Source organism: Heterocephalus glaber, unplaced genomic scaffold (assembly GCF_053883595.1).
Source record: "Heterocephalus glaber isolate CG9 unplaced genomic scaffold, H.glaber_assembly_v1.0 deba00001481, whole genome shotgun sequence".
Taxonomy (NCBI): Eukaryota; Metazoa; Chordata; class Mammalia; order Rodentia; family Bathyergidae; genus Heterocephalus; species Heterocephalus glaber.
The window spans coordinates 19,095,729-19,167,817 of NW_028258317.1; the positions used below are offsets into that span (position 1 = coordinate 19,095,729).

General features: G+C 38.8%; 2 protein-coding genes across 2 annotated transcripts; one reads left to right on the forward strand and one right to left on the reverse strand.

The window, feature by feature from the left end:
- The first annotated feature begins 12,237 nt into the window (after window positions 1-12,237).
- Window positions 12,238-41,512, forward strand: Smu1 (SMU1 DNA replication regulator and spliceosomal factor). Its single transcript, XM_004838393.3, has 12 exons — window positions 12,238-12,390; window positions 15,173-15,383; window positions 17,020-17,172; window positions 18,253-18,363; window positions 24,953-25,081; window positions 26,959-27,078; window positions 31,353-31,469; window positions 32,188-32,315; window positions 32,963-33,089; window positions 35,322-35,489; window positions 39,703-39,855; window positions 40,818-41,512. The coding sequence occupies exons 1-12, from the start codon at window positions 12,365-12,367 to the stop codon at window positions 40,914-40,916; spliced, it is 1,542 nt and encodes a 513-aa protein (XP_004838450.1). The 5' UTR covers window positions 12,238-12,364; the 3' UTR covers window positions 40,917-41,512.
- A 4,129-nt stretch (window positions 41,513-45,641) lies between these two features.
- Dnaja1 (DnaJ heat shock protein family (Hsp40) member A1) lies at window positions 45,642-58,400 on the reverse strand. Its single transcript, XM_004838391.4, has 9 exons — window positions 58,243-58,400; window positions 57,020-57,161; window positions 56,695-56,872; window positions 54,681-54,785; window positions 53,936-54,163; window positions 50,350-50,464; window positions 48,469-48,584; window positions 48,045-48,145; window positions 45,642-46,859 (listed from the first exon to the last, which is right to left on the reverse strand). Exons 2-9 carry the CDS (start codon window positions 57,149-57,151, stop codon window positions 46,641-46,643), a joined length of 1,194 nt encoding a protein of 397 aa, XP_004838448.2. The 5' UTR covers window positions 57,152-57,161; window positions 58,243-58,400; the 3' UTR covers window positions 45,642-46,640.
- Window positions 58,401-72,089: the final 13,689 nt, after the last annotated feature.

Consider the following 72,089-nt stretch of genomic DNA (forward strand, 5'->3'; position numbering starts at 1 on the left):
CTAAAAAGAAAATCCACCAACATGCACCACCATAACCCTACTTGTTGACATTTTGACTGAAAAGATGGTGAGTCTATGGCTTACTAATCAGGAGACCTTATATCTTATTCTTTATTTTGGTGTTTGGCATTGAACCCAGGTCCTTGTACATGCTACACAGAAGCTCTACCACTGAGCTACATACACCCCTGGCCTGAGACTTGATATCTTTATAACACTGAGCCTATGTGTGAGACCCTGGCTTCAGTCCCTAGCACCAAATAAATAAGTAAAATATTAAGCCTTCAAACTGTAAACAAGATATAATCTTCTCTCTTTTGGTTTATAGCTTTTAAAATTTCTTCATAGGGGTTTTATACCAGTGACCATTTCTCACTTTTTGTTTGTCTAAAAAGGTCTTTATTTTACCTCTATTATTTTTAATTTGCCTTCATTCTCAACTTTGTAGAATGGAAAACTTTAATTTTAATGTGGTGGTGCTGAGGCAGAAAGATTGCCACATTTGAGTCCTATGTGAGACATTTTCTCAAAAACAAAAACAAACAAAAACTTCAAATGTACACAAAAGTTGAGAGACCAATATAATGAACTCTGTAGCCATCATTTTACCTTCAATAATTAACACCTGTCCAACTTGTTTTGCTCCACCCAATTCCTACCCGGTCCCAGATAATTTTGAAGCAAATTCCTGGCATCACAATATTTCATCTGAAAATATTTCATTGTCTAGCATTAAAAGATAAGTACTCTTTTAAAACACAAACAATAATTTTAAATAAAGAATTAAATTCCTTAATATCAAATAGTCCATGTTCAGATTTCTCCAATTGTTTCTTATGATTTTATTTCCAGGTTTTTTTTCAATGGTGGGGTCTAAACACCAGGGTATCCTGCATGCTAAACAAGCGCTCTACCACTGAGTTACAGCCCCAGCTCCTCTGTTTACAGGGGGTTTTTTTTTGTACTGGGGATTGAACTTGGGACCTTGCACTTGCTCGGCAGGCACCAGAACCACTGAGCTAAATCCCTGGCCTCTATTTACAGTTTTTAAAAATCAGAGTCCTATTCATGAAGGATATTTTTGCTGGGCGTAAAAATTAAATTTTGTAGGGTTTTGTTTTGTTTTGTTTTGCAGTGCTGGGGATTGAATCTAGGGCCTCGCACATGGAAGGCAAGTGGTCTAGTTATTTTTCCTTCAGTACTTCAAAAACGTAACTCTACTGCCTCTGGCTTCTACTATTTTTGGTGAGAAGTCATGTATTCATTTTATTATTGCTTTTTAAAAAAAATGTAGTGCATCTTTTTCCCTCTGGCTGCTTTATAGAGTTTTTTCTTTGTCACTGGTTTTGAGCAGCTTTACTCTGATGTGGTCAAGTATACATGTCATTTTATTTAACCTATTAGTGTTTCTAGAACTAACTGAATCTGTGACTTGATACCTTTCCTCTGTTTTGGAAAGTTCTCAGCTGTTAACCCCTCAAGTTTTGCTTCAGTTCTAAAAAGTCATATACCTCATAATCAGTCATCCATTGACTAATATACCCCAAGGGGAAGCAGTCACAAACACCCATTTATTATCTCTTCCATGCTTTCAGGAAGATTTATTTTATATTTTTCAGTTGTCTTCACTGAGAGAACTGGGCCAAGTTGCAAAAAGTGAAATTCTACTTAACCTCTGAGCCTCAGTTTTCTCTAGATGAGGACCTGGGTGTGCCTGTTGGATTTGGCAACATGAATCATCAATGATCTTGACCTAAGAAAACTTTGTGGGATGGTAGATGCAAGTCATTTTGGAATAAAGCAGAATGAACAGGAAAGAGAATAGAAGTAGCATTTGAGAAGAATTCTTTCTGAAAGTTTTGGGATGAAGGGAAGCAGAAAAATGAGATGAGCTATGAAGTAGAATGATTTGGATCAGGGAAGAACTTTAAGACTGAAAGGCCGGGGCATTTAGCTCAGTGGTTCCGGCGCCTGCCTTGCAAGCACAAGGTCCTGAGTTTGATCCCCGGCACAAAAAAAAAAGAAAAAAAAAAAAGACTGAAAGATACTAGAGTATGTTTGTATGCTGATGAGAAGCCTGTGCTGATGAATAGATTTTCCACCTTCAAACAGGTATTTTTTCACAATTAATTAGTAAGTTAACTTTCTGTGTCTGCCTTGTAGTTTTAATTAGTGTGAGAAAGCCTATGGCCCCGGCTCTGGGCAGCTTTAGCTGGCTTTTCTTATCAAATTCCTGGCCACTTCCATTTCTTTCTATTTACACTCATACTATTCTTGGCTCTAGAAACCATTCCACACCCCAGTAATACTGACGATTGAACCCAGAGCCTTCGCACTGAGCTACATCCCCAGCTCTTTTATTTTTTGAGACTGAGTCTTGCTAAATTGCTAAGTAGTCCTGACTGGGTTGAATTTGAGATCCTCCTGCCTCAGTTTCCCAGAGTTCTAGGATGATAGGTGTGTTCCACCATGCCTGGCTTCTCCATCCTCTCTTACCTGATCAGATGCCCCTTATTAAATTTTCTGCCACATAGACTACTATACTACTTCTACAGGAAGCCACCAGAGCATTTTTATTACGTACCAAGTTGGGAGCTCTAAAATGGAAATTTAAACATGTCACTCTCCCACCTAGTAACACTCTTGGCCCTTTCATTTTCCTCTGGCTGAAGCCTTAGTTTCTAACCTGTCTCTCTAGTTTCACTTTTTCTCACCCTTGATCCCTTTCCCTAGCAGGCTGCTATATGGGGGAAGGCTGGGTTGTTCAGGAAAGAGACGATTGGGTTAGGGAAGGTGGTGGCAGAGGTATCAGAGCTTGTCTGCTCAGCTTGGGCCAGCTGTCCCAGGAGCACTCTGTTTCCCTTCACTGAGAATCCTGGGGCAGCATCTGAGCTTAATGTCAGTTTCAGATAGGAGCAGAGATTGTGGCCTGGTGAGGTAGGGCTGTGCTGCACCAAGGTCTTTGTTTCTAACTTAGGAGCAGCTTCAGGTTTCAGTCCTTTTTCTCAGAACTGTGGCTATGCCTTGTGGATGCCATAGTAGCCAAAGTCAACAAGAAAAACAATACCCTGAGGAAAATCTAATTCCCTTAAGTCACAGGACTGTGGTGTGTGCGTCAAAGTTTCCATGTCTGTCATATGATTATACATGGCTCAGTACATGAATTCTTATCCGTGTGTATGCATTCCCTGCTGTCCCTGCGTGTACCTCTCTGTGTTGTATAGTGGGGAGAGAAGAGGGAAGGGTCTGCATTGTGTCCTATATCAATTAATTTGTATATGTCTGCTGTGTTCTGTGCCTGAATTCCGTGTCTGGGTGTATCTGATATGTGTTGCCTTGCGAGATGCAGAGTGTGAAAGGCCTAGTGCCATGAACAGTAAAAAAAATTACCAATAATCAAGGAATATAGAAAAATAACAGTTGATTGACACGCTGCAAGAGAGCAATGGGAGAGTCCAAGAGAAGACTGAATCCTCAGGGTGAAAATGGAGTTTTCATGAGGGTCTGAGGGTGTGTAAAGGGTATGGGATGATCAACACAATGCCCAGGAAGGCATTCTTTAGGTCAGCTTGCACTTGTGGATCTCACAGGAGGAGCTGTATTGTGTTAGAAGTTACATATTAAAGGAGCCAATTTGATGTGCTCCACTACTTTGGTCTTTCTAGAAGGCCCATAAGGTGTGAAATAAGGACAACTGTACGCATCAAGTCCAAGAAAAGGGGCACAGGCTACTGGAAAGAAATATGTGTGTTTCACATCAAAGGTGTGCTTATTACAGTATTTACTTTTATGTGTAGTTTAGCCTGCAAGAATGTTAGGATCGCTTAGTACGTGCTGGTTCAGAGAAGCCTGAGGGGCAAGAGGCTATGTTTACTGTAATTGTACTGTAATTGTAGATTAACTTGTTTTCTGCCTGTTCAGGCTCCACATTTATGTGTGTCTCTATGCTGCTATGTTTACATGTATTTACCCCAAAATTCCATGATTTCCTCCATTTCCCCTTCACTCCATTTCCATTCTCTTTTGTGGTCATGTCCTGAAGCTTGTCATTAGCAAGAAAATTTCCATCTCAGAAATCTCAAAATCCAATGTTTCAGGCTCTGAAATATGCTTCTATTTCTTCAGTTCTTTTACACACTGACTTTCACCAAACCTGTCTTCCACCTCATTGACACCTCCAGCCCTCCACAGCCCAACAGTCCTCTCCCTTCATGTCCTGCCTCCTTCTCCTCTTCCCCCTCCCCCTCCATGTCCCTCCACCTCCTTCTCCTACCTCACCCTGCAAAACCCCAAATCCTCAGCACAATGCGGTTAAGCCTTGCTGAAGAAAGACACAGCTAGGTGGATCCATCCACCTAAAGTTTATCATCTGTATTCACAAATGATGGGAACTGAGTTCCCTATCCTAGTCACAGCTATTTCTTTTTCTAGCAGCACTATCTTTCTTCACCTCAAGTAATGTGATCTCAACACAAAGACTTTGCCTCATACCACCTCACAGGAAAAAAAAAAATGTGAGGTTAATGAGTGTGAACTTCCTCCATTTTCTGCCCCCTCCCACATCCAAATATGTCTGTAGTTGCTCCCTTTCTCACCTTCTTTCTTGTACCTTAGTGTCCCTTTTCACATCCAAGGCTAGATACTCCAGAAAGAATCCACCTTAGGGGGATACAGCTCAGGGGTAGCGTGCCCCATGACCCTGGGTTTGATCCCCAACACTGGGAAAAATAGCTGAAAAGAATTCATCTCAGTTCTCTTCTATCAGTACTCTTTTTAAATCAGAAGTGATAGAAATCTCAACCCAAACCAGTGTAAGGAGACAAAAAGAGGTCCTTTACTAGCTCACACGACTAGGATGCTTAAAGTTTTACCCTTTTTATGAATAGCTAGATCATATGATGCCATATGGACAATGTCTCAATTCTGTTCCTCAGTTTCCTTATCTATACAATGGGATATTTTAGGAGCCCCTACCACATAATGTTTTTGTGAGGAAGAAAAGCAGTCAGAAACCCAGACAGTACTCTTGGTGGCTCTCATGTCTCTTTCGCAGTGTATAACTGTTATTCTTTTCTTGGCAGCCTGGCTTTCTCCATTTTCCTGTTATGTAACAGGAGTGACTGCCCATAACTCTTCATCATTTCATGCCAGTTATAACTAGACTATTTGGTTCCAATTATTTCTTTTTTTTTTTTTTAGGTACCGGGGATCGAACTTGGGACCTTGTGCTTTCGAGGCAGGCGGCAGAACCACTGAGCTAAATCCCCGGCCCTTCCAATTCTTAATATTCAGAAGAGATAATTCAATCATCTTACCTTGGTGGGTCAGTGCCTACTACTGGGCCATTCATATGTGGTGGGAAGAGAAATACCTGATAAAATCTGGCTTTTGCTGGCCCACCCCTGGAGATGGTTAGAACACCACAGAGAAAAAGCTTGCCAGAGACCCCCAAAACCGTCTGTTGCAATTAGAGAAATGGAGAATCTCTTGCTGTTCTATGGGCAGGAATAATATGGAAAATAAGGGTGGAATTTTCCACTTGATTGAGTTAAAGGAAGGCTGGGGATTTCAGGTATATAAGTTTAGAATTAATTCTGTGCCCTAGAGTCCCTGGAGTCTGTAGGAAAATAATCTGGGGAAGGAGGCCAGAGATGGCATTTAAAAGGACAACAACACTGGGAAATCCCTGTGGGGAATGTACAGGAGCTGCTGGGGCTCGCTGTGACCCAGCCCTATGGATTCTGTTTGCACAGATCCCCGATCAAAAGTGTACTGGCGGAAACCCTGACACCACAAGTGCTAACAAATCATAGTGTTGGGAATTGGCCTCTTATGTGAGCCCCAGCCTTGTGGCAGGAATCCTTTTGTGTAAATATAAAAGGTGCTAGCCACATATTCCTGTGTGGTTTTGTGTCACAGAGGCTAAATTGAGTGGGAGACATAGGGATTCTAGCAGTCCCGGCAAAGTGGAGGACCACAGGAAGGCCAGCCAGCCACCACCTAGGATAGTATAAGCCCATCTATGAGAGAAGCCTCTTACTAAAGAGAAGGGTAGGTCCTCACTCCCAAACTGACCAGTTTTAGGCTTTATTTTGACTTACAGCTGTCATTTCTCCTTGTGTTAATACATAATAGGATTTTGCCTTCTTTCTTTTTGTTTCCTTAAATTGTTTCATTGGTACATTTTAGGTATACAACACAATTACATTTCTCATTGGGAACTTGTACCTTTACATGATGCATCTTGGTTCTTATTTTTTCCCTTGGACTTTGCCTTCTTAATGGACAATAATAATAACAAGTTTTTATACAATGCTTACTATATGCCAAACCCTGTTCTAAGGGCTTTTTGTGTATTAACACATTTAGTCCTTTAAAATTTAGAGGTAGATACTCTTATTCATGTGAGATCAAGGCACAGAGAAGTTAAGCAGTTTCTCTGAAGTCACAGCTGGGAGGTGGGATAGCGGGTTTTCTATACCTTGTAATCTATAATTTTATCAACCGTCAATACTGTAGCCCTAGCTTCAGTGGGATGTATTGCTTAGGTTCTCCTGGAAGCAAGAAATAGTTTCTCTCAGGCAATTTCAAGGGAAAGAGGAGTTATTTAAGGATAGAAGTGGAGTTCAAGAGATGGAAAGCTGGGCACAGTGACATACTCCTGCAAATTCAAGCCCAGCCTGGGCAACTGAGTGAGACCTTATCTCAAAATAAATGAAAAGGGCTGGGCACATAGTTCAGTGATAGAATGCTCCAGGCCCTGGGTTCAACCAGATGTGCGGTGGAGTGGGGGGATAGGCCCCATGGGACAGCCAGACATTTAATTCAGGAACTTGAAAATGGAGGTTTTATGGGGCTCAGAAGTCACTCTAGCATCCTCATCAGCAAGGAGTAGTTCCAAGCTCCCACTCCACTGTGCCTCTTTTGACACCACTCACCATGTTTTGTGGGTCTGCTCCATGGTTCCTTTATAGTATACATACCCCCTTTCCTTCCCTCAGCTCAGTATTCTGTCTGTCTGTCTGTCTCTCTCAGCTAAAGCTCCCTTATGCTTCTTTCTTACTCATCTCGTGGCCTTGAGGTTCACTCTTCAGGATCTTTTCACATCTGCTCCTACGTGCCTTGATCTCCCCCACGTTTTCAAGATCATTCTGAGGTTCTGAGGCAGAGAGAAAAACTGAGCAGCTCCACTCATCATTTTGAGCCAGCACGGATCATAAGATGCTAGTCAGCCTACGGCCACATGCTCTTGGAGCTGGTACCCACTTCTAGTTTAACTGGTTAGGACAAGAGTGGGGATTGAAGTCATGGGTATAGCACATGGTCACCTATAGTTGTCCTTTTTAGCACTGTTACCAGTGAGGTAGCTTTCTTCTGTGATAGGCAAGTGTATCCAAGCATAATCTCCTCAGGTTATGTGCCCCAAACCAGTCCCATTTCCTCGCCTTTCTAGGAAGACTTCTTTCCCCTCTGCTTCCCCTAGTCCCATGGACCTGGGTATCTTCTACTTACTTGGCTATTCTAGAGAGGACAGCACCTGCAGCCGTTAATTTAGACACTGGTTAAAGAAGGAAGGGAAGGCACAGGAGTCAGTAGAAATGGGTTTTAGAAAGCTTCAGACTTGCTCATTGTGAGATCTGGGAGAAGTCTTTTATTTCCTCCTTTCTACTTTCTAGTATGCATGATCCTTTGGTGCCCCCTACCAGCCTTATAGAGTTGCCACACAGTGTCCCATTGGCTTCCTCTCCTCTTCCATGCCAGATGACCTGAGACTGTGGGTGGAAAGTGGTCTCTCCACAGCCCCAGGCCAACCACAGTCATTCCATTCCCCTTGCCAGTGATGGCTTCAGCTTTACAAAATACGTAGGCTGATGCCTTTGTCAGTGTATCAGCAGAAGTGGGAAGGCTTCTGGGAAAGCCCAGATAAAAATTGATCCATGAGGAGAAATTCCCCTTTTGACTTTGGGTCAGAGACACATTGCAATCTCTGACAGGAGCAGAAAGCATATTTTGTTCCAAGTTGTAACGGGTGGCTTTTGTCCATGTAAGTATACAAAAAAAGTTGAGGGTCCTTTGTCAAGAATTTCTGCCCTGGTGCAAGAAGTGAAGATTAAAAAGGAAGAGGTTCAGTTAAAAGATCTCTAAGTCATATCCTGTCACAAGCTGTCAGAATTGTGTTGCAATTTTTTTCTAGACTTTGCCTTATTATATTAGGTGAACTTGGTCCAGATCAATAGGCAGTAAAGCAAAACTTTCACCTCAATTTGACACTCAAATACTGACCCTGCCTTCTACTTCTACTTCTCTCAGCTCTCCTCCTTTAATAACCAGTTAAAACATCTGGAGGCTGGGTTTACAATAGTAGTTTTTCTGTGGCCGTCCTGCCCTCTGCTGGGGTAAGGACATGAACTGCAGATAAATGGACTTTTGAGAAGGCACTCTAGGCCATCATTTGCTAAAAATCCTGTGACCCAGCCTCCGAGTGTGGGGTGGGAAGACTCTTGGGGAATGCAGTTGTCTGGTTTAGAGGTTAGAAGTTATCTCAGCGTGTGTATGGCAGAGTGAGTATCTTTATATATGAATGGAGCGATATGAGACACTTCATTTTTCTAGTGTTAGAAACAAAATTTCCTAGACAAACTGATCTTTAGCAATCTTTAGCAAGTTTACCAACTTGCTGACAAGGGACCAGAAAGGGCACAAAAGCTTATGCTTTTGAGCATGGAAAGGGCACAAAAACTGGCAAATTACATAGTTGGAATACTTAGACAAACATCTGGTTTAGAGGAAGATCTCTCCTTCCTAACTAGATAAAGACTCTAATTTCAGGGCCGGGGATGTAGCTCAGCGGTAAAGCACCTGTTAGGCTACCTGGACTGTGAGATTGATCCTTGCCCTCAAAAAGATTGCAGTTTCAGTACACATGGTAATGTAAATGTCATAGTTCACTCTGTTAGGACAGAGAAAACACGGATGGGATGAGGAAGGCACAGGCATTGAGTGTTAATCGGAGGTTAACTCGATACATCTAACAAGCAAAAGATGAGGTTACATCGGCGGCTGCCAACAATAATGATAAAGTCTCATTTCTTAAGGATGGTGTCTAAGATCTGATTGATATGGAGGCATAAACCATAGGCACAGCAGCAAACAAGTTCTGACTTGAAACTTATTTAGCTAGGCCATGGATGTAGCTTAGCAGCACAGCACCTGCCTGCCTGGCAAGCGCAAGGTCCTGTGTTTGCTCTCTGGTACCAAAAAAAAAAAAAAAGAAACTTATTTGGCTGCTTGCCACCAGGAATTTTCTCAAGCAGCAAGCAATGCACACAGAATACAGTTCCTGACTCTCAACTCCCACAGTTTATGCCCTTTTTTTTTTCATCCCTTGTTTTCCTTTTGTTTAGAGGCCTTTTTCTAAAATTGAAATGACTAGAGATTCAGTTTTTCCACATGAATTAATTCTTCAGATAACTGACATTTGCACCTTTAAGTACTATGACTTTTCTTCATAGAGAAAAGGCTGGGGACTGAAGTCTCACACCTGCTAAGTACTCACTTTGTCACTGAGTTTTACTCCTAGTCCCTTATTCTTAATTTTTTCATTTTTCTTTGTATTAGTACATGTTTGTAACACATAATTATTGATTGTAGGGAGTTGGTACATGTACATAACACATCTTAATTGTATTTTCCTTTCCATTTCACCCTTCCCTTATTCCTAAATTTAAAAAGAATTTTATTTTGACATGCTTGTGAAGAAGAGTTCCAATGATGCAGAAAAATGGAGACTAAATATTAGTTTAAATCCCATCACCCAGATGATATTAGGTGAACAAATAACCCTTATGAATACATACAAGTGAGATTAGATGGATAGGTAGACAGATGAGTCAGGTATGCAATACTTTTTCTGAAAATCTTGAGGTCAGATATATTTTGGAATGTGAAATTTAATAGATAATATGCTATGTATGCGACACATTTTAAAATATCTCCCAAAGGGGCAGGGGAAAGGAAAGAAAAGAAAGGAAAAATGATGAGAAATGGAAAAAATGGAAATAAAGTCTTTGTAAGTAGGGAAGGGTGGAGGGCGTGAAGGGAGGGCTAGGAATGGGGAAAAAATAAGAACCAAGATGCATCATGTAAAGGTACAATTCTCAATGAGAAATGTAATTGTGTTGTATATCTACAATGTACCAATAAAAGAATTTAATACAAAAAAAAAAATCTCCCAAACCAGGTGTGGTGGCACATGCCTGTAATCCCAGCACTTGGGAGGCAGAGGCAGGAGGATTGCCATGTTTGAGGCCAGCCTGGGTTACATAGTGAGTTCAAGGCCAGACTGAAGTACAAAGTGAGTGATAAAGTGAGGCCCTGTCTCAAAAACAAAAAAAAATCTTCTGGCAGAGTGTAGAGTTATAGGCAAAATAGGTAGGTAATTTTAATTGAAGTTAAGAATAACTTGACAAATGGTGGTTGTGGTGGCACATACCTGTAATCCCAGCACTCCAGAGGCTGAGGCAGGAGGATTGCCACCCCAGCAATAATAATTTTCTATATGGTGTCATATGATGGGATAGTGAAGGAATATCTCAGAAATTGTCTGATTATCTCACCATATGTTGAAGTAAATATTTAGACTCTAAATTGAGATCTTTGAGACTATGTCCTTTAAGAGTTGATAGTAGAGCTGAACTTGTAGCTTGGTGGTATATTGTTTGTCTACCATATGGGAGGCCCTGACTGTTCTGTCCTCAATAACACACACACACACACAGTTGATGGGAAATAGATGATTTGAAAAAGGAACCAGAAGCCAGGCCTAGTGGTGCATTCCTGTAACCCCAGCACTCTGGGAGGCTGAGGCAGGAGGACTGCAAGTTCAATCCAAGCTGGGGCAATTTAGTAATTTAGTGAGACCCTGTCTCAAAATAAAAAATAAAAATAAGAAAAATGCCTGGGGATGTAGCTCAGGTCAGAGGCCCTGCATCATTCAATCTCCAGTTAAAAGAAAAGAAAAGAAAATGAAGCAGTTAAGACTACAGAACAAGGACTGGGGGGAAAAAAAAAGAAAGTTGTGTGGCAAGTATTTGGGGTCAGTTCAGGTAAGGTTGAAAGCTGACAGGAAATCCTCAAATAAATTATTTCAATACATAATTTTGCAACATAGATTTATCATTGTGCTGCCAATTTTGTTAGTTTTCTGAAACAATGTCTGTGTAGTTCAGTTCAGGCTGGACTCGAACTATCTGCGATCCTCCTGCCTCAGCCGGGACAACTTAGTGATTATTCATTAATATATCTGCATTTTCTTTGTTATTGCTAACTTTTATAATGTATGATTTAAAATCTACTGGATTCTCAAATCTCCTTTTACACATCTGCATTTTGGTTTATAGCTTTTCCAGTAATGATACTGCTGCAATGAAACCCTTTTCAACTAAATACTTGGTTGAAAATGCTACAAGTAATTTAGTTCTTTCCAAGAATTGAGTATGCAAATCCTAATTGATATTCTAATATATTATATATAATATATAATATATAAAATATATAATATATATTATATATAATATATATAATATATAAAATATATAATATATATTATATATAATATATATAATATATAATATATATTATATATAATATATATATAATATATATTATATATATATATATTTTTGGTACCGGGGATCGAACTCTGGTCCTTACGCTTGCGTAGCAGGCGGCGAAACCACCGACCTAAATCCCCGGGCCTGTTTGTTTGTTTTTTTTTGTATAGTTCAGGCTGGCCTCGAACTCATGGTGATCCTCCGGCCTCAATCTCCCAGGTGCTGGGATTACAGGGGTGCATCACCACGCTGGGCTGGGTCCCAAATATTTCACGATTGATTAAGCTATGTTTTGGCTTCAAAGTCTTTTTTTAAAAAATCAACTCTTCCTAGAAATACTGGGTAGTATTCCATTGGTTTCAACTGTATTTATTTCTCAATGAAGTACTGTATATTCAGCTCATCTTTAAATCTAGCTGGGCGTGGGGTAGCCTGAACTACATAGCGAGACCCTGTTTAAAAAAAAGAAATCTAATCAATTAATTGCATCAAACGAGAGCAAAATTTCCGAACCAGTACTTCCAATCAGAAATCTGTGACGACGAGTTTTCACTGAGCATGCGTGTAGGTATCACGTTTGATTAGGAGGTCGAGGCCCCGCCCCACGCACTCCACGCCCCTTATTTCTGTACGTTCTACTCCGGCGTCGGATTTCGGCCGGAAGTGATGTAGAGACCGCCGGAGGTGTCGTCGGTTCGTTCTGCGACTGGGGTTGATCGTGGTGTGGGGCCTGCGTCCGGAGATTTGCCGCTATGTCAATCGAAATCGAGTCTTCAGAGTGAGTCCAGTGATTGTAGATGTTTGCGGCGTGGCAGGGGCCGGGAAGTTAATGGTGTGGGAAGAGGATACTGAGGAGGAGGCATCCGAGGGTCTGGCAGTGGGGGGCCGTTACTTGCCCACAAAGAAACTTTTTGGATCTGACTGCCTCGGAGGTGGGCTTACGAGATAGTAGCGTGAAGCCCAGAGCCCCACACTAAGCGGCGTGGGGCTGGGGAAAGGCACACTTTGCGGACTTGACCCGTTGCTTTCCTCTGCCTAGTACTTCTTGCCTAGTATTGTCAGTAACTACTCCCTAGGCCCTTCCCACTAGCCTGTGTTGGTGTCTGGGGGCTCCTTTTCCTTATAGTCCCAGTGCCCTAGCACACCATAGAGGCTTAGTTACTGCTTTAGGAATAAATGAACGACTAGCTGTTTTATCAGGCCCATACTGGCGCCCAGTTAAAACCAAAACTGCGTCAGTGAATTCTGTGTGGCCCCAAAGGGTTGACAGAATCTGGAGATTGTGCCAGAAAAATGATGGTTGGAGGTAGTGAGGGAGAGGCAGGAAAATGGTGAATTACTGAAAAATGTCTTTAATGGGCTTTTCCGGGAGTACACCCTTCACCTCTCCTTGTTCTGAGTGTAAGGAAAAAGTCCTAAAGGCCTGCTGTGGGAGAAAGGGAAGTTTATTCATTCAGCAAATACTGAAATGTACTATGAGCCTTTCAAGATGTTGGGAATACAGTAGCGAAGAAAACAGACAGCTTTTCCCTTTTGGGGGATATATATATATATATATATATATATATATATATATATATATATATTTTTTTTTTTTTTTTTCAGTACCAGGGATTGAACTCAGGACCTTGAGCTTGCGCTTTCGAGGCAGGTTCGGTGTCACTGAGCTATATCCCCAGCCATGTAGGATATATTTTTAAATTGGGAAATGCTAACAGTAGACAAAAATAATAAGTAAAATACTAAGTCTAACAGATGGTGGGAAGTGAGAAAAATAAAGCGAAGGATGATAATGAGTGGTGAAAGTTAAGATAACTAAGTCAAGGCAGGAGCTGGAAAGGACTTAATGCTTTTGGGGCCTGAATGATAGCTGTCAAGACTGTTCTCCCAGCCTTGACCCTGCCATAGTAGTAATGTTTGTTGCATGTTCTTATTATCAATAATAGATACTATGTACTAAGTATTTTCTATGCTAAGCATGCTGTAGTGGCATAGTCAACTCTTTCCAATTCTCCAGATGGCATTTTTCTCAACAGAGGAGGAAACAGGAACAGAGATGTTAATTGACTTGCCCGAAGGTCACAGTAAGTGACTGAACTCCAATTCAAACTCTAAAGCTTTTAGCTCTTTATTACATTCTATTTGAAGCCAGTACATTTGTTTTCTTTAGTGGCAAATATGAGCTCTCTGGGGAGAGGGGGATCTCATTTGGGAAATGCAGAGCGGAAGTCAGTGGAACTGTGCTAATGAAAATAGTACCATACTAGAATATTGTAGGTCTAGGTCTCTGATAAAAGGGCCATGAAAGAAAAAGACTACTGCAGGTAGCAATACTCAATTTCTTTTTCTTTTCTTTTTTTTTTGTTACTGGGGATTGAACTCAAGACCTTATGCTTTTGAGGCACAATTTCCTTTTGGAAGTGTTTGCTTTTTTTTGAGGCAGGGTCTCAAAATATAGTCCAGGCTGGCCTCAAACTCACTCCTCCTGGGTGCGGGGATTACAGGCATGTACCACTATGCCTGGCTTTGCAGGAGCTTTTAAGAGGGCATTTGCTTTCTCATCAGGGATGTATCCACACTGACATTTAAAATCCTCATTTTTCCACTTATTATCTCTTTTATTTGTTCAAATCTTCATCTATAAATTGGAGATAATCTACCTCATAAGGTTGTTTTCAGTAAAAAAATAAAAGCAGATGTGATTTTTGCAAATGAGACATAGCTTTATTCTTCTTTTACGTGTAGCTCTGCTTGTGTTCAGCAAATTCCATTAAGAAAATACTAATTCACATTTTTTGTTGACATTTTAAAAAGACAAAATCATCTTTCAGTTATTGATGGTTTTATATCAGTGACTAGAATAGGTTTAAAACATTTCACTAAAGTATGCAATTTTATAGTCACAAGATTTCATAAGAAACTGGGTGGCTTAGGAGATAAAGAGTTACATTGGTACCATCTCCTTTTCTGACCATGAGACATTGGGCAAATGATTTCCCCACTGTGCACTCCAGTTCTCCTGTCTCTAGGATGGGGGTCTTTGGAACTTAGATTTTGTGATTTTTGGAACGTTTTACTCACATGATAAAGATATGGAAAGTAGCTGGGTGGGGTGGGTGGTAGTGCATGTTTGTAATCCCAGCACTTGGGAGGCTGAGGTAGGAGGATTACTGTACATTTAAAGCCAATTTGGGCTACATAATGAGGACATGGCTGGTTTGAACCACAGAGCAAGAGCCTGTCTTAAAAAAGAAATGGAAGGGGCCGGGGATTTAGCTCAGTGGTTTTGTCGCCTGCTACGCAAGCACAAGGACCTGAGTTCGATCCCCCAGTACCAAAAAAAAAAAAGAAATGGAAGGCCAGGGATTTAGGTCAGTGGTGCTGCACCTGCCTCTCAAGCGCAAGTTTCTGAGTTCGATCCCTGGTACCAAAAAAAAAAAAAAAAAAGAAGAAGAAGATAGTAGGAAAATGATTGAGTAGGAGAAATAAGCTGGGGTGGACTTTACTTTTGGCTTCTGGTAAATGAAGATTCTTGAGCAGAATGACTTGCTTTCTTTCAGTGTGATCCGTCTTATTATGCAGTACCTGAAGGAGAACAGTTTACATCGGGCATTGGCTACCTTACAGGAAGAAACTACTGTGTCTCTGAATACTGTGGACAGTATTGAAAGTTTTGTGGCTGACATTAATAGTGGCCATTGGGATACTGTTTTACAGGCTATACAATCACTGAAATTGCCAGACAAAACCCTTATTGATCTCTATGAACAGGTAAGAATGGTGGTAATGCTAGTAATCTCATGTTGGTTTATTGTTGGCTGGGCCCTGGACTGTTGCCTGCTCCTCTAAAGCATCAGTGAAGCACCATAGGACTATAATTGTCTGTAAAACTCACACCTGACACTATATTTTTTTTCTTTCCTAGAAAATCCAACATTTTCCCAAATTGAAGTGGTTTTTTTGCAGTGCTGGGGATTGAACTTGGGGAAATTATAAGTATAATGGTACCTCACTTTATTTGTGAACAATTTGGTTCCCAACCAGAAGCGTTTAGAAAAATTGTGTTTTTGTTTGCATACTCTACATTGGGTGATGACCACGACTGCGACCATCTTTCCCACATGAACAAAAATGTGGCTATCTTTTCCAGAATCTAGAATGAATTAAGTTGGTGAATTGAGAGAGCAGTGTATTTCTTAACTGATCTGATGTACTGTGATTCATTTCTGTCTTTAACCACCTGGAAGTAGTGCAGATCCCACAAGTACTGAGTCCTCTATGATTGCTTTTACTTCTGATACCAGCTTTGGTTTGGGCATGTGCAGGCTGCCCACACTTTTGATCAACTGGCTACATATTTGAGGGTCCCTTGATCCACTAAGATTTAATAATTTGCTGGAATGACTCACAGTTCAGAAAAGCTCTTTACTTAAGATTACAGTTTAATTATCAAGGATGTAGGTCAGAACCAGCTGAATGAAGAGACATGCAGGGCAGAGTGTGAGAGGGTCTTGAATATAAGCTGTGCTACTATCTTGAATTGGTGTGTATCACCCACCTGACAGTGTGTTCACCAACCAGGAAGTTCCATTGACATGTTTATTGGGATTTCATTAGGTAGGCGTGATTGATAATTCAATCTCCAGATCCAGTATTCACCTCCCTCCTTTCCCCTAAAGGTTGGGGTGGCTCAGAGCCTCCAACCTTCTAAGCATATATTTGGCCTTTCTGGTAACCAGTCCTTAACTTTAGCCATTGCCCTAGCACAAACTCAAGTGTGATTAAAGTGACTCAGACATATCTGTTACTGGCAAAATTCCAAAGTTTTAGAAGTTCCAAGCCAGGATCCTAGGACAGAGATCAAATTATCATTAAACAACATTGAGAAAAATGAAAAATAAACTTAAAATACGAATCAGTGAGAAAGGAATAACTATGGAGAGAGGAAAGAAGGGAGAGACAGACAGGCAGGGGCAAGGGGAGAATAGGTGGATTTTCTAGAAATTGAAGTATTGTTTGAAGTGAAAAAAAGGGAAATAAGTTTATTTCTTTATGACTCACATAAGTTCAGTAATTCCTCTACTCCTATTTTGGTACCTGGAGAAAGGTTTCTGTGGAGCCCATGGAAGTATTCTTGCCTTTAGTTTTCTTTAACATCTATATTCTGAACATGAGACCTGAGAGAAGGAGAGCTTGGTAGATAAAAGTGAAAGTTGGAGTTTGAAGAATTGAAGTTGTTACTTATAGTTACTTCAGTTGTTTACCTGGAATTGCTAGTGAAAAGGAAAAGGGGCATTTCCCAATGTTGGAAATCATTTTGGTTGGCCATATCTGTTAGAAGTGTTAATGAGATAGGAAGATTTATAAGACAATGCATTGGGACATCCATTTTCTTTCCATTGTCCAGGTTGTTTTGGAGTTGATTGAGCTCCGTGAATTGGGTGCTGCCAGGTCACTTCTGAGACAGACTGACCCCATGATCATGTTAAAACAAACACAACCAGAGCGGTATATTCATCTGGAGAACCTCCTGGCGAGGTCTTATTTTGATCCTCGTGAGGTATGACTGGTTACAAAAAGAAACGTGTTAACTGAAAATATGCAGTAATTAAAAAAAAATCATTTCATTGGACACTTTGTGATTTTGATTTAATTTTTGTTTTGTTTTTTTCCCCTGGTATTGGGGATAGAACTTAAGACCTTGTACTTGCATCACTGAGCTAAATCCCCAGCCCTGATTTGATTCAGTTTTTGAGAAGGATGCTTTTCTGTTTATATATGTTGGCTAAATTTTCATACATTAAAGAAAATAGTCTTGTCCAGTTTTCTGATTATACTGAGAGTCTTCTCCTGTACACACTCCTAATTTTGAGATTGTATGTTGGTTAGTAAAAAAGTGAAAAATTTTATTCTGATATTATTTCCACATTAGCCCAAGTACTTATTTGACCCTGAGGGGCTGACAGACTGCTAGTATGTTCACTGAGCATTTGTCTCAGTAACAATTTTTCCTAGCCATTTCTGTCTCCAGAAGTTTGTTCCTTTGAGTGATTATGTGTACTGGTAGAACATGGTAACTGATAGTCTTCTGTTTTTCTGAAACCTTATATTTTGTGTGTGTGTGTATTTTTTTCCCATCTAATCTTTCACTTGTCAGAATAAAGGGAAGAAGAATTTAATAGGCATTGGGTAATAGAAAGTTGATGTAAATTTAGAGACCATGAAAATGAAGGAAAGGAGTTTCGATTACTAGAACAGGATTTATGTTAGAGGTGATGAAATGCTTTGGGGCTGGGTGTCATTTGATTAAAAGACCTTTTTAAAGAATGTAAGAGAGTCCTTTGCTCCTGTAAATTTTTTCAAAAACTGAAAAGCATTTCTGTGGTTTACTTGGACTCTTCAGAAATAACTGTGGATTGGCTGACATCACTTCTCTCCTGCCTCATACTTTTGAGATGCAAATGGGTAGAAATGGAAAGCCATTTTTTAAAAAATAAATTGATTAGGTGTTAACAGCCTATTTAACTGGGTAGTTTCATGTTTTTCTTCTTGGAATGTTTTGCTTGTTTGTTTTAAATAAGCACACTTATTTCTTGTCATTGCTTCTTGGCAATAATGCTACCTCCTCTCCTTTTTTTAGGCATACCCAGATGGAAGTAGCAAAGAGAAAAGAAGAGCAGCAATTGCCCAGGCCTTAGCTGGGGAAGTCAGTGTAGTGCCTCCATCTCGTCTCATGGCATTGCTGGGACAGGTAATTAAATGTCTGTGGAACTGAAATTACCCTGAACTCTCAATACCATTTTCTGTGTGTATATAATCTTTCTGTCTGAGCTAAAGAAATCAGGCACCTTAAGAATGGGTTTACCTCTTGAGCTACTTGAACCAGCAGCTATCGCCATGCCACACTTCCTCTTTTCCTGGGAGAGGCAATGTTAGAATAGTGGTTAAGAACATGAGCTCTATCTGGGCATCATGGCATATGCCTATAATCTCAGCACTCAGGAGACACAGGCAGATGGCTGTGAGTTTTAGACTACAAAGTGAGACCCTATTGGGTTCATGACAGCAAACCTTGTTAGACAAATGAAGACCTGAGAGACAGAGAATATCTTTGTGGAGGGTCAGGGGACTCCACCGAAATGGAACCCTGAACTGACTCAGACTCCCAGAATGATTCAGGAACAACAGAGGGATAGTGTTCTGGTGAGTGCACATGTTTGCTTTAGGTATTGATGCAGGCAAGGAAGGAATGGTAACAGTTTGGCTGAATTTTATTGTGTGTAAAAAGGTTGAAAATGGAATCAGTATTCACAGGGCTATTATCTGTCTTAATTTGTTTAGGGAGACCAGTGTGAGCAAAGCAGCTAAGGCAATGATAAATAACCTGAAAAGTAGTTTTTTCCTGCTGTGCAATTGTATGTATCATTTTTGAATACGTGTCAGGGAGACATGTCCATATGAAAGGCCAAAAAAAGGGGACATGAGTGACATCTATTTGTCAAACTTTACTAGGTCTCAATCTTTGGAGATTAACCCCCAGCAGAGGGCCAGTGCATCCCCTCCGCACCATGAGGAGCATTGTACATTTTGGGCCTGAATCTTAGAGCAAAATCTTTGTGACAGGCATGCCAGTTTTGGTGCAAAAGTTCATGAGAGAGATGAGCCTTTATCAAAAGCAGAAAACAACCAAAGTATCAGCTGTTTTATTCCCTTTAGAAATGGGTCTAGGGAGTCTAGAATAGAGAACGGGAGATGGATAATAAAAAGAGGATGAAAGAAGATGAGAGGGGCAGAGATTTAGCTCAGTGGTGCCACCATCTGCCTTGCAAGTGCAAGGTCCTGAGTTTGATCCCCAGTACCAAAAAAAAGGACGAGAATTTGTCTGGACTAAGTTTTGTAGTTGTACGTAAAGTAAGAACAGAGCTGGTGCAATAGAAGGTTTGATATGGGTTGTCCCAATAGTTTATATAGAATATATAGCATATTTAGAATTGGAGACTAGATTTAAAGGTTCTTGAGGAAAAGTTTGTAAAGCAAGTATGATGGCATCTAATTCTTGGCCTTTTGAGTGGAAGAGAATCTGCCTCTAGTTAACTTTAGAGAACCTGACACTATATCTGCCTTTTTAGTGTGGTCGGAGCCATCAGTAAATATAGTATGCCCCTTTGGAATGGGGTTTAGAACAAACAAACTTAGAAAGGATGAAAGGAGTTATTGTTAAAAAGCGCAAGAGCTTATCAGTGGGCCAAGATCTAAGGATTTTTCTCGTAAAATTAGCTAGCGCACATTGTAGTGACACAGACTGTTGAAGCAAAGTTTTAAATTCCACATGAGGAATGGGAGGATAATAACCTGAGGATCATAGTTGGATAATTAACTCTCTTTCTACCCATGATGATAAGAGGAGCTGTGAGCTTAGCATAAAATGTGATGTTTTTATGGCCTCAATGGCGCAAAAAGATTTAAAAACTTAATTATCTCATATGTCCAGTAGGTAAGCAGGGAATGGAAAAAGAAATAGTTGAATAGGAAATTGTGGATCTATGTGATCCAGTTGACGCTGTTGAACTACTAGCTCAGCGACTTTGTTCTACTAGCTGTAACTATTTTTTAGCTTTTGGGGTTAAGGTATGAGAGGAGGACAAATTAGGATCACTCCAAAGAATATTAAATAGGTATGTCAGTTGGTGAGTAGGAATCTCTAAACTGGGATGGAGCCAATTAATATCACCTGGCATTTTTTTTTTGGGTTGGGGGATGGAGCCAATTAATATCACCTGGCATTTTTTGAAAATCATTTAAAATAGTCAATTGGTTTCTTCTAATAGAGGGCTTTTGGGGCATGATAGTAACCTCTTTTAAAATGTAACCCAACTAATTCTAGGGGGAGGTTTTTTGATTTTATCAGGTGTTATAATCAGCTGGAAACGTTGGACTTGTTTTAGCAGTTGATGATATGGCTTTAAAAGCTCTAGGGGGTTTGTAGTATTCAATAAGATATCATCTATGTAATGAAAAATAATTGCTTGAGGCTGCTGTTGTTTGATTGGTGTTAGTGCCTGAGCCACAAAAATTTGACTTATATTAGGACGATTAAGCATGGCCTGGGGCAGCATTTTCTAATGAAATCTCTGGGCAGGAGCTGATAGAAGGAAGATAGAAGGAAGGGTGAAAGCAAACCTTTCACAATCTTGAGGGGCCAAAGGAATGGTAAAGAAACAGTCTTTTAGATTGATCACTATCAATGGCCAACCTTGGGGAATCATACATGGGAAAGGGAGCCCAGGCTGTAAAGCCCCGATAGGTTGAATAACTGCATTGATCCAACAGAGGTCATGCGATAATCTCTATTTCCCTGACTTTTTTGATATGACAAAGTAGGGGAATTCCAAGGACTCTGGGAAGGTTTTATATGTCCCTGTTGTACTTGCTCCTGTACTAAGAGGTGAGCTTGATGTAATTTCTCTCCTTTTAGTGGCCACTGCTCAACCCAGACCGGCTCCTGTGTGAGCCAGGTGAGGGCAAGGGGAGTAATAGCAGTGGCACCTGTAAAAAGGTGGGTTATCTAATGAAAAAACCCACTGTTGTAATAGGTCTCTACCCCAAAGATATATAGGCATATCAGTGATACACGGTTGGATGAGCACTGTTTTAGCCTCTGGGCCAGTCACAGAAAGAATAGCACACCTTGGAGCATGAAAGGCTGGATTCCAATGCCTACCAACTCACAGCGGGTTCCAAGTTTGGTGATCATTGTCTTTTTGCAATAACAGCAACATCTGATCTGGTGTCTAGCAGCCCTAGGGAGCTTTTATTTATTTTTATTTTTATTTTTATTTATTTATTTATTTTTGGTACTGAGGATTGAACTGGGGTCCTTGCGCTTGCGCAGCAGGTGGCGAAACCACTGAGCTAAATCCCTGGCCAGGAAGCTTTTATTTTTAATCTGAATGGTCAAAGTAGGTCAAGAGGCTGTGATGGGGTGAGCCCAATAGACCCTTGGTCTCTGGTGTCAGCAAATCCCTGATCTCCCCTCGCCTTTTCTTTAGACAGAGGAACCCAATATAGCAAGAAGAGGAGTTGAGCAATTTTCATTTTAGAAGTAAAAATTTGGATCCCCTTTCCCTGCATTAATATCATAATTTCTTCCTGATAATCTGCATCTACAATTCCTGGAATCACCATTACCCCTCAAGCATTTAGTCTAGATTTCTCAAAATGTGTCCTATGGTTTCGGTTGGAAGGAGTCCAAAGACTTTCCTGGGACCTTTTGAGGGAATCTTTCCCTCTAAGAGCTTAACTTTTGTTGAACGCTATCTATCTATCTATCTATCTATCTATCTATCTATCTATCTATCTATCTATCTACCTACCTACCTACCTATCTACCTACCTGCCTGCCTGCCTACCTACCTACCTACCTACCTACCTATCTATCATCTGTCTTTTATTTTGTGAGCAAGTCTAATCTGGTGCTTCCCCAAGTGTTGGCCAGAAGGAAAGGATGATTGTTTTCCCATCTGATTGAAGGCCTTCACCCTCATTATTTGTGGGCTAGGCCCCATTGAGAGTTTATCCAAGAGAAAAGAGAGGGTTGTTGTCCTTTTCATATTTAGAATGGCATTGATTAGCCCAGTAGTTCCCTTTTTTACAGTGAGGGTGCTGGCAAAGGCCTGGGGCCTGAAAAGTGTTAATTGGCACAGCAGTTGAAGGTCCCTTTTTCCTGTCTGTAATCCCTTTTTTTTTTTTTTTTTTTTTAGTTCTTTTATTGGTACATTTTAGGTATACAATTCATTTACATTTACCATCGGGTGTTTGTACCTTTACATGATATATCTTGGTTCTTATTTTTTTTCCCCCAGTGCCTTTGCACCCTTCACCCCCTCCGCCCTTCCCTGTTTACATAGATTTCATTTCCATTTTTTTTTCTTTTCTCATAGAGTAATCCTTTTTAAGATGCTGAGTGTGCTGCTGGTCACCATGCTGACCAGCTGGAGCAAATGGGAACTGTCCTGGGGAAATTAGAACACATGTTCACTCTAGGTAGAATCCAAGCTCTCTTACTTACCAGCTGTCTGGTCTTGGCAAATGACTTTACTTTTTTGATCTCATTTAATTATTGTGGTGTTATGGTATTAAATGAGCTAATTCTCATGAAGCACCTTATATATTGCCTGACATCTTGTAAATAGGCACCTGCTGGTTGTTGGTGATTTTTTTTTATTAGTATTTTCAGCATTGGCATTATTATAAAGCTAGCTAGAAAAATGAATGTTTTATAAATAACACAGGGCACAAGTGAACAATAGGAGTGTAAATAGCCTTTTTGTACTAAATCAACATTTAGAAAGGACCATTTTGTGACAGGCTTATGGTGATATTTTTTTTTCTGTTTTTGGGTGGCATTGAGGTTTAAACCCAGGACCTCACAAGCTAGTGAAGTACTCTTCCACTGACTACATTCCCAGCCCTAGATTTGTAATGAGATTCAAAATAGGCTTTTTTCGTTTTTTAAAATGTTTAAATTGACACATAAAAATTGTACATATTTATGGGTTATTGTGTGGTGTTTTGGTACACGTGTACATTTGTGTAATGCTCAGAGCAGTATAATCATATCTGGAAGCATTTATTGTTGCTTGTAATGAAACTTGCAAAACATTTCTTCTAGGTTTTTTGAAATACACAGTACTGTCATTATAGTCACCATATTGTCCAGTAGAAGAGTGGAATTTATTTTCCTGTTTAATTGCTTTTTATTGAATTTACTCTTTTTTTTTTTTTTTTTTAACAGAGTAATGTGTATAGTTTAAATAATACTTCAGGACCCCTATTGGAAAATAGTGCTGCCATGTACTACTGCCCTTTTTCATCTTTGATTCTTCCACGATCATTTTCAATCTGACACCTCCAGAGCTGAATACTATATTATACTATAATTGCTTGATCTTTCTGTTCTTTTGGTAGGCATTGGCTATTTTCTTCATTGGGAGATTATATATCTCATACCTATGCTCCACAATATGCACACCTTAGATTTTCATTGTAATTATATCACTACTTTTGGTTAAATCGGTATTCAGTGTTTGCATAATTATCTTTACATAAATATTGTTCACATTAAAAACTAATTTTTTAACATAATTTTATGATGAATTATAATAATAATTGCCTTATTTTTAACTTTTGCCTAATTTTCAACTTTTGCCTAATTTTCTCTGCACATCTACTAATTCAGCCTGACTCTTCTTACCAGAATTTTAAAAAGTCCTTTTTCCTCCTTTCCTCATCCTCTTCTGGAGGGTCTATTTGTTGCTATCAGGATTAGTTTTCTTGGATTGGTGCATATTGCAGTTATTTTATTGGGGGTTCTTTGATCTTCACACTGGAAATTTTTGGCCTCTTGTGTTGGGTCATATTTTGTAGTTATCTGTTTTCTTTCTTTTATATTTTAGACCTTTATTTTGATAGAATAACAAGTCTAGTAACTTCTTAAGAAAGGGTGCATGGAAGTAATTTAATTTTTTTTATAATTTTTGAGATGAAGGTCTCGCTATGTTGTGCAGGCTAGTCTTGAACTTGTTGGCTCAAGTAATCCTCTTGTTTTAGCCTCCCAAGTAGCTGGGAAGAAGTAAATTTTTGAAATTTTATTCGGACCTGTAATTTCTCCTCTTCCTTTTTATCCAGTTTTTAATTGGTTGTTATATTTATTATTAAATTGTATTTATAATTAATTTTATTCAGCTTTTAAATGGTTAAATGTGAGGAGAGAGGCATTAGTTCTCAGTTGGCTTGTAGGTTTCTGGCTTGTGACCTGGTGAAGCACATTGGTTGGGGGTTGGTGGTGGACACTGGGGAATATACCCTTTTAAGTAAACTGTGACTCATCCATTAGATGACATGTTTTGCAACTGTTAAGTGATAATTATGGCAGAGTGTGATCTGATGATAGGTGAAAAAAACAAAATTTTAACATATAGACTGACTACTAATAGGGCAGTTAAGTACATTATATAAGGGGAGAAAAAAAATGAATGTAGGGTATAAAAAACAGTGGCTGTGTTTGAGTATTAGAACTATGGGAACTCTTGGTTTTCAAGTTTTATAAAAAAGAGCTATACCTATAAGGAAAATAGACTTGTGGGATAGACAGACTTCTTGGCTTTCAACTTGTATTCTTAGACACAGCCTGTGTTCTTTATGTTGTGTTTGGATGGGCAAAGTTGGCTGGCATCTGGAAGGCTCACTATTTCCTCTTTTTAAGCTTGGTTTTGTCTGAACAATCATGTCCAGATCTTAAAAACACCTGAGCAGGTTGATATACTTTTCTTTTTTCATAGGCACTGAAGTGGCAACAGCACCAGGGGTTGCTTCCTCCTGGTATGACCATAGATTTGTTTCGAGGCAAAGCTGCGGTCAAAGATGTGGAAGAAGAAAAGTTTCCTACACAGCTGAGCAGGCATATTAAGGTAAGATCCTTAGACACTCAGCCAGTTGGTAATCATTTGTTGGACTCCTCATGGGCTCAGCCTTGCCCTGTGACAGGAGCTTGGGTACTGGAGAGAAGAACTCCTTCTCTAGCTCTGACAAATCAGAGTTGCTATTGGCGTCCTTTGGAATACTGTTGTGGCCTACCAGCACAGCTCATATGTATGACCAGGTAGACATATATTTGACATCGGGCCTGTCATCTGTCATCCATTTGCTCTCAAGATGCCTACATTTGGAGGAATGGTTAACTCTTTGGTTAAACCTGGGGACTAACTGTAAACTTTCTGCATACTTGCATTTGTGTTTTGCCTGCTGTATGTTAGTCAAAATGCCAGGCATGAGTTATAAAGTAGGCTTATGTGATATTTAAAGAAGATGATTTTATCATCTTGTGACTTATTCCTTTTTTGGAGTGTGGAGATGCTGAGGGTTGAACCCAGGGCCTCATATATACCAGGCAAACACTCTACCATTGAACCACATCCCAGTCTTTATTTTTAAATTTTAATCTGAGACTTTTCTAGGAAAAAGAAAAAATAATTGCTGCAGTTTCCAGAATTACAAATATATTTGCTATTTTGGCACCTTGTATTACAGTGTCTCTGGATTTGTGCTCTAATTGAATCCACAAATTTTAAAATGTTTTATATTCCTCAAATTTTTACTTTAGTATTTTATTTTATTTTTTTGGTTTTTTTGAGACAGGGTCTCATTGTGCAGTTCAGGCTGGCCTTGAACTCATTATGTAGCCCAAACTAGGGCCAGGGATTTAGCTCAGGGCCAGGGATTTAACTCAGTGGTTCTGCCTCCTGCCTTGCTAGTGGAAGGACCCAAGTTTGATCCCTGGTACCAAAAGAAAGAAAAACCCCTAAAACTCACTGCTGTAGCCCAGGCTGGCCTGTACTTGTGGCAGTCCTCCCGCCTCAACCTTCCAGGTGCTGAGATTATAGGTATGCTCCACCATGTCTGGCTAGTTTAGCATTTTAGCTTCATCTTTTGTGGATTATATGTTCTAACTTGCATGCAGTATTTTGTTTTGGTACCAGGGATCAAACTCAGGACCTTGTGCTCGCACAGCAGGTGGCGGTGCCACTGAGCTAAATCCCTGGCCCTTGCATGTAGTATTTTTTGTTTGTTTGTTTGTTTGTTTTGGTACTGGGGATCGAACTCAGGTTCTTGCACTTGGGAAGCAGGTGGCAAAACCACTGAGCTAAATCCCCCGCCCATATGTAGTATTTTTGAGCATTGCCCTAATTTGGCTGAAACTTGCAGCTGAGTAGAAATCCATAATAATTATGCTACAAGGCTAAGCTTTTATGGTATAAACATTTTCCGTTTTTGGCATTGGAAGTGAAATCTACATTAGAACTTTTCTCTATTCTTCCATCTATAATTTTCTATAGTTTTCATATATTATTGGAAACATCATCAATGGTAAATGGTTGATCAGCTTTAATTAGTCCTCCTTGATTTGATCAGTTATGCATTATCATGTGATTAAATGAAGGTCATGAGACAGTGATGGAAAGTTTGTTTACAAAATAGTGTAGGAAAATATACATTTACTTTGAAAATACGATCCCTTCCATGCACAACAGGAACATATTAGGCCATCTTGAGCGTGAAAGTCATGTTAATAATTGTAGCTGATTCTAGCAAAACCTTAGTCTGAGGTAGAAATAAAACTGATCAGAGAAATCATCACTAGCACCCTGTGTGCAGGTGTAGAAACACTCCTCTGATATATAGGCTGGCTCTGACTTCATGTAAGGGCAGGATTTCTCAAAAAATTACAGTGGGAATTATTTTAAGGACACTAGATAAAAATGCTTTTGTTTCATTTCATTTGAAACAGTTTGGTCAGAAATCTCATGTGGAGTGTGCACGATTTTCTCCAGATGGTCAATATCTGGTCACTGGGTCTGTTGATGGATTCATTGAAGTATGGAACTTTACTACTGGAAAAATCAGGAAGGTAAAGTATTTTAAATATATTAGCTTTCCCTTGGGAAGAATTACTGACTTTGAATTTCTTATCTGTGCCTTATTTGTAAGATTATTTGAGGAAGGATCTGTGTGTCTGAATATGCATTACTTTTGTAATTTAAAAACCCAAATAAACTGAATTTATTATTAACCAAGGGAACACCTTTATTTTTAAAATTTAAATCATTTTTATGATTCAGATTTATATGTGTGTTATTTTGAATGAGTAATAGTACAACATTAAAAATAGATGAAATCTATTCTGTTTGTGATGCAAAAATCAGGTTTACTTGGCCCATAAAATGTACAACTTATCACCATAAACAGATGATTAATTACCTCTTCCTCTTTATTTGTACTGCCGGCCTTAGAAAATCTCAGTTTAGAAGAAAGCAGAAGTGTTTTTTTTTTTGGTACCGGGGATCGAACTCAGGACCTTGCGCTTGTGAGGCAGGTGGCGGAACCACTGAGCTAAATCCCTGGCCCTGGAAGTATTTCTTGATATTTCTTATAAATTTACTGTGTCTAGGGCCGGGGATTTAGCTCAGTGGCACTGCACCTGCCTTGCAAGGGCAAGGTCCTGAGTTCGATCACCAGTACCAAAAAAACAAAATAAATTTACTGTGTCTACATGTTGTCTGATGTTCAGACTTAAATAATTGTAACTTTATAATGTGTCCCAAAATATGGAAATGGATCGTTCTCCTCTTTATATTTGAGATTTGAAAAATAATGTCTCATCCTTTGTTTTTTAAAAGGGATTCTAGAATAATTTTGTGACATTTCTTGTTGATTCACTGGTATTATAAATATAGTAGTATTAAGGATATACTTTGAAGTATTTATTGGCATATCACATCATCAAATCTAAGTCTGTGCCTTATTCTCTACATATGCAGATCATGTTCCCTAATTGTTTTCTTTTTTTTTGGTACCGGGGATTGAACTCGGGTCCTTGGGCCTGCGCAGCAGGTGGTGAAACCACTGAGCTAAATCCCCGGCCCAATACCTAATTGTTTTCTTTTGGTTTTTTGAGACAGGATCTCACTCTACAGTTCAGGTGGACTTGAACTTGCTCTGTAGCTCAGGCTGGCCTTGAGCTTGTGGTGATCTCCCTGCCTCAGCCTCCCATGTGCCAAAATGCCTGACTATCAGATTTTATTTATGAGAAGTATTTTTTGAATATGTTACTGATTTTTCCTTTTCTTTGGTACCGGGTCTTGAACTTGGGACCTTTTGCTTGCAAGGCAGGCAGCAGAACCACTGAGCTAAATCCCCGGCCTTGTTACTGATTTTTAAAGAAGATATTGGTAATATTTTATAGAGATGGATATATAAGTGCTTGGTAGGGTATGAATATTTCTAGGTGCTTATATAATCCTTTCTTTGCAATGATATGTGAGGAAGATTTTCCTTTGTAAAACAAAATACTGGCATAGATTGAGAGATTGGAACATCGATTATCTCTTTTCAAGGTTGACATTAGAAGTGTTTTCAAAAAATAATAGAACTTCAAACTTCTAATTAAATGTATTTTTAAAATGAAATAATTGTTTCCCTAAAAATTCATCATATTCACGTCATAGGTATGTTGTTGCACTTTTGATTCTATTAATAACAAAACATTTAAAAAAAAACATTTTTTCTATTTTAACTTCTAGTAAGTTAAAAATTTTTTCATACACAAATTTAAACAAGAGATCTTTTGGTTTCTCCGTAGTTATTGAGTATGTAAAGATCTTGAGAGAAAGATTTGAGAGGTATTTCTTTTTTTTTTGAGAGCTATTTCTATATAATATGTGCTGTGATTGGGAGTCACTTAGCTTTATTGTGCTGGCATAGTTTTAGTGAGTAGTAAAACTGAGAAACACTATAATTTTTTCCAGTTGAACTTTTCTGGCAGGATAGGTGTTCTTGTCATGGTTCTGAAATGTAATAGCTTAAACTCTTCCACTTCAGTGCTTATATCACTTGTTTGTCTTTCTGGCCTTGTAACACCCCACATGAATTTTGGTTTCATGTGACAGTACAGTGGAGACTGACAATATCTTTAACTTATTTCTGATCCTGAAAAATTCATGTAAAGTGTTTCCATTCAGTCGTGTGCGTGTTTGTTTCATGGTATGCATATGCCTGCTTTATCTAGTTGTTGATCCTTTTTGATTTTTTAAGATTAGAGGCCTTTGGGGCTGGGGATTTAGCTCAGTGGTTTCACTGCCTGCTGTGCAAGCGCAAGGACCCGAGTTTGATCCCTGGTACCAAAAAAAAAAAGATTAGAGGCCTTTAAGAAATAATAAATAGAAATTAAGATTTAGAAAATAGATTTATGCCAAGATCAAGTAATTGCCTGATATATTCTTTGTTGATTTAGGTTTCTCATGGTTATCCATCCTTATCTTTGATAAAAGAACTTCACTTATTAAAAAAAAAAGAAATCTATTCTATGGATAGATTCAAAAAACATTTAAAAATAAATTATTCAAGTAGAGTTTTACTCCCACCCATGTCCTTTAGCTAGTTAGTTCCCTTCTGTGGACCAGCCAGGGTTACAAGTTTATGTAATTTTCCTGTAATATTCTGTATGTATGCAAGCAGATACTGATTGTATAACCTTTCCAATTTTGTTTTTTTTTGGTACGTGGGATCGAACTCAGGACCTTGTGCTTGCAAGGCAGGTGGCGGCACCACTGAGCTAAATCTCTGGCCCTTTCCAATTTTTTAAACACAGGTGGTACTTTTATAGTATATCTTGGAGATAATTGTTGTATTACATTTCATTGCAGGAATTGAACTATGATCTGTTTAACCTGTCACTTTAAGATTGTTTCCAGTCTAACCTGATTGTAGTATTAATTGTATCTTTCATGTTGAAGAACTTTTTGTATGTAAAAATCCATCCATATTTCCTAATCTGTGAAATCTCTTAATATCCTTTACCTGTTTTTCTACTGGACTGTTTATTTGTAGAAACACTGTATATTTTGAGGAAATCAAAGTATATATAGCAAATATTTTTCAATTTTGGCTTTGGTTTTGCTTATGGTTTTATTTTACAGACTTAAAATTCTTTTTGTATCAAATTTATTCCTTTTTCCTTTTACAGTTTCTTCTATAACTTTTATGTTTTGTCTTACATTTAGTATTTTTTTCCGGATACAGCTGTTTATATTATAGAACTTTATGTACAAAATCATTTGATTTCAAATAAGCATTTAATGTAAAAGCATGTTTTTTAAACTGAATTTTTTTACATAGTTTTTGATCTATATGAGGTTTAAGAGGATAAAGTTGTTATAGATTCAGCTTAGTTCTTTTTCAAAATAGCTATTGACTTTCATCAATTGATTTAAAATATAACCTTTATCTTAGAGTACTAAATTCCACTAAGGAATATGGAATGATTTATAAATGATTTTTACTTTCTACTTAATGTATTTCTGTGTAGTTTCCTTTTTTGAACCATGAAGCAGTGTTACTTTATAACTAGGAAAAAATAATGGATACTTTCATTTGAACAGTAATGGGTGATCAAAGAAGTATTGCAAGTAAATAGTTAATGATTTTAAGAAACATAACTGACACTTTGAAGAAAAATATTACTTTACTTTTTTAATATCATTTCCAAAAATAAGTGAATTCAGGTTTATTAAAGATGGAAAGTATGAAACTGTAGAGAAACTTTGCCTTGAAAAGATCAGTAAGTAAAAGAGCTAGGGCATTACCTTGATCTGTTTGTTTATTTGTTTATTTATTTATTTATGTATGGTACCTGGGATCAAACTTGGGACCTTGCATTTGAGAGGCAGGTGGCGGCACCACTGAGCTAAATCTCTGGCCCTGGTCTGTTTGTTTATGGAGGTACTGGGGATTGAACCCAGGGACTTTGCACTGAGGTGCATTTCCACCCCTTATTAATTTAATTTAATTTTGAGACAGGATCTTGCTAAGTTACTAGATTGCTCACGCAGGGCTTAAATTTGAGATCCTTTTGCCTCAGCCTTCCAGAGTCTTGCAATTACAGGAATGTGCCACCAAACGCAGCTTAGCTTATGTTGTCATTGTTGAACAATATTAGTTTGCAGTGTTTAAAATTATTTATTTGTAGCAGTATCAATTATTCATTAAGAACATGTGCACACAGCACTACTTTGGAGGTTTAGAGTAGGGATATTACATGATCCTGCATTTAGTGAGTTTCTAGAGACCTGGGGCCACCTGAGCCTTGACTGTTGTTATTTTGGTAACTGCTGTCATTTTCTTTAGGATCTTAAGTACCAGGCCCAGGATAACTTCATGATGATGGATGATGCTGTTCTCTGCATGTGTTTCAGCAGAGATACAGAAATGTTAGCAACTGGTGCCCAAGATGGAAAAATCAAGGTATGGATTAATGACATGAGCCCTTGTATGTAGACATTTTAAGTCTACAATGGGCAGTGTCTTATACATCATATTCAGCATAATAATAGCTATTATTTATTAAGCATCAACTTTTTGCTATTCACTTTGTTTTTCTGTATTTAATCCTGATAATAACTGACTGTAATAGTTCATTGACATGCTTAAGGTCACAGCAGTTGGTGAGTGATAAATCTGGAACTTCAGAACTGCTCATGGCTTCTGTTCTACCACTGGCTCACTATGTATGATGTATTGTACTGTGATTTTTTTTTTTTTTTTTTTGGGTACCAGGGATAGAACTCAGGTCCTGGCGCTTGCGCAGCAGGCGGCGAAACCACTGAGCTAAATCCCCGACCCTGATTTTTTTTTTTAAGGGAAAGTGTGTAGCCAATTAGATGTGGTTTGTATTTAAGTGCTGGTAATACATCCGGGGCTAGATAAAATACCGAAATGGTCTCTGCTAAATGAACTTAGTGTCTAAATTTTTGTTTTAATAATTTACAAGGAAAGAGTTTTCAGTTTCAGAGGATTCAGTTATCATTGTACTATGTGAACTAAACATATCATATTCAGCTATTAGCATGCATTTTTAATGCTGTTTTGGTACATCAGTGAGCATTGCATCTTACTTGGCTCTGTGGACTGTAGTGGAACACTGTATTTACAAGGTTTTTTTTAATCAATTTTTAAAATAAAGGTCTGGAAAATTCAGAGTGGACAGTGTTTAAGGAGATTTGAAAGGGCACACAGTAAAGGTGTCACCTGTCTGAGCTTTTCTAAGGACAGCAGTCAGATCCTTAGTGCTTCCTTTGACCAGACAATTAGGTAAGTAAGACTTGCACAGCTACCCTCACTTGGGTTTGATATAATGAGGCCCCAGAGGGAGGAGGCACTAGTAATTGTTTATGTCTTCACTAGGATGAGGTTTTATGGAGAGAGAGGATAAATGAAACCTTATGTCCCCAAAGTACAGCAAACAGTACTATTCTTTGGTCTATTTGAGTCTTTCCCCAGAAGAGAGGTTCAAAAGGGAGCAAGCAGTGATTCATGTTTCCCAAAGTATGGTCTGTGGCACCACCTGTATCATAATCACTTTAAAGGACCCAGGCCTATACAAGTAAGATTCCTGGGACCCAGCTGAGACCCACTGATTCTAAATCTCTTGTTTACCAGTGTTTTAGAGGTCCAACACTGAGAAGCTTGTATCGGTGACAGTTTTCTGCAAACTCTTTCTGTGCAGTTTTTTTGGTTTTGTTTTATTATTTGACCTAGTTAAAATTATATCTCATATAAAATTGCATAGCCTTTTTTCTTCATTTAATGTTATCATTTGAGCTTCTAATTTTAGTATATGTGCTGCTGAAGCGAGCACATCATTTGAGCTTCTAAGATTTACCCTAAATACATTTAACACTTGGCCTCAACCATAAAATTTTGACTATTAATTGTTCATTTGCTTTTATTTGTGATAGAATTCATGGTTTAAAATCTGGGAAAACCCTGAAGGAATTTCGTGGTCATTCCTCCTTTGTTAATGAAGCAACATTTACACAAGATGGACATTATATTATTAGTGCATCCTCTGATGGCACTGTAAAGGTCAAGTATTTTCTGGTGGTTCATTTGTGATGTTTGTTTTGTCTTTGTCCTTTGAGGAGACTGCAGTAGTGATGATGGTGATGATTATGATGGAATAAACCCTTTTGCTAATGAGGTGTATCTGAGACAAGATTAATATTCTGTGGGTAATCTCTGTTGACTTGAGGACCCCAAATGTTAAACCTATATAATCCAAACAAAGTTCATGATGTGTAGAAAAAGAGAAAATGTGCACAGTCCCAAACGTACATGATCCCCTGTTGACAAATACAGTGGTTAAATCATACCTTACCATAAATATGGCCTACTAACAGTCAACTCCACAAAAGGCTCAGTGGCCAAATATATTTTTTTGTTTCATGGCCTTACCCCACCCTGGCCCCCAAATTTAGGGCCTTCGTAGGAACATTTAGAGAGGAATAGGGGAGTTACAGAGTACAACTTAAGCCCTTTCTTGATTGCTTACTTGCTCTCAGCTCTCAACTGAAAGTAATGGATCGTCAGTATCTTAAAGGATTTAATTATTTAAAGAGAGGAGCTCATTTCCTGGAAAAGATAGGGAAAACCCAGGTAGAATATTGCTAGAGATCTTTGATCTCTAACATTAACATTCTGGACCTGCTACTTTTAAATTGTCTTATATAAGTGATGATTTGTGGTAGATGATTTAGACACTGACATAAAAGTCAGAGTACCCTCTGAAATTGTTCTTGGTTGGAGAATGAGCCAGAAACATGAAAGCAAGGAATGTACTCTCCCTTGGGGTGAGTGGGAAAACACATAGAGCTCTTACTACTTTAATAAAGGGGTTTGCTCTCTGTGTACACATGTGGGTCTCACACATTATAAATTCCATTGGGAGGTGGGTTGTGTAGGCCTCTTTGTGTTCTTTCCCCTTAGTTTTGCAGTAAGTGGGATAAAGCATCTCATTACCTTTTGCACAGAAAATACCTTAGAACTCTTGATCCCTGAAATGTTCATTTTTCAGAGATGTTTCATTTTGCAGAGAGAAGATTAGGGCAGGTGATGGCTTCTACACTGGGGAAACTAATAGGGCAACTATTTCCTTCTGCTTATGGATATTTATTAAACATCTGTGTTGTGCCAAGCTCTGTGTGAGACAGAGTGTGCCTCAGAAGTTTTTATGCCTCATTAGATGAGTAGTGTTTGATCCATCTCTTCTCTAAGCATAACTCAGATTTCTGGGCTAATTTAAACCCTTCAGTTCATCAGAGCCCAGAAGGACAATGTAAAAACTGGGAGAATTCATACAAGTGGCTGAGTGGCTTCCACTTCATAGATCCTTATGTGGGTGCTGTTGACTCTGTTCAGTTCTCAGCACATATTGTATATTAGAATCATTTGGGGAACTTCAAAAAAAATGCCCATGTCTGTGTCTCACTCCAGACCTCCCAAATCAAAATTTGAGGATAAGGCCTGAACCTAAGAAGTTCCCCTTTGTTTTTTGTTTTTTGTTTTTTTTTGGTACCGGGGATTGAACTTGGGTGCTTGTGCTTGCACAGCGGGCATTGAAACCACTGAGCTAAATCTCCGGCCCTCCCTTTTGGTTTTTATGTCCAGACAAGGGTACCCTTCTGGTTGTTTATGACAGTAGTAGTGCTGACACATAACTTCATTTCAAAGATAAAGATAGGTAGTCGGTTAACTAGAGAAGATTTACAAGAAAAGATCATAGATTTTAAAAGGTTTTTATTGGGCCTGGGATTTAGCTCAGTGATGCCATGCCTGCCTGGCAAATGCAAGGTCCTGAGTTCAATTCCCAGTACCAAAAAAAAGAGGTTTTATTATTTAGTGTGACTGTTTTTTTTTTTCCTGCAGTGCTAGGGATTGAACCAGGTCCTCACATATACTAGGCAAGTGCTCTTCTGTTGAGTTGTATTCCCAGCCATTATTTTATTTTGAGACAGGGTTTCACTAAATTGGCCAGGCTGGCCTTGAACTTGTAATCCTCCTGCTTCAGCCTCTCAGGTAGCTGGGATTACAGCTACCATGGTGTGTGCCACCATGCCCTGTGTGACTGTCATTTATTCCAGTAGAATAAAGTAAAAGTGCTTACCATATACTTGGCAATCCTGGTTATTTGATTGTACTTTTTGTTTTGAGTCAGTTTTTCTTTTACAGTAACCTAAATTTGTATATTTTTTTAAGCCATAAAACTTTAGAAATTCTTATACTCAAAAAATGTTTATGGTTTAATTTTGTTTGTGGCAGATCTGGAATATGAAGACCACAGAATGTTCAAATACCTTTAAATCCCTGGGCAGCACTGCAGGGACTGACATTACTGTCAACAGTGTGATTTTGCTTCCTAAAAACCCAGAGCACTTTGTGGTGTGCAACAGATCGAACACAGTGGTCATCATGAACATGCAGGGGCAGGTGAGTGCTCAACAAGTACCTTTGCACAGAAGCTGGTCTAGCCCTCCCTGTAACCATGTAATGCTTCAGTACTCTGTAAACAGCCTAAGATATATTTACTTTTCAGACACTTGCTTAAACTATGCCTCTATAAAACATCTTTTTGGTGTTTTGAAGTTATTTCCTTGCCCCAGGATATTTGTATATTATGCTGTATTTCATCCTTTGGATAAATGAGGCCCTGATCTACTTTCAAGCGTTTTGTAGAACTTCACTTTCGATTTTAAGATAACAGTCTTTGTCTCTGTTAAGGAGATACAGGGTGGTATGGATTACCAATTTGGGACATCTCCTAGCTACCACATGAGTTAAAGTGGAACACTAATGAGAGAAAGGCAACAGTGTCCTCATGGTCTGTATTTGTAATCAAGATCCCTGGAAGTTTCCAAGGGATCTCATTTTTCTGTGAGACTATGAGGTAGAACTGGGAACATAGAAACATCAAGGTTGAGGTCCCACGTTCTGAGTGTGTGGCACAGTGCTATTGAAATGTTGGTCTTGGCACTTGGGGATCTTGCTGAGCATGGAGAAGACTCAGGGCTGGTGTGATATATTCTGTCTTCATTATTTGAGTCCTGTGCCTGAAGCAGTAGTAGTTCCAAACCTATAGCTGAGAAGGCTGGTCTGCAGTATCTGTCAAGTCAGTGCATAGTAGCCATAGATACCCAGTGCATCTGCTGAGCACACGTACAGTTCTCGGCTCGACTTTTTAAAGATTTTATTTTGAAGAAAAATTTATTTTAAAATTTTCTTTTGTTTGAGAAAATAATTTTATAGTCACATTGAAGTTGCAAGAATAGTACAGAGAGGTCCTATGTGCCTACCCTTTTACCAGCTTCTTATGGTAACATCTTAAATAACAGTAATATCATTAACAAAACTAGGAAATTGACATTAGTACAATACTGTTAACTCAATTACAAACCTTATTTGAATCTCACCAGTGTTTACATGGATTTGTATGTTTTTTTAAAGGCAGGAATATAATAGTTTTATAATGTTTTATCACATGTATAAATTCATGTAATAACTACAGTAATAATGCAGAACTGTCTCATCATTTCCAAAGGGATTTTCTCATGCTGTGTCTTTATAATCCCACCTACTCATAATCTTTTCCATTATTACAATTTTTTCATGAAAAAATAATTTGGTTTTTCATAGTAGTTTAGGTTCATAGCAAAATTGAGCAAGATACAGAGATTTTCCACATACTGCCTAATCCCACACATCCAGAGGCTTCCCTGTTATCATGATTCTCTACCAGAGTTGTATATTTGTTAAAATTGACTAACCCACTGTTGGCATACCTTACATACCTTTACTGCCATAGTTTACAGTAAGCCTCAATTTTGATGTACATTCTGTGTGCTTTTGGACAAATGTATGATGGAGACTGTGTCTACCATTATAATACCACAGAGTAGTTTCAGTACCCAAAAAAATCCTCTGCTAAAATCCTGTTTTAGTGCTATTAATCCTCCCCTTACCTCTGATTTCTGAAAATCACGATCTTTTTATTGTTTCTATATTTTTGCCCCTTCTAGAAAGTAATATAGTTGAAGTCATATAGTATGCAACCTTTTCAGATTGACTTTTAAAAATAATATGCATTTGTTTCCTCTTTTGTTCATGGCTTAAAAAGTCACCCCCATCTCCCCCCACCCCTTTCCTCCCTCCTTTCCTTTTTTCCCTTTCCCTTTCCCACTAGGAATTGAACCCAGGGCCTTCCCTAGCCCTTTATTTTGAGACAGGGTCTTGCTAAATTACCTAGGCTGGCCTTGAACTTGGAATCCTTGTGCCACAGCCTCCTGAATAGCTGAGATTACAGGCCTGGGCCACCTTGCCTGGCTAGCTCATTTCTTTTTTTTTTTTTTGGTACCTGGAATTGAACTTGGGTCCTTGTGCTTGCGAGGCAGGCAGTGGAACCACTGAGCTAAATCCTCGACTCATTTCTTTTTATAATAACTAATATTCCTTGTCCAGATGTACCAGTTTATTCACCTACTGAAAAAATCTTGGTTGCTTCTAAATTTTAGCAATTACAAATAAAGCTGCTATAAACATCCATTTGCAGGTTTTTGTGTGAACATGTTTTCAGCTCTTTGGGGTAAATAATACCAAGTAGTGCAGTTGTTGGGATATATGGTTAAGTATATTTAGTTTTGTAAGAAAGTGGCAAGATTGCCTTCCAAAAGTGTCTATCATTTTGTGTTCCCATGAGCAACAAATGAGAGTTCTTATTGCCCCCACATCCTTGCCTGTCCTGGGTCTTGCCAGTGTTTGGTATTTTGGCCATTATAATAGGCGGTATCTCATTCATTGTTTTAATTTGTATTTCCCTAATGACATATGATATCATGTGGGACATCTTTTCATATGCTGTTCCCTTTGGTGAGATAGTGTTAAGGTCTTTGACTTACTTTTAAATTGGGTGGTTTGTTTTTTTACTGTTGAGTTTTCAGAGTTCTGTATATATTTTGGATAATAGTCCTTTACAAAATACGATTTTTGCAGATACTTTCTTTCAGTCAGTGCCTTTTCATTCTCCTTACAGTGAATTTCACAGAGCAGAAGTTTTTAAATTTTAATCAAGTCCAGCTTATCAATTCTTTTCTTCATGGATTGTGCTTTTGGTATTGTATCTAAAAACGTCATCACCAGACTTATGATTATCTAGATTTTCTCCTATCTTCTATGAGTTTTATAGTTTTAACATTTATGTATGTAATTCATTTTGAGTTAGTTTTTGTGAAAAGTGTGAGGTCTATGTCTATAGAGTCATAGTTTTTTTTTTTTTTTGGTACCTGGGATCAAACTCGGGACCTTGTGCTTGTGAGGCAGGCGGTGGAATCACTGAGCTAAGTCTGCGGCCCTGGAGTCATAGTTTTTCCTGTGATGTCTAATTGTTTTTGAAAAGCCTTTTTTCACTCCCTTATATTACTTTTGTTTCTTTGTGAAAGATCAGTTAGCTATATTTATATAAATCTCTTTCTGGTCTCCTTATGCCATTGATCTGTTACATTGTAGTACCAAACTGTCTTGATTACTATAGCTTTATAGTAAGTCTTGAAGTTGGGTAATGTTAGTCCTCCAGCTCTGTCCTCTTCCTTCAATATTGAATTTGCTATTCTGAGTCTTTTGTCTCTCCATATAAATTTAAGAATCATTTTATCAGTGTCCGCAAAATAACCTGCTGGGATTTTGATTGGGATTGCACTGACTCAGTAGATGAAGTTGGGAAGACACCTTGACTATTTTTAGTCTTCCTATCCACAAACATGCAGAGCCTGTCAATGGGATAGCTCTCTATGTAGTTCTTTGATGCATTTCATCAGAGTCATGTAGTTTTCCTCATATAAGTCTTGTGAAGATTTTGTTAGATTTATACCCTTTTCTTTTGAGAGGATGCTAATGTATTATGTCATTTTAAATCCTAATTCCTGGCAGTCACTAATTACTTTCCATTATTATAATCTTGTCATTTTGAGGATGGTATATAAATAGAATCATACAATATATAACCATTTGATCTTTTGAGATTGCTTTCTTTTTTGAATTGATTTGTGATGATTCTAATGTTACAGAAATAGAGCAAACAGTCTTAAGAGATAGTTCCATCTTGCGAAAGAATTACCATCACCTTCATTAAAAAGAGGAAACTTGGGGGGCCTGGGGATTTTGCTCAGTGGTTTTGCTGCCTGCTGCGCAAGCGCAGGGACCCTAGTTCGATCCCCGGTACCACAAAAAAGAGGAAACTTGGGCCAGGGATTTAGCTCAGTGGTTCCAGCACCTGCCTTGAAGCGCAAGGTCCCGAGTTCGATCTCCGGTACCAAAAAAAAAAAGGGGGAAACTTGGGAACATAAGTCTAGAAAGCATTGAAAACTAGAATTGAGAATTTGCAATTCTGAAAATTGTATATTTGGTAATGAATTTCTTTCTGGGTAATATAGTCAGTACACTAAAGAGCAGGATTGGTAAGTTGGATGTATAAATTCAAATTTTCTGTCTCCTTGCTTTAGGTAGCTTATTCTATTCACTGAAGATTTCTGAGGCAAGATGATTTAGCACACAATATACAATGTAAAAATGTCAGTTTTTAAAATGCTGCCCATGGTTGTGCTGCTGCTAATCGTGATGCTCTGTTCTTGTCTTGGACTGTGGTGTGCTGTAGATTGTCAGAAGCTTTAGCTCTGGTAAAAGAGAAGGTGGTGACTTTGTGTGCTGTGCCCTGTCTCCTCGTGGTGAATGGATCTACTGCGTGGGAGAGGACTTTGTGCTCTACTGTTTCAGCACAGTCACTGGCAAGCTGGAGAGAACTTTGACAGTAAGTAATACCAAGGTCATCTAAAGAAATTATGGCAATGCTTGTGTCTTTCTATACTCTGAAGTACACACCTTTTCCAAACAGACTGCTATCAGTGTGAGCCTCAGTATAAAAAAAAAATGTAATGGAAGCTTTTTATCACAGAGCAAAACTATGGGTAAATTATATGAAACTGCTTCCATTATCAGGAAAAGTCATTCTTCAGCAACCCTCCCAAAGTTCAGGTGGATAGAATGAGTGTACAGAAAGTAGAGAAGGAAGTATATATATATATATATATATATACACACACACACACACAGATAAATATACTGATATATACATATATATACTGATACACACACACTCTCCCTCCCTCCCTCCCTCCCTCTCTCTCTCTTTCTCTCTCTCTCTCTGGTCTAGCCAGCCAGATTGGTCATCTCTTTCTCATCGGATTAGTAATAAATACAGGTACTTTCCTCCATCTTATTTTCCTGGTATTGGGGATTGAACCCAGGGCCTTCACACTGAGTTACATCCCCAGTCTCTTTTAAAAGAATTTTTTTTATTGTAAGACAGTATCTCACTGTCACTAAATTGTCCAGGCTGGGTTTGATTCAACTGCCTGAGCCTCCCAGAGTGGTGGGCTTACAGGCGTGCTCCACTATCCCTGGCTTTCTGTATCCTTTTGAGTGCACATTATCCTTTCAGATTAAGATATTTTTAAAACTTTGTTTTATGATATTAAAGTCAGTGCAAGGAGTAATTAATACCAGCTGCTCTAACAGTCCCCAAAGTGGCTTAATGCAATAAAACTTCTATGTCCCATTGTGATGTGAGTTGGATGGCCACCCTCTTTTAGCTGTGCTGTTGGAATATGTGGTCTCTCAAGATCTCTTCTTTGCTCCCATTCAGTTCTGGAAACCTCTTCAGAGTCATCTGTTACAAACCAGAGCATCCTAATTGTGCTTTACCTCTTCCAGGTTCACGAAAAGGATGTGATTGGTATTGCACATCATCCTCATCAGAACCTCATTGCTACCTACAGTGAAGATGGACTCTTAAAGCTCTGGAAACCCTAATTCAACTTTTCTTTTAGAAAAAGAAAAAGCTGAAAGCATGTACTTAAATGAAGACATACTCATATGTATGTTGCTGTTTTTTTTTTAAGGCCAGCTTTTCTAAGCAAAAATATTGTCTGATTAGCCATAAGAATAATTTTGTGAAACTTCATGTTTAGCAGTTACCTTTCTTAAAATAATTCTTTGGGCCAGGGATTTAGCTCAGTGGTTCTGCCACTTGCCTCACAAGCGCAAGGACCAGAGTTCGATCTCTGGTACCAAAAAAAAAACCCAACTTTTTAAATGTATTTGTTTTCTTTTGCTTTGCCAGTGCCAGGAATAGCACCCAGGGCCTCACACACATTAGGCAAATGCCCTTTGAGCTATAGCCCCAGCCCATAGTCTGTCTGCTTCCAACAGGACCAGTCACTTAAATGTTTTCATCATTCTTTCCTGGAGAGTGAAGTACTGGTATTTTTTTTTTAAATTCCTTTTGATTATTTGAAATGGTTAAAATTTGCCTGTCATAAAACTTGTAAATAAGTGCCCAGAATTCAGTAGCTATGTCCCCGCCCACCCATTTTTCAAGATGTTAATAAACTTTACACCTTTCTGGAGATTGCAAATAAGTGCTCATTTAGTTACTATATTTAGAAACAAATGCAGAGAGAATGGAGAGAAATCATCATCATCCCTGAATCTTAAGTCCAGCAGGAAGTCATTTCCTGGGATAGGACAGACTGATGTTAGTGAAACCAGCGAGGTAATGTAAAGGATCTCATTTCACTGCCCTTGCAACCACTCACTGTGGGCTACACCTTCTCACATGATTATTGTCTGCATCTTCTGGATGGAGCTAGTTGTATGTCAGCTATGAGAATTGAGTTTTGGAATCTCTTGTATGTGGAGGTGTGTTTGTCATTGAAAATGTGTTGCTGTTCTGAAGCAAAACTAGAAGAGGACCTGACATTTTTAGAAAAGTCTCTTATAATGTGCATATTTACCAGTTAGCTAAAGAAAAACATTTTTAAAGTTGCTGGGTGTGGTGCCACATGTCTGTGATCCCAGCTAAACCTAGGCCCTCTTGAACATTCAGACAAGTACTCTCCCACTGAGCTATATTCCCAGCCAACAGTTTTCCAAAATACTTTGATGTGGATGTTTCATTTCACACTGAAGATGGACTTAACTAGTTCAAGGAAGTGAGATACTATTTCTGTAAATTTATTTTCTTACAAATTGTTTTTTTTTGGTACCAGGGATTGAACTCGGGACCTTGCACTTGCGAGGCAGGCGCTGGAACCACTGAGCTAAATCCCAGGCCCTGTAAATTTATTTTCATTGTTACCACAAAGTACAAACTTGGGAAGGTTTAAAAAATTTTGCATTCTACTTTACCTTTGATTTGAAATGTAGCCTAATTCTATGCCTACATACAGTTGTGCTCAATGTTGGCTGAACTTACTTTTTATACCAAGAAATCCCTTGAGCCAGGGATTTAGCTCAGTGGCACTGAGCAAGCACAAGGTCCTGAGTTCGATCCCCAGTACCAAAAAAAAAAATCCCTCTTTCCAGTTAACTTTTTTTTTCCCTGGCAGTACTAGGAATTGAACCCAGAACCTTGAGCAGGCTAGGCAAGCGCTCTACCAAAGAACTATACCCTTAGCCCTCTAGTCGTGTAACTTCCCTTTTGCCACAAAATCTGCAGCTTTTGTCTTTTGTAATGTCACTTATTGCCATTTTGATGTTTTAAGAAATGCTAAGGGGCTGGGGATTTAGCTCAGTGGTGCTGCTCCCTGCCTTGCAAGTGCGAGGTCCTGAGTTTGATCCCCTGCACCAAAAAAAAAAAAAAAAAGGCCTACTGGTAGTTTAAAAAAATTCCTTTGAGTTGATTAAAATGTGCCTCCCTCCCATCATAAAACTTGTAAATAAGTGTCCAACTCAGTAGCTGTGTTCTGTCCCCATTAGTTCAGAATGTAGTCTGCCATCCCAGCTGAACCACCCAGGGTTTGGTATATAGTAGGCAAGTCTGAAAAGTTGAATTTCTCATGCAGTGCTTCACCTCGAACTTCAACTAGCAGTTGTAAAATGCAGTTTGTGTTTATAAAGATAAAAGAATTTAGCACACATATATTTATTCATTTTGGGAAGTTTTCTTTTGGTACTAGGAATTAAACTCAGTAGCACTCTTTAAAACTAGGCTATATCCCCAGCCTTTTAAAAATTTGAGACGGGGTCTCATTAAGTTGCCTAGACTGGCCTTGAACTTGTACTTGGAATTCTCAGCCTCCTGAATAGTTGGGATTATAGGTGTGTGCATGGTACCTAGCTATCTGTGTTCAAGGAATTTTGTGGAACACTTCTGTTCCTGGCACCAAATGTCAATGGTTCAAAATTACTAGTCTCTTACTGCAGGGAAGAGCAAGATAAAAGGAGTGTTAAATAGTGTGATTAGAAACTTGGGAGTTTTTTTGGTAATGTGGGCAGCTGATCCAACCAGCTGTTGGGAAAGGCTCCCTGGAGATGATTGTAAAAGGACCAAAGGGGCTGGAAATAAAGAATTTTGGCTTCTGACTTACCAGAAGGAAGCTTTCCATGAACTATTTAGTAGCAAGGCAAGCAAATCTTGAATTAGTAGTTTTTTTGAGGCCAGGCAAAGACAGATTGGAATCTTTTCAGTAAAATGCATTCAGTCTAATAAATGTAAAATTAGAAACATCTGCCTTATTGAGAACCCTTCACAGGATAACTTTTATTAATCTTTCAATTTCATTTCCTACAACCCTTAGGACATGGTGTTCTTAAGAAATGAACACTCATCACTACCCAGACCTCTGGTGGGAGTGGGGGTGGTGGTGGTTGTGAAGGCCCAAGGTTGAACCATCAGTTGAGCAGCACTGGAGTCTGGACCTAGATCCCTGGTGAGGTAGCCCCTCCCCGAAGAGGGGCTGGGGCAGGGTGAGGCACGGGGTCAGAGCCAAGGGACAGCCAATCTGGTGGCACCACTGGGCCCTTTTCCTCCAGGGATCCTGGTATGGTTTAGTGGTAGGGGCTGGTGGAAGTTGTGTACCCAGACAATCTGCACTACTTTGTAAGATGAAGTGTAGAGTGAGGTTCCTGGGAGATCCTCTGCCACCCACGACTTAACTGATATCCCTTCTTGAGCGTATAAAACCTAAAATGTGTGGCATAAGTTCATTTTACCCTCCACTCAGTTATTATAATGACTAGAAAACATTGTACAGAGCACCTTGACTTACAGAACTTGATCAGTTCCCAAGGGCTGGTTGTAACTAAGTCAATACAGCTGAAATCTGGATGTTTGGACCTGGGTACACTATATAACAAGAGGCAGATGAATCTTCCATTCACCTAATTAGCCCAAGTTGTTTGTATGTCAGGCGAGTCATAACTTGGGGGTCACTGTACCTTCTGACAAAGCTATTTCAAGGCATCCTTTTTGTTTTTCTGAGATAGGATCTCCCTACTATGTGGTTCAGGCTGTCCTTGAACTGCATAGCCCAAGCTGACCTTGAACTTGCGGGAATCCTGCTTCAGCTCGAATTATAGGCATGAATAAAACAGCAAATGATACAAATCTCAAGCACAGTACCTTTGAATTTGTATTAACTACTTCCACAATTAACCTCTAATTAAGCCCTTTCTACTGTGCAAGCAACCTTATTTCTAAGAACCTTATGAGGAACATCCTACTTAAGACCCATACAAAGAAACCGGTTTCCAGATCGAAGGCTCCTCAAACTGCACGGAGCGCACATTGAAAACCAAGTAATCTCTATCATCTACCTCCTTTGAATCTTGCCTGTGTCTCCCCTTTAGGAGGTTTGAGCTGAGGCAAAGAATTCATAGACTGTTTCCATTGTTAAAATATTTACCGAAGTAGAACACAGGTGGTGAGATGAATAGAAAGCACTGCATTACAAGTCTGGATTCTCTAGTCTTTGCTGTCATATTTTTCTCAGGCTAGACCACTGGTTTGAAAGGCAAATTCTTAGGACCTATTCCAGACCAACGTAAGTAAAAACTGGTGGTGGGGCCAAGAAAGTATGTTCCAATTTGAGAACACTGGAGAGTAGCTTCTTGACAGGTACAGTAGTCGTTTTAAGTGCTATAAAGGTTGCTGAGATAACCAATTTTAGAAAGGTGCAAAACCAGTATTTATATTCTGTAGCTTGCTAGCACTTTTGTATTTCCATTTTCCAATATTTCAAAAGAAAATTTTCTATCTAGTATATATTTAAATTGAGTGGGAAGTTTTGCTGACCTGAACTTAAAACTTGCAGAAGCAAGGGCTACACCATTATTTGACCTGCTCCAACAGTGCCAATACTGTTGAGAGTGACTAATCTAGCTTTATCCCCATGCTGGTGGTTCTCAACCTCAGCTGCACATAATCATCTTGATGCTTAGGCTAAACAGTTTAATTATACCCAAATCCCTGGAGGGTGTGACTTGTGCCTACTTTTCAACCCAAGTGTTCCCTAAGTGTGAAACTTCAGACTACTACCAGATTACAGTAGATTCAGCAGAACCAGACAGACTATATATGCTAGTAGTTAGGAAGTTTTTAAAGCCCCCTTTTTCTTGACTCAAACCCAGGCCTCCACTTTTCATTCCCTATCCATGTTTAGTATTAATTAAATAGTAATTTTAAGTGAAACAAAAAATTATTAAAAGCAAATGCTTTGATAGTAAGAAAAAAAGCCTGTAGTGACACATTAGAAGTGCTTTGTAATCAGTGTATTAAGGAGACATTCATACATTTCAACAATTGCTTAAATTCTAATACCCAGATTTAAGCTTGTGAACATGACTTAAACACACAAGTAAAGCTATTCATCATAATTTGCTGTACTATTACCATTAAATTACAGTTACTTTGGAGCATAAGTCAAATGGGTTAAAGTAAGCCTGTAACATACCTAAGGAACACCTTCTTATATTACACATGCAAATTAGCTTTCCATGTAGTCTCTTCACTTTAATTTCCAAGTTACCCTTTTATTTCAAACCTCTGAAGTCACTAAGGGTTTATCACAGTCCAAAGAGAAGGGAAAAAGAATGTAACCAGGACTGGCCAACATAAGTTTTTTATATATATTTAAAAAGATGGCACAACAGAAGGGAATGCAATCCTAGAAATGCAAACCCTTAAGATGCAGCATTATGATAAACCCCTTCTTCAGAAAAGTATCATTTCTATTACTGATACCACAGGCTAAATTATATTTTATGCCACCTTGAAGTAATAGTTGAGGCAATAGAATGCAGAGACATCACAATGAGTCCAACTTAATACAAATTAACTAGACAGAACAACACTTCTACAAACTGTTTCCTTTTTCTCATTGCCAGTTAAATACAGTTTTAATCCATAGCTTAACAAGGAAGGGTCATACACTAAAGTCAACACATACCTAGCATTTCAGTCTAAGCTTGTCCATGTATACAACTGCAATCAATTACAATTTATGGCCTACCAGACACCAGGGTTAGGTACTTTTTACAGGCATTAAACTTCACCTTGCACACTGAAGTCATCATACATACAGGGCAAAGTCGGAGCTTTTATATTTGCGTTTATTCTTCATTTAACTTTTAAAACACTACTATAATTGAATATTGAAACAAAAACAACAGCAAGTAGTGAGCAGATGATTACAGTCCTTTGTGTGTTCACTACTGCACACAAAATGCCAGCAGTGAGTATTATTCACTGCCCCATTAAGAGGTCTGACACTGAACACCACCCCTGGGATGATGTTCGTCATCCTCATAGGCTTCTCCATTATAATGGCGCCGTCTTTCCTGATTCGGATCAAAGTCCACGAGTTCTACCTGATCCATTTCATCTGTCTCTTCTACTTCCTTCCTCTCGGGTAGGAGTTTTTCCAGCAAAGAGAGTTTATCAGGAGAGAGAAAGCCATTTTCAGGAAAGTTTACCTACAAAAAGAGATTTCTACTGTTAAATTTTATTTCATTATTAGTGCCTTACAATATCATGAAAATATTTCCTCAGAAAAACACATGTAACCACAATGTGTAGGTGAAATCTACCAATCCCAGGTTAAAACACTTGCTCTGAAAGGCAGTGCCTAACACTATGCTAGAGTTTAAGAATTACGATAAAAGGCAGGTCTTTAAAACAAAACAAACTGGTTCTAAGCTGGGTGTGGTGTTGAGGATCTGGAATCCCAGCTATTTAGGAGGCTGAAGCAGGAGGATCACAAGTTTGAGGCTGGTCCAGACAACTTTGTGAGATTGTCTTAAGATAAAATTAAGAAAAAAGAGAGCTAGCTGAAGACATAGCACTCCCTGGGTTCAATCCCCTGTACTACAAAAACCAAAAGCAAAACAAAATACATTCTAGCATTGCTCTACACATCAGATAGAACCTATCCTGAAATGGTCTAATCATTGAAACTTTAGGCTATTCTGGCTAAAAATTGTCCATTCCTCACCCAAAGACATTTAACGAACACATCTCTGGGTGAAAGCCCAATTCAAAACTGGGGAAAATGCTTATGGATTATCCTATTAACAAACTAAGCATTATAGCACTTCACTAAAAAAATCTACAATTATAAAATGGTTCTGCTGAACTTTAAGATCCTAGTTTTTCTTTTTTTTCCTGGAGACAGTCTTGCTTTGTAGTGCAGACTGGCCTAGATCTCACAGAGATACTCCTACCTCAGCTCCCAAGTGCTGGGATTAGAGGCATGCACTACCACACCTAGCAAGATGCTACTAGTATTAAAGGTCCCCTTCCCACTAATGTTGGGGGCCAAAGCCAAGGCCTTACATATGCCAGTCAAGTGCTAACACTAAGCTATACACCCAGCCCTAATTATAGCCTTTCATTAAAGTATCTACTTGCCATGCACCCTTCTCCCAGGTCTTTAAAATAGCCTATAATAATGCAGATAATAATGATGATGATGTAAATAAACCTAGCCCAACTCATTAATAAGCAATGCCCAACACAATAGGAGTTGTATTAGAGATTAATGTACTTCTCTTCCTGGACATTGGGGATAAAAATGAGGTTGCTTGGCACTCAGAAAATGTAATTCTGTATTAGATTTTAGTAAACAATTCTCAAATATCCCTGAGTATTTTATAGCTTACCTTAAATTCAATAATTAGACGACCCTTTTCATATGGTCTACGATAAATTGGCATGCCTTCATTTAGCACACACTTGATGTCTCCATGCTTGACAATCTGACCTAAAAACATTGAAGCCAAGTTCTTAAGTACGGTCACATTTTTAGAGGACAATGAAAACAACAGGACAATGCAAACAACAAAGGAAATATCCTAGCTAATTGATAGGAGTAAGTTTTACGTGACAAAACAATCCTAGTATCTCCATAAATGAATTTTCCAGGAGCTGCCAAAAAGAGCTAAGACTTTATGACCTTATGTCAGTCCAGGAAGGGATTATGTGACAGAGAAAGAAAAAAACACTAATTTTTTTTTCAGTGCCTATGGTTAGTTACAAGAAGATGAGGAAAACGTTAGAATAAAGAAGCTCATCTAGATACCATACCTGGATGAGAGGTGATGACTATGGTTCGGTTGTCAAGAGTGGATATTGGCTTTTGGAAGCCACACAGTGCTTCAACCAGCTGTATATCCATACACATGAAAAGGTCTTCTCCTCGTCTGTATCAATGCAAATATGGCACACATTTACACCTTTCAAACCACAATGATTCATTACCACAACAAGTAATTGTTTTCTTCTTTAACAGCCAAGGTGTCTTTCATAGACATTTCTCCTTCCCCATTTAAAAAATCAAATAGAGCCAAGAACTGCAAATAAAACATGTGGAACCTGCCAGCCCTAGTTCCTGGACAAGATTTCAAAATTCTTCCACACATTATAGGCAAGCTCTTTTAATCACTATTCCTGAACTGTTTCATTACCCAATTTTAAATCTAGCTGTTTGTTTTGGTGGTTTAAAGAACAGAAATTTATTTTCTCGTGGTTTTAGAATTTTTTAATTGGTACATGTGTGATACACACTCAATACATTCATTGTGAGAAGTTGGCACATGTAGATGCCAAATCTTAATCCTTTACTTCCTCCATGTAGTGGTAAATGCCTGTAATTCCAGCGACTCAGGAGACTAAGGCAGAAGAATCACTAGTTCAAGACTAGCCTGGGGAAAACTTCAAAAAGTGCTGGAAATGTTGCACATGTGAGGGCCTGAGTTCAATTCCTAGTATGGAGGGAATGGGGATGCAGAAGCAGGTGTAAATTTTCACAAAATTGATGAAGAAAAAAATCAACACACATTAGGGTAGAGGACATTAGTGTGTAAATTGGAAGACTTGGGCTGGATTCTAAATTATCTAGGCTGTCTAAAATTAAATAATGGGGATATGACCAATTTCAAGGAATAGAACTATGTATTATGAAACATTTAATATATAGTGCCTAGTACACTGTGAGCGAACACAATTTTTTTACTTTTATGCAATACCCAACCTTCTCCTCATGCTCCCATTTTTTCCCAATAAACATCTTTGATTAGATAGACCACCACCCAGGAAATACTCCTGAAACATTTACCTCAATGATAGGAGTACAACAGTAAACTTGACAGCGGTTCTCATTAATTTTTAAAGTATCTGTAAAATATCCTATTATAATTAATTTAAAACTAGTTTTAATTTTAAACTAGTTCTATATGTTTTCTCCAATCATACCTTCACTCCATTGTATTTTGAAATTAGCCCTGGACATATTTAACACATTCACTATTAATCAACTTTCTTGTACTTGAGTTTAAGTTCATCATAAATTTAGTCTTAAATACTTACAACAGACTTGAATTTATAGTTTATATCAAGTCCCAATTTTAATTCTTTTTTTTTGTTACTGAGGATCGAACTGAGGTTCTTAGAGCTTGCAAGGCAGGCACAGCGCCACTGAGCTAAATCCCTGCCCCCCCCCAATTTTAATTAGGTTTTAGATATTTACATCTAACAGCAGTTCAATTCATCACAAACTCAGGACTAAAAATTGGTTAAAAAAAAAACTACACTATTTACTGTGAATTAACTATTTATAAGGTTAAGGGCAAAACTTTGTCTAGGCATGTTCCCCCATAGCTACCTACTACCCCATTTATGTTCATACAGAACTTCTAACTGAAATACTCCTTTTCAAGTATCAGATTAGCTAATAGTAAGTATACCCTGAGACAAACACAAAAATTGAAATCTATTTGTTTGCAGCCTTTTTTATGACTGAAACATACAGTTAACAAACTTTTACAAGGGATATCATACATAGCCAAATTTTCATGCTATGTTTCCAGGTATTTTCAGAAACTATGTTCTAACAGTAATATGTCTCATTTAATTCAAAACAAAACAATCAGATATACAAGATGTCCATTTGAATGGTTAAATCTTTACCGAGTGAAAATAGCATGGTCCTTCTGATCTAACACAATGATAATATCTCCTGGCTCCAGTCCTGGTTCTTGGTCTCCTTCACCATGGAATGTTATCTTCTGGCCATCTTTCATGCCTAAAAACAAAAGACTAATAAAGTCAGAACCACAAAATCTACTAAAATACCTAGATATGTTTGTGTGAGCATGTAAAATAAAACGCTTATGTCTTTGAGTATGCTAAATACCACAGAAATGATTAAGAAAACCCACTCAATTAGTTCAATCCAGTTTGCTACCCAAGAAAGCTATTTCACAAGAGAATACAAACTAGAAGCACACAAGGCTTCCAATTTCAGAGCTGCTATTTACTGGCTGGATTACTCTGGGGAAGAACGTTGCATACTCTTCCTAAGTCTCCACTTTCCCACAGAGATACCTACCTCATTAAAGCTGCTGAGAGGATTAAATAAAAATGTCTATGGTGGCACCAAATCAATACTGCCAAACATAACCAAAAAATGTAAACTATTTTAATTGTATTAGTTAAGAATCTATACCCTATTACTTCTATTAAGCCTAGTGTACATCAACTTTCTCTGCTACTGTGTTAGCAATGTAACAGGAAATCTATAAACTAAAAAATTTAAAAATCCATAATCTTAGCAAGAAATGGAGAAGAGAGGAAAAGGTGATAAAGATTGTTATGTACCAATCCCCACAGTGAATGTAATCATTATGTACTGCAAACATGTACTAATAAAAAAGAATAGACAAAAAACAAATGGTGAAAAGGCATCCCTCCCACACAAATTCATAATCCTAGTTCTGGGAGTGTACCTCTGTGGGAGAGCACTTGGCTAATATGTGCATGGGCCTGCTTTCACTTTCCCAAGCACTGCAAACAAGCAATCAAAATCAACCAAAACTACTGTGAAGAGGAGAGAAGGTTTACTTCTGGACACACCATTAGCTAATTCTGTCAATGCCAAAAACATAAGTAGGAGTGTTTTCCTTTTTTTGGGTTTGTTTCAGACGGGGTCTCACTGTGTAGTTCAGGTTGGTTTTGAACTACGTAACCCAGGCTGGCCTCAAACTTGCAGTGATCTCCCTGCTGAGTGCTAGGATCACAGGTGTGTGCCATCACATTCAGCAGCATTTTCCAATAAGGAAAACACTTTTTAAAAAAATCAGTATTTTTAAAAAGTCTGCCTCACATATTTTGGTTCAGTAAGGGGTTCGACATCTCTTTAAATATAACTTATTCAAGAAAATCTTGTTTACAAATTACAACTGTAGGTGTTTCCTCTGATTATTTCCGGAACCAATGATCACTGACATCACCTGCCCTAAGCTATCTTCACTTTTTAGAATGGAAAAACATTAAACCCACAGTAATATAGTTAACAGTTCAATGACATTTCCTTTTGGGGGGAAGTACTGGGGACAAACCTAGGCCTTGTACATGCTAGGCAAGTGCTCTACCACTGAGTTATATATTCCCTAGCCCTTATAATGAGTTCCTATATATCCAGCAATCTAGAGTTAGTGGTTAACTCATGAGTAGTATTTTTTGTATTACACTTCCATCCAAATGTCCAATTAAGCAAAACCCAACCATATCCATGAATCCAACACTTCAGTATGGACTTAAAACTGTAAAACCAGTCGGTGTCATACAATGATAAAACTTAACAGTGTTTTCAAACTGTGTGAGGCAAAGTAACTATCTTGTCATTGTAGTAAAGCAATTAACTCAGCCAGGCACTCGTGACTGTTCCTTATTCCTATTAAGAGCAAAGCTTTAATAGCTTCATTTGCAATCAACATCCTAACAACATGCTGTTGCTGGCAAGAGATGTCTTAGGAAAACTCAAAATACTAACCCTGCTAATCAAGTTACAATGAGGGAAAAAACCCAAAGATTTGTAAAAATAAACTGGCCATGAAATTTTTTCTTTATATGGCATTGGGAGTGGAAAGGTAGTATGATTCACATGGTAGAATAGTTAATCCCTTTATACCATCAAGGGATTGGTCCAGGATCTACCCCAAATACCAAAATCTCCTGATTACTTATAACACTTAATAAAAAATGTCATGCAAAGTTGTTACATTGTATTTTTTAGGAATAACAAAGCAAAACCTCCAAATTTAATATAGATACAATTTCCCAATATTTTTAATCTGCAGTTGGCCAAACCTGCAGATATAGAATTCATAGAAATGGAGGGCCAGCTTTACTACTGCAGCCACACAACACAGATGTATTAATATGGAAAAAACATTCATAATATTAACAGTTCCAGATCATATATACTGTGTAACACATTTCATTTAAAATAGCAAAGGCTAAAAGATAATTAGCAGGTTCACTGTTTTACAGAATTACCTTTTCATTTTTCTTGGGGTTACACACATTTTTATTATGAACGTGGATTGGTATAATACATTTTTTTTGTTTTGTTTTGTTTTTTTGGTACCGGGGATTGAACTCGGGTCCTTGCACTTGTGCAGCAGGCGGTGAAACCACTGAGCTAAATCCCCGGCCCCTCTATAATACATTTTAAAAATTCTTAGAAAGTGGCAAAATTAAGAAACAAAATAATCAAACCCAAACAGTATGAAAAGTTAACCTGCAGCAAACATAAAAACTGTAAGTCTGTAATAAAGTTCATAAAGGAAAAAAAGTACAAGCAATCTAAGTTCTTAAACAAACAATCAGAACATTTTACTGAGCACAGTGGCACATGCGTGTAGGCCCCAGCTACTCAGAAGGCTGAGGCAGGGGGATGGTTTGAGCCCAGGGTTTCAAGGACAGCCAGGTGAACGTGGTCTTTGTCTCAAACAAACCCCAAAACCAGCCAGGGATGGTGATGTACACCTGACACCTGTAATCCCAGCTACTGGGGAGGGCCAAGGCATGAGGATTGCATGGGTTCAAAGACTGTCTGGGCAACTAAGTGAAATTGTCTCACAAGTTAAAGAAAGAAAAGTAAAGAAAAGGATGTAGCTCGGTGACAGAGTGCTTGCCTTGCATGTGAGGTTCTAGTATCACCTTCCCTTCTCAAGGAAACAAAATTTTAATACAAAAACAGACTTTGAACATGGACAACTAAGTACATGTAAACATGTTTAAAGCCGGGTGTGGTGGCATATGCCTGTAATCCCAGCACTAGAGAGGCTGAGTCAGGAGGATCTCTTTGAGTTCAAGGCCAGCCTGAACTACACAGTGAAACCTGTCTCAAATAGCAAACACACACAATCACATTCATCAGTTGAGGACAAATTTTAATGAGTTCATTCTTCACCCAATATCTTTAATCTAGTTCATTTATTGTGCCCACTTATGCCACAGAGATGATCCACTTACATTAAGGGAGGAGATTCAGGAACACACATATAACTGAATGAAGGACAGTGTTTTAAAAAGTTATAAACAGGGCCAGGGATTTAGCTCAGTGGTTTTGCCGCCTGCTGCGCAAGCACAAGGACCTGAGTTTGATCCCTGGTACCAAAACAAAACAAAAAAAGTTATAAACAGTAGTATTAATAAACTTGCCATGTCACTAAACTTTAGACTGGGAAATGGAACAGACAGAACTCACCTTTGTCAATGTGAACTTCTAGAATCTTCTTCTCTCTAACTATCTTCCTTCCGTTGCAGCTTTTACATCTATCTTTAGGACTGATGCGTTCTCCATGGCCCTGGCACTCCATGCACACAGACTGAATTTGCTGAACCATTCCAGGTCCTATCTGATGAATTCTTATTTGCATTCCAGTACCTCGGCAGTTGGGACAGCACTCTACAGCTCCTTTCTTACCACCTCGGCCTAAATAGTTAAAAAGAAAATTATGTACCAAGTTAGCAGCAATACAGTAACCAATGTTTTGGATAGGCTGTTCCTAAATACTATACTTTCTTAATATTTTCAAGGTCTCATGGAAGGATGTCCTAAGAATGTACAACTCAGGCTTCATTTGATAGTCATTTTAGAATCCTGAATTTTAAACATGTGCTCCTACAGCACAATTCTTAGAATCACTTCTTCTGTAAAAGATTTTAATGAGTTTATTCTTTTAGAACACACTATATTTACAACAATCTACTAAAAAAAATTAGTTTGATCACAACTACATTTAGAACATACATGTAGAACTAAACGTTACTTTGCTAACATATTAGTAGAACTACATGCTATTTTGCTAATATTTCTATGGGTGACAAATTCAGCTGTTTTCCTTTCATATTTGCACTGCAAATTTAGGTAGTGCACATTTGTTAACTTTACCTATCCAGAAAGTCTATAGTTCCATTTTCAGGTTATGCAGAAGATGTTAAAACTTTACCTTCACATTTGTCACAAATCACGTTCTTTTGCAGAGCCAGTTTCCTTGTTGCACCATTATATAAATCTTCTAAGGTAACCGAGAGCTGATGTACCACATTTTTACCTATAACAAAATAACATTCATTAAAAATCTAGGAAACCATATCTTATTTATACTGGTAAAGAATAATGAAAGATGAGTCTTAAGGGCACATCTGTTAAGTAGCTACTCATACAGAATGTTCACATTATCACATATCCTCAAACTATGATGTAATTATAGATGAAGAAAACTAGGCTACAGATTAAGCAACCTTCTTAAGGATACAGACATGGTCATCTTAGAAATATGACAATCAAAAATGTTACCTCCAAAACCACTTGATGTTATTTAACTAGGCATATTTCACAATAACCCAAACATGCATTTCTGTCCCAATTTATTCTTTGAAGCTTTCTCTTAGTATGGCATTGAGCAATATAGTCAATTACTTCATCCAAACATTCTTTAGCACAGTAAATTCCAACTAATCAAGACTGGCTAGGGAAGCCAATATTGAGACACCACTGAAATATCAATTTGTACTTCTTCCTGATTTAGAAGGAACAGCACATTTACTGCTAGGCCAAGCACTATTTGTTTTAAAGAATACTTTTCATACTCTTTGTAATAGCATTGCCAGGTAGAACTTTCTGCAGTGATAAAAATGTTTTATTTATACTATCCAATATAACAGCCACTAGTCTTACATTATTAAGCACCAACTATTATAACTAAAGAATTTTCTCTTTCTTTTTGCTCTAAATTAACCTAAAGATCCACAAGAGGTCAGCAGCTACAAAGGAATGCCATACACAGTATCCCATCAGGAAGTAGAAGGCTGAGATCACATAAGGACAGTGAGAGTCACTCACCAATAGTTAGTGTTCCTTCTACAAGGACTTTGTCCACCACAAACAATAACACCTTAGGCTTAAATGAAAAAGGGTTCTCATTCTTTTCTATACAACTTGCCTAATGAATATTTTTAATTTCTAAATGGAAGTGTAAAGTAGCATTAACTATAGCCTTCTGTTCCTAGTTCCATTTTTGGGTTCTATATCACAAATAGTCAATTAAGTTTATAAAGAGTAGAGGAAAGAAAAATAATGCTACTAGAGTTTCAACAAACATTTTCCAAAAAATGACCTCTCATTGATCTAAGCCACATGGAACTAACTATGCCAATAATTTTGTCAATTCTTTATTTAGAAAGCACACCACAACTATTTTTCTGCAGGACAAACCACCCCAATAATTTACTAAGGATGTGATTTGGATTGCTGATTTTCTTTCTAGTAAATTCTTAAAAAAAAAAACAAAAAAAACCAACCCTCCTTGAAGACCTTTTTAAAAAGAACTGAGTAGAGCCAGGTGTGGTGGCACAGGCCTGTAATCTTAGTGCTCTGGGAGCCCGAGGCAGGAGGAATCCAAGTTCTAGTTCAGCCTGGGCAACTTAGCAAGATACTATCTTAAAATAAAAAAGGCTGGAAGTGTGGCTGGCTCAGTGTAAAGGCCCTGGGTTCAATCCCCTGGGTACTACTCCCTTCAATACAACGAAACAAGAAAAATTGTATTCTATGAACAATTATTTGTGCACCCTGTATGACATTTTTCTGCTAAATATTAAGTGCATATATTTTAAGACAATAAAGCCAAGGCAAAATTAAACAGTGTTTGAAAGCAATAAGCCTGTTTTCAGTCTTGATTCCACTGTTGGCTTGCTATATGAACTTCCTAAGTATGCTTTGTTCCCTTAATGTACAGTAACCTATGGAAATGATAGCCAAAGGCTTCAGAATATCTCTTTTGCTACCACTTGACTGATTAGCTATTTTTATCACCTCACATCTTATTTAAAAAACCTTAAATCAAAAGCAACATCAGTTTGCAACATTACACTAACATGCAAACAGCCATACAGAAGAGGTGAAATCTCAAATATTTTCTGACCAACAGCTACTTTTGCTACATACAGCCTTGATTTTCTTACCTCTCCTTTCTCTCTGCATCCTTCCTCCTCCTCCAAAAAACATATCAAAGATATCCATGGGGGAGCCAAAACCGCCACCTGCTCCACCCTCCTTAATTGCCTGTTCTCCTCCTTTGTCATATAATTCCCTTTTCTTGGCATCTGAGAGAACTTCATAAGCTTGAGAAATCTGTTTAAACTGTTGAGAAATGGAGAGTAAATTTCATTTTTAAAAAAAGGTGTAACAAAACATAGCCACCGTATTAGACCCAGCCATTCAGGCACCAACAATGCATTTTACCCAAGCCAGAGAACTATTTAGGTAAGAGGACTGTATAGTACTTGCCTTTTCTCCTTCATTTGGATTCTTATCAGGGTGGTACTTCAAAGCCAGTTTCCTATAAGCCTTTTTCAATTCTTCTTGGGTGGCATTGGGTTTAACCCCCAAAACATCGTAGTAAGTGGTTTCTTTCACCATTTTCTACAGCCTGATAGAAGACACAATTTTAACCAGCTTTCAACTTGTAGTTTTTAATTTGCAAGGTCAGAGGTAGGGCAGAGCAGTGATTTTAGTTAACAGTGCTTTCCCTGAACTTGAAAAAAGGGTAACAATTCCTACAATAATTCAGGTACTAAGTTTTAACAGACTAAATAAAAATAATTATGAGTAAATTCGAAAGCCTTTTAGCAGCTGTTTCCCACTCTTCCCACACAGAAGCTTCCATACCAACATGGTAACAGCCTACTGTTATCTGGATTCTTCCGGTTCCCCTTCCCCAGAAGCAGTAGCAGATAGCAGTAATGGAAAGGCGCACCAATAGGTTCAATCCACTGGTTAACACTGTCTTTGGTACATCTGATAAACGCCGTATGTTCCCAAAGACATGGAGGAACGCGGGGAAGCTCCAGCCTCCCCACTCCTTAGGGTAGTTTCGGTCACACGACTTACAGCTTGCTCTCTCCCCGCTGAACCCCTCTTCACCGGCGTGGTTTACACGTCCTTAAGTGGATTTCCCCCTACACTTGGCGCCGACCGTTAAGATTTCCTTCCTTTCTCCCTCCCACCCTACAGCGAAGGGGAGGGTGAAGCCCAGCCCTCAACAATGGGGGGGGGGCGGGAGACGTAAAAACCCTAGCTCGCTCGGAGCTACTCCAGCAACCCCTCGCCGCTGCCTCCCTCCGCGCGTGCGCGCAAAGTCGCCCACCCCAGCGAGCGAGCAAGGGAGCGGGTGGGGGCGGGGTAGGGGGAGCGGGTGGGGGCGGGGTGCGGGGCGCGGGGGCGCGCACGGAGGGGAAACCCACGGCGGCGAAACCCACGGCGGCAGCTGCAGGGAGGCTCAGGCTGGGCGGGGGTATCCAGGGAAGGTCTCGGGGCCCTCACTGCTTATAGGTAAAGGGTTGCCGGCGCACCACACCGGCCCTCCAAAAGAGGAATCATAGATCCAGGAACCGACAACCTTCCTGACCACGCGGAGCCAACCGCCTTCAGAATGCGGCTCCAATCAGCTTCCTGGCTCCGAGAACGCCGCCAGCCAGGGGCTGAGGTGATGCGCGAGGGCTGAAACTCACCGGTGAGCGGGCTGGGCCGGAGTGGGGGAAGCGGGAAGGAGAGCGTAGCAATGCGCAGCTCAGACAGCCACCGCTCCTCCACCTCTCAGCGCGTTCTGGAAAGTTCCGTCTGGTACGCCGCAGCCGTCGTCTTTTGTAGCCGAGCCCTGGTACGTCACTCGCCGGAAGTCCCGCCCCTTCGGCCGCTGCCACCGCCCCGCGGTTTCCTGGGCAACGGTGCGGGGGCGCTGGGCTCGGGCGGGGCTATGCCGGCGGGCCTGGTGGGGGTGGGCCCAAGCCCGGCTTTGCGGGGCCAGTGGAACCTTCTGGAGGCCTTTCCTCGGCCGGCGCGCCCCAGGGTGCTCAAGTGTCCGGCTGGAATGGGCATGGCGATTCTGAGATGACCCTGGCTTCCCAAACCAGTGGATCAGAAGCTGTGTGCGGAAGAGAATCTCGGAACAAAATACTGCACCGCGCCGCGGCGCCGCCTTCGCCTCTTTCCGGGCATTAGTTCTGAAGCCTGAGGGTCAGGGAGTCTGAGGAATAAGATTGAGCATGGCGCCCTACCGCACTCCCCGACCGAACTCACAGGCCTTGCCGCTTGCTTTGTAAGGCTTTGTCCAAGGCCTGGTAGTTCATCAGATTGCGAAGTTGTCAGAGCTCTTTGCCCAAGTCCAGGCTCTGAAGCACAGGTTACCTGCCTCGGACCTTGCTGGCTTCGGTTGAGCCCCAGGGGCCTGGGAGCCCGAACTAAATCCAGAAACATTTGGAAAGCCTGGAGACAAACTGCAGGCCGACAACTTCTCTGGTCAGGCTCTCTGCCTCGTTTGGCTACAGAGTAGCATCTGCCTCGTTTGACTACAGAGAAGCAGCAAGAGAAGCTAACAAATTATTTTAACTATTTGACCACACTTTGAAGTCAATGAAACCAGACCTACAGTCTGCAAAATGAGTTCTGGGGGTTTCAAATGATAAGATTGTCGAAGAGTGAAAAATGGAGTCTGTCTTCCTTTTTTAGGAGCGCATTATTAGTTTCTTATCACCGAAAGAACTGGAGATGAAAAGTTGAAAAAGCCCAGGTCACATCGCCTATACTAGTGAGGAGCCAAACTAGCTTACAGGGGAGGGTCCTGTATTAATCTGATGGATCAGGAAGCGTTCTGTGAAAGTGCAAGTTCAGCTGTTTGAAAGATGAAGAAGAGCATCACAGCAATGGATAAAGCACAGGGAAAGACTAGACTGTGATGATGTTTTTAGGAAATTCCAAGTAATTGGTTGTAGTCAGAGCTAAGGGAACTGGAATGGCCTGAGCTCATGTGGGGCTTCAAACGTAGTTGGGGGAACATCATTACCTCTTGATATATCTTGCCAAGCTAAGGATTTTGAACTTCACCCTGGAAGCATCCCCGTGTCGCTCTTCAGCCTTATCTTTTATTAGTTTGAAGTGTGGATGCCAGACATATAGCACTATCTCGTTTTGCAAACCCTTTGTTTACTTCTATGTGCTGTTTTTTGCCTGACAAATACCCAATTTTTCCCATCTTAGCTGTTAATTTCCGAAGTATCACCAATGGTATAGAGTTTTTTCTTTAAACCAACATTTAAAATCTAACACTGCTATATAAAAATCCTGTAAGTTGTGGTCCCTGCTGTTGAGTTTAGAACATAGTGAGAGAACCAGTAACAAAAGGAAAGAGTGATAAAGCTAATAAAGGAAAAATGTAGGGTTGGGTACAGGGTAGAGGACCCTTGCATCATCCTGATGAGTTGCCCAGGCGAGAAACCAGCAAGTGTTAATAGCATGAACGATTAATAGAGAACAATAAATAACATGTTTCATGAAATTGTTGTCCTAATGTTCCTACTTTTGTTGTGATATGAACTGTACATCTGTCACTCTTACATTGATTAGGCATATATATAATTTTAACCAGGAGTTTTTTAGTTAACCATGTCCTGTGTGTGTACTGGGGATTGAACCCAGGACCTTTCATACTGAGCCACATCCCCAGACCTTTTTTTTTTTTTTTGGTACCGGGCCTCGAACTCCAGACCTTGAGCTTTCGAGGCAGGCAACAGAACCACTGAGCTAAATTCCCCACCTCTCAGTGTTGTTTTAATTTGCATCTCTCAAATGACCAGTGATGTTGAACATTTTTTCATATATCTATTTGCTGTTCCTACTTCTTCATCTGAGAAGTGTCTATTCATTTCAGATTCCCATTTTTGAATTGGTCTTTAAATTTGAGGGATCTGATTTTTTTGAGTTCTTTATATATTCTAGATATTAGTCCTTTGCCTGAGGAATAGCTGGTAAAAAATTTTTTTCCCCACACTATGAGTTGTATCTTTACTCTGTTGGTGTCAAAAGCATTTTTGCATCTATGTTCATTAGGGAGATTGGCCTGTAGTTCTCTTTTTTGGTTGGATCTTTCTCTGGTTTTGGTATGAAGGTAACACTTGCTTCCAGGAATGATTTTGGGAATATTGCTTCCCTTTCAATTTCATTAAAGAGTTTGAGAAGTAGCAGCATTAGGTCTTCTCTAAATTTCTTGTAGAATTCAGCAGTGACTCCATCAGAGCCTGGGCTTTTCTTTGTTGGTAGGGTTTTCTTTTATACATAAAATATTTGATGATGCAATAATAAAATATTAAAATTCCTTTAATTGGGTAGAGGGCATAGGACTTTGAGGTACGCACTGTGCATTTCTGCATTTTATTTGTTTAAAGTAAAAATAATGAAAAAAAAATAAACAGAGTAAACCCTTTTCCATTTCTGAAAATAGAAAACATATTTTCTCACATAACAGGCCAATTGTTTTCCAAAGGTAATGCCCATCCTCGCAATCTTAGGTTCCAGTGTGATTCTCACCTCAAGAATGTGAGAATGTGAGCAACAAGAAGGAGAAGATTCTGCACAGAATTTATTCTTGTTTGTTCCTCTTATTTTGGAGGAGTTTGAGAAAGGAGCCGTAGCTCATAAGGCCAGGTTTTGAAGGTTCAGGTGGCATTGGTGCTGGGGGATTTATGACAGTCATAATAAAGCCTGAGTTGCAGGCTGCAGAACAAATGATAGTTCCATGGTACAATTTTAACATTATTTTGGAAATGTAACCCAAATATAGTGCCCCCACTTCTCTCAGAAATTCTGAGCCACTCAATTTGTTTTTAATTTCTTCTATTTTAAACTGTAACACAGGTTTTCAAAAATGCAAATAAAATTACAACTTGGTGGATTATTATTAAATGAATAGCCTTTGTAACTACCACCCTGGGTAAGAAATAGAACTTACCATGTGAAATAGGAAGAAAACAGGAAAAGAGGAAGGGGAAGTTGAAGGGATAGGGGAAAGGAAAGGGAATGGAATTAATATGAGAAAATGGAAAACTGGAAACAAAGTCTTTGTAAATAGGGAGGGATGGAGGGGTTGAAAGGAGGGCAAGGGAAGGGGGAAAGAATAAGAACCAAGAGAGATTATGTAAAGGTGCAAATTTCCAATGATGAATGTCATTATATTGTATACCTAAAATGTACCAATAAAATTAATAATAATAAGAAATAGAACTTAGCATCTGCTCTGGAGACTACCACTCCTTTGAATTAAAAATTACTAGAAATACGACTTTTAAAGTAAATATTTGCTTTGGTTTCTTTATAGTTTGATTACCAGAATATATACCCTTAAGTAGTATAGTTCACATGCTATTAAAATATCTTTTATGTTTTTATTTATTTTTTTTTATGTTGGTGTTCTGAGGTGGGGTATTGCTATGTAGTTCAGGCTGGCCTTGCACTGTGCAGCTCAGGCTGGTCTTGAATTCATGGCTCTCCTTCTGGCTTAGCCTCCCAAGTGCTGGGATTACAGGCATGTGTCACCACACCTGTCAAGAAGTATCTTTTAAAAGTCTCTCTTCTTTCTTTTTGTCTGCCTTCCTCTATCTGCAATGAATATATTAAAGAACTAGATTCTTTGAGTCATAGTTTCTCATAGTATGTATTTTGCTGATTGTAGCTCTGTGGTTGAGTTTCACAGTTGCAACGTTCTCTGTATTTTGTGTAAAGTCCAAGTTCAACATACATGATTGGTCATACTCTGATTTAATGTTTTAATTACTTTTTCATTGGTGTTTTGTTCTTCCATCAGGAAGCTCAGAGAATTGTCTTTCACTTTGTAAACTTATCAGAAATTGATTTTCAAACACTATTAGGTACTTAAAAAGGTAATATTCTAATATAGTTATTCCTTCTCCAGTTATTAGCTAGAACATGTCAATAAGGAGATATTTTTCTGCATTTACTATGGAGCTCATTGCATAACAACTCATAACTCAGAACAATTTAGTTTACTTCATTTATTTAACAAGATTTGAAATATCATCTTCTAAAGGTAACCAATTAGTTTTATTATGAAATATAATTTTGGACCTCACTATTTGATGTTGACCAAACAATAATAGATCTTATACTAATTTTATGTATCAATTGCCCCAACTTTAGACACTGGGACCCTTTTTAGGTGGGCCTGGAAGCTCTTCAGCCTTGACCCATGTAGTCTCATGATAGCATCAGTGGTATTTGCAGTGAAAAATCATCTTGGGGTTGCCTTGAAAACTTTTGCTCCAGACCCCTGAGATTCACCAGGATATTCTTTTTGTTTGTTTGTTTTTAAAGGGGAAATTATATTCACTAAACTTTATCCAGACTCAAGGAATTTCATCACTATTAGAGTAGTTGTTATTTTGGCCTCTTCAGTGGGTAGCACTAAACATTTGTATACAAACACATGCTATAGTTTGAATATGCAGTATTTTGCAGGAAACTGATGTTGACATTTGATTCTCAATGTGGCAGCATTAGCAAGTGGGGCCTTTAAAAGATGATTAGGCCAGTAAGTGACATTATTGCCATTTTCTTAGGACTGCATTAGTTACCATGAGAAAGGTTGTTATAAAGTGAGATTCTTCCTCTTCTGCATTCATTCTCTTGCTCTTCCACCATGAGGCCCTCACTAGGAGCAGAGAAGATTCAGACGCCATGCTCTTGGACTTCCCTGCATGGCTGACCCAGCTGACATGGAAGATTCCACTGCAGCAAGATCTAGGTGATGCTCAGGCAGTGTCTTTTTGAAGTCTCCTCAGATGACTCTGGTGTGAAGTTCTGGAGGCTGAGAAGTTCAACACTGAGGTTCCGACAAGTTCACAGTCCAGTGAGAGCTGCTCTTTCTGCTTCCGAGGTGGGGTCCTGTTGTGGTAGCTTCTGGAGGAGGACTACTGTATCCTCACAAGCCCAATGGTGGGAGGGCAAAGGCTTGTTGGTAGGTTTTTAATGACATCTTCAATTTCATTGACTAATATGAGTTTATTAAGAATTTTTATAACATTCAGCTTTGGTAATTCATATGTATCTACAAATCTGTCCATTTCTTCTGTGTTTTCTATATTATTAGAATACAGGTTCTTGAAGTAGGTATTGATGATCTTCTAGATTTCTGCAGGATCTTTGTGATTTCATCCTTTTCATTCCTAATTGCATGGATTTGAGTCTTTTCTTTCCTATTTTGATAAGGTTGGCTAAGGCTTTGTCAATTTTACTTAATCTTTGAAAGAACCAACTCTTCATTCTTTGTATTGTTTTCTTAGTCTCCATTCCCTTAATTTCTGTTCTGATCTTTCAAATTTCCTCTTTCATACCAGCTTTGGGCTTGACTTGCTCTTCTTTTTCTAGAAGCTTGAGGTTCAACATTAGGTTGATGGGCCAGGGATTTAGCTAAGTGGTGGTGCTGCCTGCCTCACAAGCGCAAGGTCCTGAGTTTGATCTCCGGTACCAACAAAACCCCCCCCCCCAAAAACATTAGGTTGTTTGTTTTCTGTTTTTCTGATATGAGATTTCACTACTGTAAATTTCTCTCATAGGACTGCTTTCATTGCGTCCAAAAAATTCCAGTTATCATTTAATTATAGTAACTGTGTAATTTCTTTTTTAATTTCATCTTTGACCCATTTGTTGTTTAGGATGGTGTTATTTAATTTCCAAGTCTTTATGAAGCTTTTTGGTTTCTTTTGCCATTGATTTCCCATTTCATTGCACTATCCTCTGATAATATGCTGTGTTACTTTTATCTCATTTCTGAGACAAAATACCCAACACCCAAAGTAAAAGGTGAATCGGTTTATTTAGCTCACAGTTCATAGAGATTTCAGTTCATAATTGGCTGACTCCAAGGGTGGCAGATCGACAACAGTTCATGGCAGACTGTAGCAGCAACAGTGGACTTCAACAGCATCTTTCTGCCCCTTTTATCCTATCCAGACTCCTGGGATTAGGGTGGTGCCAAACCAATCACTTGCATGTAGTGGTTTAATAATCACACACCCTTAATCCAGCCTCACACAATCCAGATTTAGCCACCTCTGAAAAAGCATGAGGCTTTGGGGAGACATTCAAACATAACCCATAACATATGCATGGGATAATTTCAGTTCTTTTGCATTTACTTAAGTATGTTCTATGAGCTAGTATGTGGTCTATTTTGGAGAACTTCCCATGTGCTGCTGAGAAAAGAATGTATATTCTGATGTGGGGTGGAACACTCTTGCTATGGTTTGGGTCTATGTATCCCCCCAAAGCCTTATGTGGTTTTAGGCTTGATCTAAAAGCTGGAATTGATTCATGATGCAATACTAGGCTCAAGGGCACTAGGATTATGGGTATCAGTGCTACCTGCCCCAAGTAGTCTGAATAAGATAAAAGGGGCAGGGAGACGCTGTTAACTTCTCTTGTTACCTTTGCTGCCTTGTGTGTGCCATGTTGTTTCTGTTCTGTCATGCCTGATTGTTGTCCCTGCCTTGGAGTTGGCTGATTATGGACTGAAACCTCTATGAACTGTAAGCCAAATAAACCCCTTCCCCTTTAACTTTGGGTGTCTGGTATTTTGTCTCAGTAATGAGAGAAAAGTAACTAACACAACTCTGTAGACATCTACTAAGTCCATTTGTTCAAAAGTTTGGTTTAGCTCTGATTTTTTGTCTAGTTTATCTGTCTCTTTGTGACAGTGGGGTATTGAAATCCTCCATTAAAATCATATTAGTGCTTACTTGATTTTTCATGTCCATTAATATTTGTTTTGTATAGTTAGGTGTGCTGGTATTTGGTGCATATATATTTATGATCATTATCTCTTCCTTTTGGATTGTTCCCTTTACAAGGATGTAGTGACCTTCTTTGTCTCTCTTAATCAGTCTTGGCTTGAAATCTACTTTGTCTGCAAGTAGAATAGCTACACCTGCTTTTCCCCAGGTTTCTGTTGCATGGAATATTGTTTTCTATCTTTTGGCTTTCAGTCTGTGAATTTCCTTTTGAATTAAGTGTGTTTCTTGTATGCAGCATATTGTTAGATCTTGCTTCTGGATCCATTCTGCCAGTCTGTTTTTGATTGGTGAATTGAGACCATTAACTTTGATGGTTATAACTGATATGCATTGATTTATCCTTGTCATGTTATATTCCTGTTGTTGGTTCCCCTTTTTTCCCCTCTGTTTAATTACTTGCCTTGTCTGGTGGATTCATTTTTTTGGAGTTCATGGAGTTGTCCTCTATCTCTTTCTAGAATGTCTTTCAGAACATTTTGGAGTGCTGGTTTGGTGGTCATGAATTTCTTCAGGTGTTCTTTGTCATGGAAATATCATTTCTCCATCAATTTTGAAAGATAGTTTTGTGGGGTACATCAATCTGGGTTGGAGGTTGTTTTCTTTTAGGGCTTGTAATACTTCACTCCAAGCTCTTCTTGACTAGAGGGTTTGTGTTGAGAAGACTGCTGTAATTCTGATGAATTTTCCTTTGTATATAATTTGTTTCTTTTCTCATTTTTTGTTTTGTTTTGTTTTGTTTTTGTACTGGAGATCAAACTTGGGACCTTGTGCTTGCGAGGCAGGTGGCGGAACCACTGAGCTAAATCCCTGGCCCTCTTTTCTCTAATAGCTTTTAATATTCTGTTCTTATGTTGAATTTCTGGAATCTTGATTATTACATGCTTTGGTATAGTTTTTTTGATCATGGCTAATTAGAGTTCTATATGCCACACTTATCTGTATGTCAAATTCTTTTTCCATGCTTGGGAAGTTTTCTGCCATTAATTCTGTGAACAGGCTTTTTATGTTATTTGTGTTATCTCCTGCTTTTTCATTGACTCGAATCAATCTTATGTTATTCTTCTTTGCATCATCTAGCAGCTGTTGGATTGCTGTGGTCCCTTGCTATTTTTAAGAACTCTTTCTTTCCATGATAGCTAACCACAATCCTGTCTTCTATATCTGATATTTTGTACTCACTTTGGCTCATTCTGTTGCATGTACTTTCAATGGAATTTTTAATCTCTTGGATATCTGTTTGAATCTGTTTCATAAATTCCATTTCTTTCCTATGCTGGGCATTAATGGTTTCCATCATTTTCCTAAGCTCCTCTATTTTTTTATTTGTGTTTGTCTGCTCTAGAGTCACTAACCATGTCTTTCATTACAGTTACCATCACTATAGTTATCTGAGATTATTGCTGATTTGATTTTTTCTACAGTCTCATTCATCTGGTTTGTTACTTCTGCTCTCACCACTTCAGAGAGTCCAGGTGGGTGGCTTTTGAATTGTTCCACCTCATTACCCGCTGGGTTTGCCTTTGCTGAGCTGGAAGTCTGGGGTTGCATCTTGCTTAAGTGTCTTCTCATTTTCTATTTTTTAAAGTTTAATTCCTGGGTTAATACTTGTAAATTGCTTATGGTAGGTAGCTTTATTGCTAGTATTTAGAACCTTTAGGAAATGACTGCTTTTCACAGATGTCTTTCAGGTGTAGGTGGCTTTTGGCTTTTGACTCTATTGCAAAATCCTATCTCTTCAATTTTTGGGGGATAAGAAGTTGTTGCCTATTTGTTCTAGTCCCTGGTTCTTTGACACTCTCCTATAGTATTGTTTATGACCTCCAGGCAATCTCAGTCTTGGCATATCAGGAAGAACAACTGATTAGAACAATTACATCACCTTGTCTAAAGTAGTACAATCAGCAGTAACAATAGCATCAAGCACAGCCTAAAGGGTGGCTAACTGTGGCAACTATTAATTTGCCACCTTTAACGGTATGAATTATATTTATGGTTATATCACAAAAATCTAAAACAAACCAGAAAATTTATACAGCAAATATGCCCTCAATATGGCAATCCCAGTATCACACTCTAATCTAGGCCCCTTCAAAAATCCCCATCTATGAGCATATGAAGCTTTGGGGGGACATCTAGATATGAGCCATAACAACAAGGTATGCCGTCTACTACTGAGCCCCACCCCTTGCCTAAGGTTTTTTTTTCTTTTTAATTGTTTAAAAAGGGGGAGATAGGGGGGAGCATATAGCTCAGTGTTAGAGCATGTGTCTAGCATGCATAAGGCCCTGAGTTCAATGCCCAGCAGCAAAAACAAACAAGCAAAAGGTGAGGGGGTTCTAAATTAAAAGTGCTCAATTTTCCTCAATGCAAAAACCGCGTACTATTCTTTTTAAGGTTCCGGACCTAATAGATAGCTGATAGAGGTTATGGGTACGTTTGGTTTACTTTTAAAAAATCAGTTAATCAAGAAAGTCTCACTATAATGCTAGGCTAACTTCCAAATCCTAGGCTTGAGATCACTCTTCCTGCCTCAGCTTTTTGAGTAGCTGTAAGTACAGGTAGGTAGCACCATACCTAGCTTTCATTTTTTTCCCCTAACCTGAGTAAAGATAGTTGTAATTTTTTGTACTATTAAGAGTAAAAGGATGTACAGTAAATATATTTATTTTGCTGTGTTTTTATAAATTGTGGAATGCTTCATGTATGAGATCCTGGCCTCCTTCTTGAGGTAATTTGTATACAGTTTGTTGATACAAATTTTTACATTGCTAAAACTCTTTCTTGCAAGGGCTGGTGGTGCATGCCTATAATCCTAGCACTCAGGAGTTTGAGGTAGGAGGATTGCTATGGATTTGAGGCCAGCCTGGACTACAGACTGAGTTCAAGTCCAGACTGAATTACATAGTGAGACCCTGTCTCAAAAAACAAACAAGCAAACAAACAAACTCATTCACACTTTAAGGGTAGGAGCTTAAATTGAGTGGTATTTAAAGGTTATCTACTGGTTCAGCACACTTTAGTTTGTTAACAACTATTCTTTCTCTACCCCTATTCATAAATAAATAATTAAACAATCAAAAGAGACTGAAAGACTGGGAATATACCTGTAAGGTAGAATGAAGAATTAAGGAAGAATATGCTTCATAGGTATGAGACTGAACAAAATTACTTTTAATATCCCTTCAAAGTCTCACTCTTGATCTAGATAATTTATATTTATAAGTCTAATTTGGCATCATTTATTTGAATAATTCAGTTGATAGCATTTTGTATATATATAACTTCTAGATAATTCTTCACCTCACTTTACTATTAAACATCTAGCTTAAGTTTTATATCTCATCTGGATTTCTTTTCTGTATGTAAATTCTGATGCAGATATGAATTGTTTTGCTCCATAATTTTTTTGCTCTATAATCTTTTTGTCAGAAAAAATTAATAAAAGGGAACTTGTGGAAATAGCTTCAATTTGTTATAAACAGTTTCTCTGGCATTCCATAAACTCATGACATGACACTAAGATCTACTCTGCAAGGTTTTTTTTAAAGTATCTTTTTAGACTTGGCAAAAACTTAAATTTTGCTTGAAGACTGATGTATTGTTAAGAAACTCTACAGTATCTTCAGTGTAAAAAAGAACAAAATGAAAAACTCACACAAGACCTGAAAGCAAAGTCTGAATGCTTTTGACTGATTTATAAGCCCTGTCATGTTCCCATATCACCCTGTGGATACACCTCTATCATGGCATTTGTAGAAATGTGTATACTGTGTTGTAAACATTGAAGGCAATGAAAATGCCTTCTTCCAGAAAGGTTCATAGCTACTTTGAAGGAAAGAAACAAACAACCAGCCATACTCCCCAAAATGCTATTAATTAAAAGTGTGGAGAATGACGTTTAAAAAAAACATTTTTTGCAGATACAAAATATAGCCTGAGAAAAAGCTAAAAATGTATGTTGAAATGACCATCACAACTTCAATGATTCCCCCAAAGTAAGACCTAGCTGGAAAATAATCACGTTTGAGAACTGGAGATCAAATATGTCAGCCCCAATCAGCCTATACTTACCTTACCTGCCATCACCATTCTCTTGCTTAGTGGCTACTCTGTAAGGCAGGGAAGGCCAGGATAGGCTGATTAGGGCTGGCATTTTTGATCTCTAATTTTCAAGACTATTTTTCAGTGAAAAAGGGTTGCTACAGCTGAGCCACGAACTTGTCTCTAAAAATGACAGCCTCATCAGTCTCACAATTCATGGTGTTGGAAGATAAAAATCCCATTAGTCTGGAGGAGTAAAACTACTCCTGGTAGTGAGATCAGACTGGAATGTCTCCCAGGGATGCTTATAAAGAGCACATTGTGTAATGTGAGGAGGAGTGTCCTTGACAGCATCCCTGACTGGATGACCAGTTCAGAGGGATGTTTCTAATAGCCTGATGGCGGCACAACTAAAGGCAATTCACTGGGATAAAGCAGTGCTTCTGAGGTGAAGGATATCTTGGTGATCATGGCCTAACATTTTATCTCCAGCATCCAGAACAGTAATTGGTAGTTAGCATGTGTCAAGAAGTGTTTGTTGTGTGAATATCTAATGGAGGTTCAAAGACTCCCTTCAGGAAGGCTTCCCTGATTAGCAGTACCTGAGGTCCTTCTCCTCAATCTGCATCCCTTTGGTTATGGACTATTTTTTCTACTGTTGGATTAAACTACCATTTTAATGCTAAATTTCTCATATTCTCCAAATGTGGGAGTGAGGGCAGTGTGTGTGTGTCTGTGTGTGTATACACTTGCTGTTGGTGATAGTGGTGGAAAGTACTGTGCTCATCCCACTGAAAGATCAATCCCCAGGTGACCTTGTGAGTGCTGTTGGTTTAGATCTAGACCTCCTTATCCAGGCTGTCCCTCAGAGCAGAGGCAGAGTTAGTGATAGTGCCAAGGTGAGTTTTTGCCATCAGTCTCTGTTCTGTGCTGAGCACTGGAAAGACCCAAACACAGGTCATAGTAGCATTAAAAAGGACTCAACATTAAGCTAGAAGATAGACTTAGGGCTTTTTATAATCATGTTGGGACACTGTGGTTAGCCTAAGCTCACAGATTGCAGTTCAGTCATTTTAGTTCCCAGAGTCAGGTAGCTCTGAGGCTTAGGGATGGATGGAGTAAGTCTTTTTTTTTTGCTACCAGGGATCAAACTCAGTTCCTTGTGCTTGAGAGGCAGGTGGCAGAACCATTGAGCTGAATCCCCGGCCCAAGTAAGTCTTTTTTTCCTGGTGGTTGTTACCACCTCACTCCTGACTCTGATTTTTTTTTTTTTAGTTTTTTTGAGACAGGGTCTCACCATGTAGCCCAGGCTAGCCTCGAACTTGTGGCAATCTTCTTGCCTCAGCCTCCCAAGTGCTGGGATTACAGCTGTGAACCACCATGTCTGACTCTCATCTTCTTGCTTTTTTTTTTTTTTTGATACCGGGGATTGAACTCAGGACCTTGTGCTTGCAAGGCAGGCAGCAGAACCACTGAGCTAAATCCTCTCCATCTTCTTGTTGTCACTGATAGAGGCATTATGGAGCAGGAGCTTTGTCCTTGTGTGCAGCTTTTTACCTACTTAGACACAATGACCTCATTGTGGTGAAGTGCTAAAGATGATCTGTTCATCTTCTGCTACATACTCTTATCTTTTTCTTGCTTCAATAGCAAGGGCACTGCCAGGCCTAGGATAAGAAATGGGGAAAGTCAGTGTAGTGGTAAAAATTATGGATTCTGGGGAGGGAAAAGGATGGGAAGTAAAAAGAATTAAGATGTGTTATGTATGTGTACCAACTCCCCATGATGAGTGTAATTATTATGTATTACAAACATACTAATAAAAATAAAAATTAGAAAAAGAATATGGATTCTGGGGGCTATGGTGTAATATAGTGGTAGAATATGTGTTTTGAGGGCACAAGGCTCTGGGTTTGATCCCTAGCACTTCAAAAGAAGAAATTATATTGCCTAGTAATGCAGCCATCATAATTTATCTAAGTTTGCACAGTGAAAAATATCACCTAATGATGCATTTCTCAGAACATACCCTGTTGTTGAGCAACACATGACTATAGGTAAAAAGTGCTTAGTAGAGTATCTACATATAATAAACATTATATAAATACTTGCTGAAAATAATAATGATCTTAAGAATTGCTATCATACTCAAGCAGGAAATAATTTAGCTAGGAAATCAATATATGAAGCCTGATAAAAAATGGGGTGAATGTTAAAAAATTTGTTACAGTAAAAGACACATTGTCATTAATTCCTCTCAAAATACTCCCCGTTACTTCAAGTATGCTTACCCATCATTCTTGCCACTGTCTGCAGCACTTCTGAATCCCTCTGTTTGTGCTATTGTGGCTGCCACCATATCCTGTATTGATTCAAAATGTTTACCTTTCATGATGGTTTTGTCTTTGGAGAAGACCCAGAAATTGCATGGTGCCAGATCTGATAAGGTGAATGAGGGTACACCATAATGTTTTTTTACAAGCCTATCTTACCACTGGATAGCATTCAGCAGCACTATATTTTTTATCTTACTTTTTAAAGACCCTCATGAAAGAGGGCTTCCAGAGCTGCTTCAGAAAGTTGTATGAATGATGGGATAAGTATGTTTGAAGAGAGGGGGAGCATTTTAAGGGGATTAATGACAGTGTGCCCTTTAGTGTAATAAAATTTTAAAATTT

Bases quoted from the DNA above. Each gene is read 5' to 3' on its own strand.
- Smu1 (XM_004838393.3), top strand. From the start codon at position 12,365: ATGTCAATCGAAATCGAGTCTTCAGA. The intron at 25,082-26,958 runs GTAAGATCCTTA...CATTTGAAACAG, and splicing joins AGCTGAGCAGGCATATTAAG to TTTGGTCAGAAATCTCATGT. The intron at 27,079-31,352 runs GTAAAGTATTTT...CATTTTCTTTAG, and splicing joins CTACTGGAAAAATCAGGAAG to GATCTTAAGTACCAGGCCCA.
- Dnaja1 (XM_004838391.4), bottom strand. From the start codon at position 57,151: ATGGTGAAAGAAACCACTTACTACGATGTTTTGGGGGTTAAACCCAAT. The intron at 56,873-57,019 runs GCAAGTACTATA...ATTTCTCAACAG, and splicing joins ATCCAAATGAAGGAGAAAAG to TTTAAACAGATTTCTCAAGC. The intron at 48,146-48,468 runs GTATGGTATCTA...CAATGTTTTTAG, and splicing joins AGTCATCACCTCTCATCCAG to GTCAGATTGTCAAGCATGGA.